Consider the following 72,089-nt stretch of genomic DNA (forward strand, 5'->3'; position numbering starts at 1 on the left):
AACACCAGCCAAAATTAGCACCCCATATTAGTAGTTACACTAACACTGATATAGTATCCCAGCTAAAAGATAAGCTTACTCCCGATCAGTTCCAACAATTCGGCAATACATGTTTTGGCTCATTTCTTCAAATGAAGCGATTTGATGTTCAACATCAACTCTTCAGATGCTTCATGGCTCGACAGTTAAACGGCACTCCAAACAATGTATTTGCAGTATACGTCAATGGTACTGAATTACATTTCACATTAAGGGAGTTTGCGCTTGTGACTGGCCTCAAATGTGTAGGTAAAGATGAAGATTTTGAGTTTAGTGAAACTCCTCCTAACCGGCTTATTGCGACTTATTTTGGAAGTGCTAATATTGTAAAGAAGAAACACTTGAGACAATGCTTCAATGACAAGGAATGGGGCCCCGACAATGATGAGGATGCTTTGAAGGTATCTTTGTTGTATTTCATCCACGCCTTTATATTTTCATCTGAGAAGAATAGTGCAACTATACCGAGGCTAGATTTTGACTTAGTAGAGAGTGAGCGCTATTCTGAATATCATTGGGGTATTAAAGCATTTGAGCTATTGATAAACTCGATTAGCAAGAAGATGGATGCTTTGAAGAAGTATTACAAGATAGCTGGGATGCCCCTAGCTATGCAGGTGTGGTTTTATGAGTGTTGTTCTTCTGTTGATTCCAAAATTGCAGTCCGAGTCTGCGACGTGGTCCCCAGAATACTCAATTGGAGAACCACCGGAAATCAGCCAACATTTTCTTATCTGATGAACGGCATGTTCAAAGACACCGGAAACACGGTAATATACAAATGTTATCAATATTCTGAAGATAATTGAACATAAATACATATATAATTTGCATACATTTGCATTCAGTTAGAGGGGAAGCCTACTGTTGTATTCATTGGATTCATAAGCTTATATACATGAATACTTGCATACATATTAATACATTTTAATACATTCAGAATACAACAGAGTTAAATACACCTGAATATAGCATTATACAGTTATGCATTAATATGTTTTTTGTAAGTCATAACTTATTTTTGTTCACAGATTGTGTTCAAGGACATCACTCCTCTAGATATAGAGCTTGCTGTTTTTCAGATTCCTCAAGTGTGCGCCGATATTGAGAAAATACCTACTCCTACGCATTCAGACAAATCGGGACAGGATACAGATGACTTTTCTCCTACACCCAATCTTCAATCTAAGAAGAAACATGTTGAAAGTGTTGGTCCATCTTCATCACCGCCACATAAGAAGGTCAAGGAACAACCCAAGATTCCTACAAAAGAACCAGAATATCAGCCCAAAGTCCCTCATGTTTGTCTTTCTGACATTGGACATAAAGTTGTGCATGACCATCAGCTCCCAGAAGGCCAAAATGAGGACCCATCTTCTTTGAGGAAAGACCTAAAATCATTCAAAGAATACGTGAGTATTACCCACCGATTAATCAATAAAGTTTGATAGCTATGTGTTTTAGTATTTTTCCAACTATTTTTTACTGTTAAGGTTGTTGGAGAGTTCAAGTCTCTAAGGACATTGATCAATGATAACTTCAAGATGCTTTCAGACCAACTTCAACAAAATCAGCAAACTGAACCCATAGTGAGACATGATGGTGGCATTGACACAGATGTCGGAGATAATAATGAGGTATAAAAGCAGTTATCATATTCAGCATATGTATTTAGATGTATTCATATATGTTTTAATCTAGCCATTTTACTGATGTATTTAACTGTTATTCAGCTCTATATATATGTATTCTGACTTTTAAATCTTAACATATTGAGCATATTTTTTTAAATGTATTCATAACTGTGTTACACTTAATCTGTAATATCACTTTAAACTGCCGTATTTATTTTTATTTCAACTGTATTTACATGTATTCTGCTTGGTTAATCTGCATTTTCTGTAATGTATACTAGCTACATATATGTATTTAATCTTTTTTCTAACATTAAGTTACCATGCTAACAATGATACATACATCTACCAGAAAACTATTTCAGAGGTACCGTCCATCATACCATCTACCACAAACCAAGAGGATGTATCTAAAGAATTCTATGTTTCTCAATTTGAACTGGATGACAAGTTTCTACCCAGTCAAATTCCAGAAACTAGAATAGTTGTTCACGCAAGTGCAAAAAAAGATGAAGCCACACCAGTGAAACCTCAACGAAATAGGCGACCAAGTAGATGGAACTCTTCGCCTTATCAGTCTAACTTCGACTCAGGAGGTAAGTGATTTTACAAACGTAATAATCAGCATTCATTGTGATTATTTACAGCATGTTCTATTTACAGCATGTTCCTCTGTAAAGTTGACACCCATCTTTGAAAAAAGACACCCATTTGAGGAAGATCCAATAATGGGTCCACATCCTATGTTACTCATTCAAGAATATGACAAGTGGGTTCGTGAAGGTCTTCTAGCAAGACATGATCAGAAGTGAGTTTTCCCCCGTTCATTGTATTATGTTTTCATTTTTTTATGGTATGTACATAATGAGTTTTATATCATACTTGTAGAGGTAATCTCGACGACCATTACAAGAAAAACAAGTCTATACTTCACATTCCATTGGATTTTGGAGTTGATTCCAAAAATTGGTTTTACCTTCTATCCATTTACGGGAAGTTATGGGATGACAATGTGAGTCTTTCCCAAAAATGATAATCTTATCTTTAAATAATAACATGTTGTTTTATTAACTTGTATTTAGCTGTATTTTTCTCTTATTTCCTATGTATTTAGCTATAGTCAATTGAATTGAACTGTATTATTAACGTATAATTAAATTTATTGATACTATTGTATACAACCGTATTTATCAATTGAATTACATGTATTCATCCAATGGCAGTTAAATTCAACTGTTTCAACCAGATGTCTAGATCTGTATTCAACTGTATTACAGTGTATTCCACCAAAGTCAGTTGAATTGAACTGTGTTATTAACCTATATTCAACTCTATTCTACATGTTGTATTCACCTATATTAAGGAATTGAATTAGTTGTATTCATTCAATGTCAGTTGAATTCAACTGTAGTCCATAAGCTGAATACAATTGTATTCACCTGTATTACAGTGTATTCCTCTATTTTCTGTATTCAGTTGTATTCAACTTTTTTTTAGCATCTGTATTGAGGTATTCTCAGTTAAATTCAAATGTTTCAACCAGCTGTCCAGATCTTTATTCAACTGTATTATAGTGTATTCCACCAAAGTCAGTTGAATTGAACTGTGTTTTTAACCTATATTCAACTCTATTTTACATGTTGTATTCACCTATATTAAGGAATTGAATTAGTTGTATTCATTCAATATCAGTTGAATTCAACTGTAGCCCATAAGCTGAATACAGTTGTATTCACCTGTATTACAGTGTATTCCTCTATTTTCTGTATTCTGTTGTATTCAACTTTTTTTAGCATCTGTATTGAGGTATTCTTATATATTATTTCTTAGTTCAAGCAAATAAACTCACACTATCTACCAACCTCTTTTGTTTATAGCATATGGATGTCATATTCTACTATTTGCGAAAGATGGGCAAGTACAATCAGCATAGGGACTTCACGTTTACTACTGTTGATTGTATATTCAAGACAAGAATAGATGAAATATATGACAGGTATGAAGATACAGATAGTAATGCTAATGTAGCAAAACAAGAAGACGTTGTATGTGAGTATATTAGGGGCTACAGATTACATGCTAATGTACCCTGGCATACAGTGGATAATGTCTTGATACCAGTGAACTTGAAGGAAAAACTTCATTGGGTATTGGTTGTTGTTACTTTCAAATATAGATGTATCAAAGTGTACGACTCGTACACGTCTTCCGGTCATGATGCATACGTAGTCTCTGAGATTGTAAAGCTAGCTAAGCTATTACCTCTGTATCTGTCAATTAGTGGCTTTTATAGAGATAGTCAAGGCATTCACTGGTATGCTTATCCCGCATACACAAACAAGGATCATAACGAACCTTTTGAAGTTATCTTCGTTCCAAATCTGCCTCAACAGAAAGCGGGCAGCATGTAAGTATCCAATCATCATTCTTATATGTTTTATACACAGTATATGGATTAATTAATTTATATTCTGTTTCAATCAATTATTGTTTAGGGATTGTGGAGTGCATGTTGCAGCCTTCGCGGAGTTTCTGAGCACTATTGGAGAGATTACACAAAAAATACCATTTGATGCCATTCTTCTCCGTCAAAGATATGGTGCTCTGTTATGGGACTATGCTATGCGCAAGATAGATGCTGATGCAATAAGCGAGAGTGAAGCACCTTCAAAGATTGAAAGGCAAATCTCTGAGTCGGAGGCAAAGATGCAAATAGTTTTAGAATAGCTTTAGGGTTTTTTTTTGAGTTTAGCTTGAACAATGATACTGATTGTAGTGGTTTTGGTCGTAGATGCTATTTACTTACATGCTGAAATTTGGTTAAGTTTGCTTGAACAGGTTTTAGCTAACGCACATGTTAGTTAAAATTTCTGAAACTTTATGTATGCTGAATGATTTTTGTTAATGCTAATTTTTGAATTGTATTCAGCTGCATAAGATCAGTTTTATCTTGCAGTATTAAGCAGTTGTATTTAGTTGTATTATTCTGTTTAGCTTATTGTATTAATCTATATTATTCAGTTCAATTCAGTTGTATTAAAGTGTATTTATCAGTTGTCTACAGTTGGTATGCAAGTATATTCAGTTGCATCCATTCAGATGTAACTTTGAATTGACTAGAAACAATACAAGTTATATTGATTAACTTGTATTTAGTTGTATTATTCAACTGTATTCAGCTGTATTTTTCTCTGATTTCATATGTATTCAGCTATAGTCAATTTAATTGAACTGTAGTATTAACCTATAGTCAACATTATTGAACATGTTGTATTCAAATGTATTAAACAATTGAATTACCTATATTCATCCAATGTCAGTTAAATTCAACTGTTTCAACCAGATGTCCAGATCTGTATTCAACTGTATTACAGTGTATTCCACGAAAGTCAGTTGAATTAAACTGTGTTATTAACCTATATTCAACTTTATTCTACATGTTGTATTCACCTATATTAAGGAATTGATATAGTTGTATTCAACTATACTAAGATACTCTCACAGCCAAATCATATATATTTATATATATAAAAATACTTCAACTAAATAAATTCATAAAATATTAACGAAAGTCATTCCACAATATATTACTTCGAAAAAAGAATTCATTATAGCTGATAATGTCGAGTCACCAATACATGTCAGAATACAACTATTTATTACGTGGAGCATTCCTACAAGTTCGCTTGTTATGTCCTCCCTGCCCACATATGCTACATGAATGTTGATTTTTCGGCAACAGCAATTCACTTAAATTTTTGTCGCGCTTCTTCTTTGGCCTTCCAGGAGGTCTTTTCCATTTGGGTGGTAGTACAACCTCCTCTGCAACATGCTCTGGTATATTCCAGTCATTTTTGTCCGGTAGCGGGTACACTGGCACATCGTATGTCATTACAATTGTACTTGGCTTGTAATAGCTAGAGCAATATTCTTCAGGCATTAAAAACTTGCTCTTCAATACAGCCCAGGCATGTGGGCATGGCAATTCATCAATTTGGAATCTCCCACAAACACATTTTCTCTCGAGCAGACAGACTGTGTAATTCCTCCCACCATCGTTAACAGTATGTAAGTATTCAGTTGAGGGTACCACCTACATTTAAAAACAGAAATATACGTTTTGAACACATTTACATGAATTAACAAATATATACTACTGAGTTAAATGGTTACTATCAACTTCAAAAATTGCAACTTCATTCAATTTCAGTTAAATTCAGCTGATTCCAGCAACTGTATGCAACTGCATTCAACTGTATTACTCTACAGTCTGCATTTGTATTCAACCTTTTTTTAGCAGATGTTTTCAGGTATTTCCAATCAATTTAAACTGTATCAATCACCTGAATTCCATTGTAATCATTATCACATGCATACAGTCTTAATAATAACATGTATTTACCTGTATTCATCTATATTATTTACTAGTTCAAGCAAATATTCATAAAAATGCATACCAGTAGTTCTGCCTAAAAAAATGTATTCAGTTGTATACAACAATGCCATAAAAAATTAACTTACAGTTATACGGGTACACATGGTCTCATTCACCTCCAGCATTTCCTGGTATTTTCTCCCAAGCGTCTTGTATGTCTGAGTAGCTTCTTTACGGTTACTACAATTCCAACGACCAAACATCTTCCTAACTTCTTCGAGGAAGTCATATATTGGCAATTCTCTTGCTGAAACTAGTGCTGCATTGATTGACTCAGCTATATTTGACGTCATTGTCCATCCCCTGTTAACAGGTGCATACAACCTAGCCCACTTTTCGTAACCAGCTAACTCTAAGTATTCTTTCACCCTAATATCTACCTTCTCAACCTTCTCCATCAGACTATCAAATTCAGTTTGTGTGTATGCTTTTTCCATCGAGAAGTATATCTCACTCAACTTGGCATGACTCTTTTTGAATTTCTTGTATACGTTATTCCATAGATGCCATATGCAAGCACAATGCGGTAAATCCGGATATACTCTCGATACAAATTTAATGATGCTCTCATTTCTATCCGAAACAATGCACATGTTTTCCCTTACACCGTACGCTATCTTGAATTGCTCAAAGAACCACGTCCAAGCAGCATCGTTCTCTGAATCAATAACACCGTATGCTAGTGGCAATATATGACCTGTTTAATACAATTGAATATAATTGTTTTTAAATACATGTTTTCCAATGCTTTAAATATTAAAAAATTGTATTATTATTGAGGTACTCACCTGCCCCATCCAACGTGCTTGCAGAAACGAATGTCCCGGTGTAGTAGGATTTTAGATGACTTCCGTCCACTACAACAATTGATCTACAATGATCAAACCCCCTTATAAATGCATACAATGATATATACACGTACATGAATTCATTCTTTGACGATTTTTCCATTCTTATGTGAGAACCTGGATATGTCTTATCCATTGTATATAAGTATCCTGGTAATTTTTTGTATGAATCAGCCGGTTCACCTCTAAGAAAATTCATTGCCTTTTCTTTAGCCCTCCACGCCAACATATAGCTAACATCAACACCTAGATCTGATTTCACGTCATCAATAATGTCCCTCGGAGTGTATTTCCTCTTATGGTTTGTAAGCTTTGTCCTTATAATACCACTTATAAGGCTGCTACTAGCTTGCCGCTGCTCGTACACTTTATCCTTCAGCGGACATGTATGGTTGTCATTGAATTCTCTCACCTTGAATAATTCCGATTTGTTAATGCTTGAAGCCTTAAACCTCCAATCACAATCTTCTGAAATACATATTAATGCATAGCTGGACAGAAAAGTTCATACATCAGACAACTTAACGAATCTGACATATATACTTCCTATTCATTAAGTACCAAATTGATATCTGTGTATATGTAATTTTGTATACTAACGAATTACAATATTGTTCGATGTGATTAAATACAATAAATACAACTAAATACATTCGTATGAATAATCAAACACTTAGTAACATTATAGACATAATATGAAAATAATCATAGCCACTGTTGTATTTTTTCAATAGTAAAATACACCTGAATACATATTATTAAGCACACTAAACAAATATAAATTTTCAAAGGTGTTCATCATCTGGAGGAAACACACAACTACAATTAAATACAACAAAGTTAAACAAACATCAAACCTGACAGCATTAGACCGATCAACACGAAATTGAAACCTTTGAGCTATAGCATAATTATTCATCACCTCTTTCAATGTAGCCTTATCCTTATACACTTGTCCAGTCATAACCTCCTTTTTATTAGTTTTTGAAATTATCAAATCCATGTGGAGTTCGAACACTCCAATCGCTTCTCCTGAATTGGCAAGTTCTATAGCTAGTGTATAATCTGTATCGGAATCGTACATTTGAACTGCTTCGTCTATCTGCACAATGTCGCCTTGATTTAAACCATATCATTGTGTATTTCCATATCATAATTCTCTGTTCTCTTTTTTCAATTTTACATACACTCTGTAACCCATATCATTGTGTATTTTCATTGGCGTGCGATTGCCTTCAACATTGTATTGTATTTTAATGGTATTTGTGCTCAAATCTATACCCAGTTGATTAGAAATTGAACAAACTAAATCATTAAAGGAAGCATACTCCTTAATCAGTATTCCCTCAATTGAAAAGTCGATATAATTGCCCTCATCGTTCCACTTTCCAGAATGACGCAACAAAACTGTCAAGCTTGCCATATATATAGAAGAGTTATACCTTCTTCTGTATATAATTTGTCGCAATCGATAAGGAGGAGAAGAAAATCGCACAATATAGAAGCAAGTTGCTCTGTTTCTTCGCTTCTTTAACGTTTCTGTATTTTTGACTTTGAGAAGAATACAGATTGATGGGATAACTTTTAAGTTTGTTGAGTAAAATTAGGGAAATCAGAATTGATTTGATTTCCTTCCGTTTTTAACATCTTCATCGACCCAAATATTGCGCAGATACGTTACGTATTTAGCGCTGCATACGTTTGAATACAGGTAAATACATTTCAGAAATAGCTGGATTTCCTTTTTGTACGCCGCTAATTTTTGTTGTATTATTAAATACACTACCTTAAATACATTAAATACATTATATAATTGCATAAAAGATATCTATAGGACGTAATATAGCAAAGGGTTTCTATTAATTGATAATTAGGACTAAAAAATGGTGCTTTGTGAAAAATTCTCTTGATATCACCCAAAGATACCTCGACTAATCTATTGAGTATATTAGATCTTCATCTAATGCAGCTAGAGAGTAATTTTTCTACCAAAAAACATAAACAAATGAGAAGAATCACCTAGCTATATGAATTTTCCACATTACCTTCCCTTCCCTTCCTTAACCAATTTGCCACACGTATGTAACATAACACACGATAAAGTCATCACTGAAAATATTTGCATTAAATTTTAAAGATATTTGCACAAAATTTCAAAGTTAATCAAACACAAGAAACTAGACATAGCAAAATATCCACGCCGTACTAGAGATGGAGCCAACTTCTTGTAAGGTTCAGAAACGTGAAGATTAATTGCGTCAACCCAACTGAATATAGCGACAATTGACAGGGTCTACCATCACCATGTCTTTCTTAAGTCAAAAATGTCATGCTACGATTTTTGCTTTTCTTTTATATTTTCATTTTTATTCAAGAAAATTAAACTAATAACATGAATAGTCAACAATGACGGATTAAATGTAAATAGTTGAAAATTGGAATCTCTTACCAACAAAACAAACTCATCAAAAATGATTGGCAAAACCAAAGGGTGACAAAAACAGTGCACATGTAACTCTCAAGTCTCCATTCAATGACTCACCAACTTAGGATACTAAATCATACCCACATAGACCAAGAAACAAGCAAACAAAACAGAAAACAAACGAAAAACAATCAGTGGAAACAAACCCTTCCCCACCTCAAAGAAAAAAACCCATAGTTTCTGCCTTCTGGCTTCGCTTTCTCCCTACTTTCAGCTCATTTCCCTGCTTTTTCCCCCCCTTTACTTCACCTTTCCTCTCGTAATGACAAGTCCCGCCAATCAGAGTGTGCTGGAGTGGTAAGTTCCCCTTCATCCTTAACCAGGGATCTCGGGTTCGAATCCTTGGATATGGAGTCGTTTTTGTTATAGAGCGCTTTACCCCCAACGTGGAACTTTCCGACTTGAATCCAGATTTAATCGGATTCCCCAATATAGGAATCGTACGCAGGTGGGAACCAAAAAAGAGACAAGTACCACCCCCACTTTCTCATGTCTATATTCAGTGAGTAACCTACACTTTTTTTACCATAAAAAAAAAGAGACTCTTGGATAAAGAAGAGAGCAATTCAAAGTGAGCATTAAAAGTGGTCTTGACTTTGGATGCCCAACTGAATAATGATTTTCTCTCTTTTAGGTTTTAGTCTTCATTTTGGTGGACCCTATATTTTTTTCCTTGGAACACCACTTTTTATTAAATAATTCCTGTGGCTGAGACTGTTTGCCCTTTAGGTCATCAATACCTGTAATCTATAATTACTCCTACATATTTGACTGGATTGCAATTCATTCTTAGAATTCAATATCTGGCTTCTTCTTACCAGCAAATTGCAATTATTGTGCAAGACTTTTCATCCCTAAATCATTTTTGAAATTGATACTCTCCTATTTCATATACTATTTCTTTTTTAGTCCATTTCAAAATGAATGGTATATTTCTAAATTATGAAACAATTACTTTTAATGACAAATTTTTACATTCACATATATGTTACGACAAGTCTAAGATTACAAGTTTTAAAAATCTTATAATCACTCAAATATTACACCTTCAAAATCTTCTCTTTTGAAAAAATCTATACGTGTTTAGTCAGAGTACGTCATATAAATTGAGGCAAAGGTAGTACTATTTTTCTCAATCACTAGTGATGACTGGTTGACCTTCAAGGGACATACTGGGGAACAAAGGAGAAACAAGCACTAAACTTTAGTAAATGTAGATCATGCAGGAAATAGTAAAGAAAAGGATAGAAAGCACCAACTCAGAATCTAGGAGTTGTGAAGGGTTTTTATGTTCCCATTAAATCATAGATTTTGACTATGTTTTTATCAGAAAAATGATGAAAACATTGTGTTTATGAAATATCATTATGTTTTGGGAAGAAAAAAATTCAAAAATTTTCAAGTTCCCAAAAGAGCCGGCTTTTGTGTGAAATTTTTCTTTCCACTCACAAAATTTCAAATTTTTCTTCAAATAAAGTGAACGTCCAAACAGAACTTCAACTTTCAAAGTATTAGTTTTCTAACACAACTTCAAAAACTCTTTTTTCCAATTTCAATTAAATTTACGTCAACGCTAGCTAAGTCGTTGGTAAGCTGCAAGTAGTTCACAATGCTATTGCCTTAGCATTATTTACCCATAGAAGTTCGAACACATCAGTGTAAGTTTTCTAGGTAAAATAGTACCATCAGACTTTCTACAAAATTTCTACTCCTATCCTAGTGTAACTTGGACAGGTCCTATAATCTACTTCTTTAAGCATTTTATAATTTCCTTTTTTTATCTTCTTTGATCACTTGTACACACAGCTCCAAAGGCTGGAAAGGCTTACTGATAAATGTTTGATCATTGAGTCAATCCTTGAGCATCTCAAAGCATAATGATCCAAATAAAGGCTAAAGTTTGAATCTTTTCACCCAACTTTAGTTAGAGCAAAAGTTAATAGCTTTTTAATATTTTCTTTTACAACTTAAAAGATGTCAATGGACTATCATGCTTTTTTCTTTAGGCATCCAATATAAATAACTGTGTGGTCCGACTAATTCAAATTAGTACCAAGTAAATTTACTAAATAAGATAAAGCACTTTATAGTTTATACAAAAAAGTCAGACGCTATGTGCGGGTCTAGGGAAGGACCCGACCTTAGTTACTACATTTTTGTAAGAGGTTGTTTTCACGGCTCGAATCTGTGAGGTCACATGGCATCAACTTTATCGGTAACCCAAACCTATTGTAAAGAAATTCTTTATTCCTGGGGCTTGAAACTGCTACTAGTACACAGGCTTCATATATCCCAAATATCTTATGCTAACATGTTAATGATATTACAAGACAGGAGAAATAACCCAATGCTTACAATAGAAGCATTGTACACAAAGACAATGCCTCTTTTCTTGGCATCTTTAACCAATTGCTATCGTGGACAAGGAAAGAGTCAAGATTCCTTGCCCTTTCGTCTACTCTACCGTCGACAGCTAGGCCCCTTTGCTAATCCCCATTCATAGCACCCTCTCTCCTTACTGTTCACTCATGTGAACTCGCTAAATTTTATAAAGAAAACTTTTATGGCCAAAAGTTGCAATTCATATACTATCATTTACTCGGTCTTCCAGTAAATGAATTATAAAGAACTCCTGATTATACCAAATACGGGAACAAAGATAACTTGAATACAGAAGACCATATACAGTATACTAAAGGGCAATATCAAAAAAAAAAGGATCACATTTATACAGTGTAGAAGCAAAAGGTTGCTGCCCGTTTCATATATTTTTTTCCTCATTTCTCCAAATTGTCCAATACAAATATATGACAACATCTGGCTTCCACCTTGATTCCAGATCATATTCTATGTTGGTTTTATATGAAAATCATACATAAGATGAAGCTCAAAAATTAAAAGAGGGGGAAAAAACAAAAAAGAAAGCACATTTAAGAATCAGAACTGGAGGAACCTGAGACTCTAGGGGAAGTCACCGGAAACAAAGGCAAAAGTCGGGGCTCCGATTCCCTCGGAGTAGTCGCCGGCGATGGATGCAAAAAGAATCCTTTTTTTGCAATTGCTTTCTCTTCTGCCTCCAAATCCAAATTCTCACTACTCATACTTACACCACCACTGTGCGGTGACCGGTTAAACGGGTCGTGTATGAGAGGAGTAACCGGGCTAAGCACCAGCGAAGGAAAATCAAGAATGCTCGGCGACAAAATCTCCGGAGTCGCAGTTCTCGGGGAACCCGAAAACCCAGCAGAGAAAACGGATTTATTCACAACCCCAGGGCCCAATGGGCTGATTTTGAAGTTCTTCATGCTGTTCCTTCTCTCATACAACTTCGAGCTGGATTTCTCCTTTCTGGGCCCAGTTTTAATGGGCGGGATCGGATGTCTAACGGGCTCAGCACGACCCGGATTAGCTGCAACCTTGGCGGTTTCAGAGGACCCAGTAAGCATTTGAACTACCTGTTTGAAAGAGGAAGCGTCAGCTTGGACGAAGGTAGTCGGATACGGGTTGTTGGGTTCGGATCTGGTGATGGGTAGTTGTGGTGGTAGTGCTGGCGGAGTAGCAGGTGTTGGGGTGGTGGGCGGTGTAGGGTAGCGGTGGTGAAGACCATTGGAGTTGCCGCTATTGCTACAGCTTGAACTGTTGGAGCTATGGCTATCTGGGGATGAAATAAGACATGGGTTTCTAAATTCTTGAGGTTTTGCTAATGTTTCCATTGATGGGTCTGTTTTTTCTAGAGAGAGAAAAAAACCAGTAGAGTTAAGGTGAACTTTAATAAGAGAAGGTTCAGAACAAGGGCTTTAGGAGGGGTAGTAGGGGGAATGGGGGTAGGTGGGGTAGGGGGAGAGAAAGAGTTGAAGAATGAGGGAGAGATCAGATGGAAGTTTGGCATTTTTGCATCACTTTGTTACTTTCTTTAGTTTGGTAAGAAATGTTTTGTTGCAAACTGAGGGGCATTCCTACACGCGCTACTTCGGCGCGTGAGTGATACAACCAAAAGAATACCGGCGATTTCTTCAGTGGGGGAGGCAGTGGCGGCTTTAAGTGGTGGTACGCGGCGGTGAAGGGCGGTGGGAGTGAAAATCCAGCTGGTACCAGGCTATTGGTGATTGATCATTGGAGTTTAGACCAAGGGAGATAATATAAATAAAAATTTGTGAAATAAGTTTCAATGTTTGCCATTGACTTAAAGGGCCCTACTTGAAATTGATAGCTGACTATAGTCATGTAAAATATATGAGGCGGGTCCTATTCTTTGTATTTGTTTTTATTTTTTATTTCTGTGTGGTCTTTGGCTTTGGGGAGTGCAAGTGGTGCACTAATCAAGGTTAGAATGAAGGCTTGAAAATAATTACTATAATATTAACTGTTGATTCTTTCTCTGATTGATCCAACGTAAACATTAAATATTTTGAAATAAATTTAATTTATCAATATCTAATAAGTGATAAAGGGAGTACGTACATATTTTTTCTATTTCAACCAAATATTATCCAAGCATCTATCTTCTCATTGATAATCAGTGATAAAACACGAAAACGGGGTAACTTGCCTTTTGTTTTCATTTTCATCGATAATTTTCCCACTTGAGTAAAAAACTACTAGCAGTTTGGACATAAGAATTTTTTTTACTTTTTTCAAAATTAATGTTTGCCCATAAAATTTTCAATTTTTACTTGAAAATGAATTTTAGAATTTTTTGAAAATTTGAAAAACTCCAAAAAGTTATTTTTTGGAGTTTTTCAAAATTCACTCAAGTCACCCACAAAACTTCAAAAACAACCTAAAAGTATATTGATGCACAATATTAATTTTCAAATACCATTTTTCACATGAATTTTTTTTTCACTTTTTTTTGAAATTTTATAATTCTTATGTCCAAACACCCACTAAACACACATTGGTTCTTAGGAGTAATTTCTCTTATTATACTATAGATAAGTGTCTTGTCACACACATTTTTTTCGAATGATAAAGAAAAACTAAGTAATCTTTGAATATGGTTTTCCAGTTATTATTTCAATATTCAAATCAATTAAAATGAGCATTTTCATGGCGAGCCCCATGATATTTTAATAAATAAATGTAACAATAGCTTCTTATTATTAATAAGTTTAACAGAACTGTAATGCATAAATCACATGTAAATAAATACCAGTTAACTTTGACCATTTATTTTCTATTAGTCAGCCCAAATAATTGACATTTGCATTTAATAATTAACCAGTAGCTTTCGGAACTAACTTTCTACAACATTTTAGCAAGTTGGCCACATTTTTGTTGACTCATTTGTTATCTTGTTATTTAGGTTTTGTCACAAGTAACAAATTGCCGAATTTCGCATATGAAAATACTACAACAACAATCCAGTATAATCTCACTTATTGGGGTAGAGAGGCAGGTTATTTCCAAATAGAGCCTCGATATCCTACCCTCCAAAAACTTACCACCTTACTCTTGGAGAGGCTCAAACTCGCAATCTCTTGATTGAAAGTGGAGGTTGTTTACAATCATAGCAACCCCTCTTGTCGCATATGAAAATAACGGCTCATATATTCGTACTATCGTGGGGTTAAGTAGCTTAATTATCTCAGCAGCTAATATTTTTGTATTTCTACGAAGAGACATCTTTTCAAATGGAATACGTGAAAAATAAAAGTCTAAATAGCACGGGCTAGCAGTTTTCGGATTGATCATTCAAAAATAACCAGTGTTTGTAAAGTCATCGAAAAATAGCCATTATTTTGCTGCAACAGGGACCGATCCAGCATAATATACTGGAGATTGGTGCACCTGTGTATGTACTTCTAGCAAATTATGTTGTAACTCCAACGCGCGGAAAATTCCAGCATAATATACTGGAGATTGGAGCACATGTATATGAACTTCCAGTAAACTTATTGTAAGCACGTGATTTTTGCCCTATATGAGAATTACTCCCAAAAAATTCAAAAATAAAATGATTTTTCTTTGGTGTGCAATTTTGTGATGTTTTGTGATATTTTGAATAATTATTTGCATTTATCTGTGCGTGTTTATTTGCTAAATTAATAAAAAAAATACAAAAATATGTCGCATTTTGCATGTAGGATTTAATTCTATAATTGTTACTAATTAAATTTGTTTACAAAAAATGAAAATTACAAAAATAGGCATCTTTTGCATTTTTAGCATTTAATGTCCAAATATACAATTTTATGCTTAATTATTACTTAATTGTGCGTTAATTGTTATTTGGAGTTAATTTGCACTTTTATAACTTAATTTAGTTCTTAATAATAGTTTAAGTATTTTTATAATTTAGTTTTAGAGAAATAAAAGAAGAAAAGAGAGCGAAAATATAGAGAAAGTCGGAATTGGGCCTCTTCTTCGATTTCAAGCCATAGGCCCAAAAAATGGCCCAATCTTCCCTACGACCCAGTCCATTTCGAACTGGGTCAACCCAGTCCATAACCCAACACCTCTATTATCTTACAAACAATAAAACAAAAAAAAAACCCTAAAAATGACATAAGTCATCCGCCCCCCCAAACATTTGCTCTTTCTTCTCCATCTCCATCTTACACAGCCATGGCTGCCCTAAAACCTCACCTCCCATGGCTGCGCTTACCTTCTTCTTCGTCCACTCAGAACAACCAACGTCACCACCATCCACGTCGACCTCCCCGTTGCATCGCCGGAAAACCCTCAATCAAAGAAGAAAAAATATCAAACCCACCGCTGCATGGAAAATTGGCTTCGACGCTAGGCTCTTTGCTGCTGTTTATTCTGGAATCGTTTGCTCGGGAATTGCATATTACGTGCAAAGTGTAGTTAATAAAGTTAAAGGCCCAGTGTTCGTGACAGCCTTTAGCCCTTTGAGTATGGTCATCACTTCTATTCTTGCTGCTATTATCTTGGCTGAGTCAGTCCACCTTGGAAGCTGCATTGGAGCAATTATCATAGTCATGGGACTTTACTCTGTGGTGTGGGGAAAGAGTAAGGAGGATAAAGGAAATGAGACAGGAAAAGACCAAGAATTACCAGTTGTGGACATCAAAGAAAGGTCAACCATAGTTGACGATATTAGTGATGATGTTACGACTGTGAAATCAAAGGTTCCAGCTGTTGTATCTTCAGACAAGCTGCTCGGTTGAGTTTTAGTCGAGGTCGTCGAGCGTCGTTTTGAGTTCGTCAAAGTTTACAAGGAAGGTGAGTTCGTCGTCGAATCCGGACAGATTCATTCCCATTCGAGGTTCGTCGAAACAGTCCGTACATATTTCATTTCGATCCGGTTAGTAGTTTTTGAGTCCGTATTTTGCTTTGATATTTTCGAATCTAAAATCGGCAAATGTTTGTTTTGTTTATCGTTTGAATTAATTTTTTAGTTCATGCTCATGTGTTGTTTGTTAAATTAATTTTTCAGATTTCAAACGAAAGATTAATTAGTTATGTTTCATGTTTATTTCATGTTTGTATTGTTGTTTAAGTGAATATCTGTTGGTTTAATGTTTGTTAGATTCAAATTGAAATTTAATTAATTATTTCTTCAATTTGTTTCATGTGTTATGCATTTTTCAGAAAATATTAATGTTGTTTGAATCGTTAGAATCCGTCATGTTTGTTGCTTAAAATAGATTCATGTTCATACTTTGTTTGGATGATCTTGAATCCGAATTTTGTATAGTTTGATTTCTTGTTTACCATTTATGATTATTTCTTGAATTGTTCTCATAATCTTATTTAAAGTTTAATATAAGAATTGTTTGTTGTAATGTTGTTAGAGTTGATTTTAAGTTCAATATTATTGAATTTAGGAATCTAAATATACTTGTTTGATTGTTGTTGTTGTTTAAATCCGAAAAATAGGTTTGTTGTTGCCAAAAATATTGTTCAATCAAATTTTAGTTGTTCTTGGTTGTTCAATTTGTGTTCATGTGATTTGTTGTTGAAATGTTGTTAAAATCATGTTCATGTGATATTGTTGTTATGATGTTCATCCGTGTTCATATTGTTGTTTGAACATTGTTAGAAATTGATCATATTGTCTATATTTTGGTTAAGTTTGATTAATTGATGTGTTATAGCTGATGGGTAGTTTGGTAAATTTGTAATACGTTCAGGGGTAGTTTGGTAATTTCAGTAAGGTCGGAAGGGGTAGTTTAGGAATTGTACATTTTGTAATTGTTTATTTGAAGCATGGGGGACAAAATGAAATGGGGTGGGTTGTGATATGATTATTTAATATAAAGGGGGGACAAAATTTAATTTAAAGGAGAATCTTGCATTATTTTAAATAAAGCATGGGGGACAAAATGAAATGGGGTGGTGTGATATGTTTATTTAATATAATGGGAATGAGTGAGAAGATAATGGGTTTGGTAGAGAAAATGGGTTGATTTTAATTGATTAAAAGATTTATGGGATGAGTTATAAGAAGTCTTGAAATCAGAATAAAAGAGGGGGGATACAGGAAAAAAAAGGGGAGAGAGAAACAAATCTGAAAATAAGAGAGGAAAAAAAAGGGCTGAACATTTAAGAGAGAGAAAATTCCGAAAAAATATTTAAACTTTCAAATAAAAAAAACTAAAAAAAAAATATTCTGTTTTCTTTCATTGTTTGAAATCAGAATTAATTGTTGTGTCATCAAAGCTTGAAGTTTTTGTTTTGGGATTAATACTCCATCGGTTTGCAAACTCTGTTCCTGGGTTGTTACTGTGGCTGGATTGTTGCTGCTGTGCTGTATTGTTATTACTGCTGTTGATTCTCATCTTCATTTTCTTTTGCTTCCAATATCAGGTACACAACTGACACGCTGTTTATTGTAATCCGAAATATGAAGCATGAATACGAAAAAATGAAGAGTTGAAATTCTGAATTATATTTAATTATATTCTGAATTTTATTTGTATGTATAAATTATTTAACTTGCAAAAATCAGAATCATGTAGATATTTAATACATATAGTGGAACGTTCGACGATAGCTTAACAAATGAACTATCTACATCTATTGCCTAAAAATAAATAAATGGTGCAGTAATTCCGTCGAGTCAAAAATCAAACGAATAGGCCATCTAGTAGGAAGTTGGTAGAAATATTGTTTAGTTAAATAATATTGGTTAATTTCAGCATGTAAATGGTCTAGGATTAAAATTAGAATTGCTATGTTTTTTTTTAATTTGACAAACTGAGAACATGCCTAGTATAATGTAACTAGGTAATAACATGTAAATAAATTAAGATATTTCTCCTTTATTTTTGTATAGACAAATTTCAATAAAAAATGTAGGCATTTTAGGACTGTCCTTTTAAAAATAAAATGAGATGAGCATCGCCCAATAAAATGCACTAATTGCGAGGCCCTCAATAAATGTTTAATTGAGTATTTAGAATTCGGGATGGATTGTTTAGTGAATTCCACAGTCTTACCCATAAATAATAACACGTTAATCGCTTTAGGCATGATTTTAATAATAATACATTCTTAAACACGGGTGCGCATTTATGCGACCCAAATCCAAATCCCAAAACATTGAATAAAAATACGTTCCAGATCGCGGGTGCATTTTATGTGACGAAATCCAAAGACATGTTTTTAAACAATGTTCACATTCTTGTAAAAATAATTAAAAAATAATAAAAGCGGTAAAAAGATAAAATTTGCACATAAGTTCATATTTGTATTAAAATCAGATAAATAAGCCGAATATGACAGTTGAGCGACCGTGCTAGAACCACGGAACTCGGGAATGCCTAACACCTTCTCCCGGGTTAACAGAATTCCTTATCCGGATTTTTGGTGCGCAGACTGTTAAACAGAGTCATTCTTTTCCTCGATTCGGGATTAAAATTGGTGACTTGGGACACCCTAAATCTCCCAAGTGGCGACTCTGAAATACATAAATAAATCCCGTTTCGATTGTCCTTTAATTGGAAAAACTCCTTTGCACCCCTCGCGGGGGCGGAAAAAGGAGGTGTGACAGCTCTGGCGACTCTGCTGGGGAAGAAAACCAGAACCACTGGTTCAGGGGAAATTCGAGCTCATATAAATTGTTATATTTGGTTTTATCTGATTTTTAAATGTTTGAGCCTAATGTGCTAAATGCTGCTTTTACCGCTTTGATATTACGTGAACTGTGTATAAACTGTGCCGAAACCCATCTCCTCTCTGAGTCTTCTAAATCATGAAGAAGGGTGTACTTCGTACGACTTCTTTTCTGTATAGTGTCAAATCCCAATTTAGAACGAGGTTCGGACAAGTTGCTAAGCCGGTGAAGCTTCTGTATTTCCGGTACGCTACCCCCCCTCGGCTTGAGCTGTCCGCTCGGGTAAGCCAGGTCTAGAACAAACACCCAGGTTCTAAACCTAGTATAACAAAGCCACATGCCGGATCCCTAGTAGGAACGTTTGTTTGCATCACGTGCATCTGACTTTGGAGGCTCAACACAGGGGTTGGGTCTGTCTAGGACAGGTGCACCAAAAATGAAAATGACCATCCCGATGCATCTTACTTGTTACTACTTGCGCATTAATTTGATTCGGACTTGTGTGTTGACTGACTTGTGAATATCAGGAATAATATTTTGAAATTGAAAAAAAAAAGAAATAGCGGTTAGGGAATTGATTGTTTATTTTTGAAAAGAAAACAAATGCCCAAATACTGTCAAAACTCTGCCGAAATTTTGAGAAAATAAAAAAAAAAGTCTTATTAGTTTGTTTTATTAAAAGCTAAGAAAAAAAAAGAGTCGTTGTTCTATTTTGTTTTTCAAAAATAAAAATAGAAAAAATATATAGTTTGTCTTGCCATGAAAATGAAAATGAAAAAGAATCTTATTTTTAAAATGGTTTTTTTTATTATTATTTATTTGCTTATGAAAATGCAAAAAATAAAAAATAAAAAAAAGTCTTTCATTATTTGTCGCAAATATATATATATAAATCCGAAAAGTTTTTTTATTTCCAAAAAATATATATATCTTTATTTGTTGCAAAGAGTATTTGTCTTGCCAAGAAAATTCAAAGTAAAATTCCAAAAAAGATATGTCTTGCAAAAAGTAATATAAATATCTTTATTTTCCATTGTTGATAAAACAAAAATAATAAAAATGTTTTCTTTTTTAAAAAAAAAATCCGAAAATATTTTGATTCTTCTTTCAAAATTGAAAAGAAAATTCAAAATTCAAAAAATATTTTTAGAAGCATTTCTTTTATCAAAAGTAAAATTCCAAAAATATTTTCTTTTTTCTTTAGAATAAGAAAAAAAACAAATGAAAATTCAAAAAAATCATGTTTTAAAATAGTTCGGTTAATTTGCCCGAACTACGCGGGTTTGATTCTCACCGGATGTGAGATACGTAGGCAACCCTCATCGGGTCCAACCCCCTTTTGCTAAAAAAGCCAAAAACAAATAAAAAAAACATGTCAAGATTTTTAATTTTGTCATAAATAAGTCGGGTGATGTCCAACTTCCTCTTTTACAAAAAAAAAATAGCAAAAATATGTATGTCAAATTTCTAAGAAGTCGGGTGACGCTGTTTTATCAAGACATAGCCGAATGTTCCCGAAGGGGACGCCGGAAGGCTAACTTTGCATAAACAGCCACTTTTGGGTCATATTTAAGATTTGGTCCAGTTGACCCACACAGCCTTAAAAATCTTCGTCCCCGAGACGTTGAAAGGCCGTGTTTGCAATATTGGGTTTTCTAATTTGAAAAACGATAAAAAGAGTCATAAATAAGTCATGTGATGTTGTTATGTCATAAATAGCCGAATGTTCCCGAAAGGAACGCCGGAAGGCTGACTTTGCATAAACAGCCACTTTTGGGTCATGTTTAGGATTTTTGGTCTAGTTGGCCCACACAACCCTATAAATCTTCGTCCCCGAGGCGCTGAAGGGCCGTGTTTGCAACACCAGGTTTTTATTATAATTTTAAAAGAGAAAAAAAAACAAAGTGTCGACGGTCAGGTGAATACCGTTTGAATTTTGTCATAATAAGCCGAGCCAGCTTCGGCCGCGTCTTAAACCATTCTTGCCGAAATAGCCTTAGAGTATATTTCAGTTGTCGAAAGGTTATTTTCGTAAAAGAATGGACAAGTTGGTGAAGTGTCATAAAATAATCCTCCCCAGCCTCAAAATTCATGTGAGAATTGGAAGGGGCCACATTTGCAAAAATAGTCATTTGGTTGCATTTGATAAACGGGGAAAGGAAGCTGGCCGTTTGTTTTTGAGTTTGTAAATCTTTTGATTAGAATATGCGGGTTGTTTGATTTTCAAGTTTGTAGGTCATCTTTAAACCTTTGAAACCCAGTTTGTTTTAATATGAAAATTAAAAAAAATGTTGAGTATTGTTTATCTTTATTGGTCCGAACTACGCAAGGTCTGATTCATTCGGGGTCATGATACGTAGGCAATCTCCATAAGATTCGACCACCACTGAAAAAGAAAAAAAAGGGAAGAAAGAAAAATAAAGGAAAGCGCAAGTGCATCGCATCTCTGATAGAATGGTTTAACTGCTTAGGTGCAATGCATCTCTAATATATGATTATCTGTCAAATACCCTGACACTAACGTGATGGCTTCCCTTTGCTGTGTTCATATATAGAAAAGTGGTTGGTTGTGGTAACTCCTCCCTGCAAAGCAAATGACACAGAACCTCAGAACAGGGTGGGTCGGTACTGATGACCGACAACAATTGGTCGAACAGAACAACGGGTTGGTAGAAGAAGTGAAAATGCTGAGACAACATGTGGCAGACATGTATCAGGCATGGATAACTGGGAAAGCACCACCCCCACCACCGCCAAGCTTTTCAAACTCTGGCATTACCCATCCCCCATACTCTCCATCCCAGCCCACTTATGACAACTTTCCTAGCTACCCGAGTAGCTCCATCACTCGTCCACGCTACTCCCTTCCCCAATGCTACTTCTCTCCACGAGATTCCCAAAGACGGGCTTCACTTTCCAAATACCCAGCTCCACAGAAGGCCTATCCACCCTCACAAGCCTACCAGAAGCCCCCTGGATCAGGTTTCCGGCCCAATCAAGCATTTAGGAACGAAAGGTTGCTGAAACGAGGAAAGGCTCTCACCCCTATCGGAGTATCTTATGGAAGTCTGTTTGAAAGGCTAAAGCATGCTGGCTCTATTGAGCCACTCCCCGCATGTACTCCAAATCCACTTGCAAGGAGCTTTGATCCGGCAGCGCGATGCGCCTACCACTCCAATGTCATAGGGCACAACATTGAGAGTTGTCATAGTTGGAGAAGGGAAGTAGAGAAAATGATCCAAGAAGGGCGGGTTGTGATTAATAACAGTGACATGGTGCACTCGAGCCCCCTCGAGAACTTGCCAACGGATGTTGATGATATTGAAGCTGGTAATGGTCTTGGCAGTATCGATGCAAAGCTCAGTGGCTAAGATGCCAGTCTTGATAAAGTGGAAGGACGCTCTGTTCCTTGGTTAACAAGAGAGAAGCTTGTGGTGGCTTATTTTGTTGACATTTATGTTGTTCGGATTATTAGGGTTATAAGTCGGATATTGTCTTGTCCAGTTTGTTTTAGGATTTTGTTCTGGATTGTTTTGTTTGTTTTGTTATTTAAACCATTTCACCGGTAGTCTAATACAAAATCCGGTCTTTCTTTATTTCCAGTCATCTCTTTGTTTGGTCCTTTTATCATTTTTGTTCAGTGCCGATTCTAGTGACATAACATGCGCACACAGTTTGGGCCCATCCTTAAAAGTTAATCGTAAAACCCTGGAAAGGCGATCAAACCATTTAAAGGAAATAGGAACGGTTTGGGATTATTTGAAGCCCGAGTCATGTGGAATTGGGGCAAGTTAAACACAAAGAAAACCGTTAAAATCAAGATTCTCCAAATTGGCGTGAGGGTCATTCATGATAATGAGAGTGTCGCCCAACGATGTTTTAGAAATAACAAAGGGAAAAGCAAATGTTTAACATAATTGTCAAGCTCAGCACCGTCGGAAGAGACTATAAATCTATTGTTTGTTGTGTTGTTTGCATTTGGCATGTTTTGAAGACTGGAATGACGAAGGCATTTTGTTTTGCTACCTAAACACTTTATCCTTCGTTACCCCTTTTGAGCCTTACTTATTTTTCTTTCATACCCCTCGTTCGGAATCAGTAAAAAAAAAACGACTAGAAAACGCGAGCATGGCATGAAAACATGAAGAAAAAAAGGAAGAAAAAAAAAAGAAGAAAAGAAAACAACAAAACGAAAAAGAAAAGAAAAGAAAAATGATAACAAAAAAAAAACAAAAGAAAGTCAAATGAAAAAAAAAGAGGAATTGGGAACTACGTTTGACCTGATTCCTCAAAGAGGATACGTAGGCGCTTCACGGCTCGGTCATAGGGTGCATAGTGTGCATGGTGTGCATAGTGTAACAAAAAAAAATTTAAAAAAATATAATAATAAATAATCCCCAAGCAAGAAACTGGGGCAAGGGTTGCACTTGTTGTAAACAAATATGATTTCGAAGGTTGTAATTTTGAACCCCAATTTTTTTTTTGAGCCTTTAATACCCTTTCTTTCTAAGCCTATCCAAAAACCCACATTACGGTCCAAAGAAAGACCTTCTAACCAGTCTGCAAAAGATGCCAAGACAGACAAATGAAGAGTCTTACCGGTGAACATAACATTCCGTTCCACAGCAGAAAGGACTCTAATCTCCAGCAGAGAGAGTCATACCGGCGACACTCCAAATCTCCAACTGGAAAGTGATACAAATGAGAGAGTCTTATCGGTGAAAACCTTCACAGGCACCATAAGGCGATGCAAGCTGAGAGAAAAAAAAATGAGAGAGACTTGATAGTGAAAACCTTTTGGGCACTACAAGTCGAAGAAGATTGAGAATCAGATGGGAATTGCCAATTGAAGATCTCGAAAAATGATTGACAACGGAGGATAGACCACATATGCATGTCATGACCATTATAGTCGGTATCTGCATTTGATAGGTTTTTATTTATAGTTTCTTTTGTTAAAGAGTCATTTTTTCCTTTGTCTTTTTATTCTGTTCCCTTTTATCTTTTTCCTTTCATAGAAAATCCCCAATAGAGTCTGTTTGGTCAGAACAAGTGTGAATTGACTTCAAAATATGCCATCAGCTTTCCAATTGTGCAAGATAAGATCTGACTAGCACATCCAAGTGGTATGGTCAGCAGGAACAAACGCGAGGCCAGTGTCAAAAAGATATCCCCAGCAAAAGGGAATCGACAAAAGGATTGACGAGTGTCAAGAGGGATATCCTTGCCGAAATTAAAGGTTATAAACCTCAAGGCCGAGGCCCGTGGACAAAGCAAGGAGAGCAATGAGCATGGTGTGGGAAATTCATACGAGACTAAAAGGTCGGGGAAATGCCAGTTTCCGAGCTATGCCACAAAAGAAGAGTGATATCCCCTGCAGAAAGGGATTATCCCCAGCAAATAATATCATCCCCAACAAGTTGTGGAGCGCAGAGCAAGGAAGGAGAAAAGGAAAAGCCATCCCAGTAGGAGTATCACAACCAACCACCACGTTTTAAACTAACAAATTTTGTTTGATTTGAAACAGGTAAAGGAAATGGCATTGATGACAGAAATGCATGCCATAAGGGAGACTGTCAAACTGGGGCAGAAAATTTTCATTTCATTTGGAAATTTTCTGGAAGTCAGGTACCCATTCGAGGAAGAATAAAGATAGCACCAGTCTCAAGGGAAGTGGTGTTTGAACCAGTGTTTCCCCAACATAATAAGTTTAAATGGAGGAAGTATTCCCCAGCAGACAGAATAAAGGGATGACACTTGTGCTCAGAAAAGCAAAAAGCCATTATCATCCCGAGCAGCTTCCAGAAGAATGAATCATCGACTTGAAGGGATAAAATTCCCCAGCAGCGTTATCCTCAACAACGTTATCCCGATAAGATAACACTTTTATCCCCAGCAGTGTTGAAAAAAAAAATTGAATTTGAAGGAGGGGAAGAAAGGAGACTTCCCCAGTAGTATTATCCCCAACAATCAGGCGTCCACCTGGAGAACAAGGAAGAGCAGTTGGAGTATTTGCAATCAGGCGTCCACCTGGAGAACAAGGAAGAGCAGTTGAAGTATCAGCAATCAGGAGTCCACCTGGAGAATAAGGGAATACAATGGAAGTATCAACAATCAGGAGCCCACCTGGAGAATAAGGGAATACAATTCAAATTTTAAGTAATCAGGAGCCCCCCCCTGAAAAACAGAATGGCGTGATATTTTAGACATTATTGGTTGAAGTCAGGAGCCCCTCTGAAGAACAGAATGGTGATTTGTTGGTTGAAATTGGGAGCCCGCCCATATAACAGAGGAATACATTTCAGTCTTTTCATTTCAAAAAAAAAACGAAAAAAGAAAGAAAAAGGGGGAATTAGTTTGCAGAGGAATGAAACATCCTACTCAAAAGGAAGTAATTTTGGAAGGAGTAAGATAACATATTTACTCAGCAGAGTTATCCACAACAGTGTTATCCCCAGTAGATCATCGAGATGTAGAAGCATCCTCGACAGAGTTTCGGGCAACCCAGAGTGGGTAAGGAAGAAAAGGAAAAGTCATCCCCAGCAAAATAATCCCCAGCAGTTTCGAGGGAAGACAACACAGGTAAGTAAATAATTCAGGAAGAAGGAAATGGTTCACGCATAGGAGAGGCATTTCCTCCTAAGTCTAGTTTCACCCATAGGAGATGCATTTCCTCCTAAGTTTACTTTTACCCCATAGGAGATGCATTTCCTCCTAAGTTTAGTTTTTACCCATAGGAGATGCATTTCCTCCTAAGTTTGTTTTAGTTTCACCCATAGGAGATGCATTTCCTTTTAAGTTCGTTTTTACCCATAGGAGATGCATTTCCTCCTAAGTTTGTTTTAGTTTCACCCATAGGAGATGCATTTCCTCCTAAGTTTCTTTTAGTTTCACCCCATAGGAGATGCATTTCCTCCTAAGTTTAGTCTTACCCAAAGGAGAGACATTTCCTCCTAAGTTTATTTTACCCATAGGAGAGGCATTTCCTCCTAAGTTGTTGTTGAAATCAGGAGTCCGCCTGGAGAACAGAGACATACTTTTCAAGTTTGACGTCAGGAGAACGCCTGAAGAGAGGAAAGACGTTTTTAAAAGTTGTTGAAATCTTGCCAACCTAAAGAAAGGAATGGCGATGTATTGTTTGAAGTCAGGAGCCCGCCTGAAGAGAGGAATGGCGATTTATTTTCAAAGTTGTTGTTGAAGTCAGGAGCCCGCCTGAAGAGAGGAAAAGCGTTTATTTTAAAAGTTGTGTATTTGAAGTCAGGAGCCCGCCTGAAGAGAGGAAAGGCGTTTATTTTAAAAGTTGTGTATTTGAAGTTAGGAGCCCACCTGAAGAGAGGAATGACGATTTATTTTCAAAGTTGTTGTTGATGTTGGGAGCCCGCCCAGATAACAGAGGCATACATTTCAGTCTTTACATTTCAGTTGTTGAAGTTGGGAGCCCGCCCATAGAACAGAGGCATACATTCAGTCTTTACATTTCAAGCATTGAAGTTGGGAGCCCACCCATATAACAAAGGCATACATTTCAGTCTTTAATTTTCAGTTGTTGAAGTTGGGAGCCCGCCCATAGAACAGAGGCATACATTCAGTCTTTACATTTCAAGCATTGAAGTTGGGAGCCCGCCCATAGAACAGAGGCATACATTTCAGTCTTTTCATTTCAAGTGTTGAAGTTGGGAGCCCGCCCATATAACAGAGGAATACATTCAGCATTAATTTTCAAGTATTAAAGTTGGGAGCCCGCCCATACAACAGAGGCATACATTTCAAAATCAAGTCAGAGGACAATAAAACAGAGGGTTACGACAGGAATCCCCAGCAGAAAACAATAAAAATCCCCAGCATCAGGAAGCAGAAGGTTGCAATAAGAGGTCCCAGCAAAAAAAAAAAAAAACTCAAGTGCATGTGTCGAAAGGAAGAAAAGCATCGGAAGAAAAGCACCGGAAAAAATGCAAGCAGACAAGAAAGCAAGGCAACAAGAAAAAATGTAGTATAGCCTAGCTTCTTGTTTTCTTTTAAGCAAGGTGTAACAAGGAGATCGGTAAGCAGTAGTAATAGCATGTAACAACAGTAACAATGCAGTCCCACGGTAGTCCCAGCTACCAAAAATTTCCCGAACTACATTGACCTGATTCCTGTTTAGCCCAGGATATGTAGGAAACCTTTGAAGCAAAGGTTCGGTCAAATCTTTTTCAAAAAAATGCTTCAACGGAGTACTCGGATGGGCAAAAATCGCTCGCTTTATCTTTGCACGAAAACCCTTCGTGTCTCCGGGCAAAGAGGGGCAGCTGTAAGCACGTGATTTTTGCCCTATATGAGAATTACTCCCAAAAAATTCAAAAATAAAATGATTTTTCTTTGGTGTGCAATTTTGTGATGTTTTGTGATATTTTGAATAATTATTTGTATTTATCTGTGCGTGTTTATTTGCTAAATTAATAAAAAAAATACAAAAATATGTCGCATTTTGCATGTAGGATTTAATTTTATAATTGTTACTAATTAAATTTGTTTACAAAAAATAAAAATTACAAAAATAGGCATCTTTTGCATTTTTAGCATTTAATGTCCAAATATACAATTTTATGCTTAATTATTACTTAATTGTGCGTTAATTGTTATTTGGAGTTAATTTGCACTTTTATAACTTAATTTAGTTCTTAATAATAGTTTAAGTATTTTTATAATTTAGTTTTAGAGAAATAAAAGAAGTAAAGAGAGCGAAAATATAAAGAAAGTCGGAATTGGGCCTCTTCTTCGATTTCAAGCCATAGGCCCAAAAAATGGCCCAATCTTCCCTACGACCCAGTCCATTTCGAACTGGGTCAACCCAGTCCATAACCCAACACCTCTATTATCTTACAAACAATAAAACAAAAACAAAAAAAAAAAACCCTAAAAATGACATAAGTCATCCGCCCCCCCAAACATTTGCTCTTTCTTCTCCATCTCCATCTTACACAGCCATGGCTGCCCTAAAACCTCACCTCCCATGGCTGCGCTTACCTTCTTCTTCGTCCACTCAGAACAACCAACGTCACCACCATCCACGTCGACCTCCCTGTTGCATCGCCGGAAAACCCTCAATCAAAGAAGAAAAAATATCAAACCCACCGCTGCCCGCTTCATCCCCGTCGTCTCTAAGCTTCGCCATCAACATCCATGGCTGACCTGCACCACCATCTATGGCCATAACCAGTCGACGACCAAACGACCCAAACCATCACCCCCGTCCCCAGCTGCTCGTCGCAGCTGCTGCTGCGTCGTCACTATCCCGTCGCCCCAGCTCCCTCTCCATCTTCACGTCAGTCAACCACGTCTTCAGCTCCACCAAGACAGCCATGGCTGCTGCGCCATCTTGTCAGAAAACCACCAGTCCAAACACCACCCCCGAGAACTGGGTCGCCGGAACCATTGAGCTCATCTCTTGAATTGTTGGTTGGTCCGTTTTCTTTATTGTTCAATCGATGACATTGAAGGAATACCCAGCAGAGCTATCTCTGGCAGCATGGGTATGTGTGATGGGCATAGTGGAAGGAGGAATTGTTGCCCTTATAATGGAACGTGATTGGAATGCATGGAAAATTGGCTTCGACGCTAGGCTCCTTGCTGCTGTTTATTCTGGAATCGTTTGCTCGGGAATTGCATATTACGTGCAAAGTGTAGTTAATAAAGTTAAAGGCCCAGTGTTCGTGACAGCCTTTAGCCCTTTGAGTATGGTCATCACTTCTATTCTTGCTGCTATTATCTTGGCTGAGTCAGTCCACCTTGGAAGCTGCATTGGAGCAATTATCATAGTCATGGGACTTTACTCTGTGGTGTGGGGAAAGAGTAAGGAGGATAAAGGAAATGAGACAGGAAAAGACCAAGAATTACCAGTTGTGGACATCAAAGAAAGGTTAACCATAGTTGACGATATTAGTGATGATGTTACGATTGTGAAATCAAAGGTTCCAGCTGTTGTATCTTCAGACGAGCTACTCGGTTGAGTTTTAGTCGAGGTCGTCGAGCGTCGTTTTGAGTTCGTCAAAGTTTACAAGGAAGGTGAGTTCGTCGTCGAATCCGGACAGATTCATTCCCATTCGAGGTTCGTCGAAACAGTCCGTACATATTTCATTTCGATCCGGTTAGTAGTTTTTGAGTCCGTATTTTGCTTTGATATTTTCGAATCTAAAATCGGCAAATGTTTGTTTTGTTTATCGTTTGAATTAATTTTTTAGTTCATGCTCATGTGTTGTTTGTTAAATTAATTTTTCAGATTTCAAACGAAAGATTAATTAGTTATGTTTCATGTTTATTTCATGTTTGTATTGTTGTTTAAGTGAATATCTGTTGGTTTAATGTTTGTTAGATTCAAATTGAAATTTAATTAATTATTTCTTCAATTTGTTTCATGTGTTATGCATTTTTCAGAAAATATTAATGTTGTTTGAATCGTTAGAATCCGTCATGTTTGTTGCTTAAAATAGATTCATGTTCATACTTTGTTTGGATGATCTTGAATCCGAATTTTGTATAGTTTGATTTCTTGTTTACCATTTATGATTATTTCTTGAATTGTTCTCATAATCTTATTTAAAGTTTAATATAAGAATTGTTTGTTGTAATGTTGTTAGAGTTGATTTTAAGTTCAATATTATTGAATTTAGGAATCTAAATATACTTGTTTGATTGTTGTTGTTGTTTAAATCCGAAAAATAGGTTTGTTGTTGCCAAAAATATTGTTCAATCAAATTTTAGTTGTTCTTGGTTGTTCAATTTGTGTTCATGTGATTTGTTGTTGAAATGTTGTTAAAATCATGTTCATGTGATATTGTTGTTATGATGTTCATCCGTGTTCATATTGTTGTTTGAACATTGTTAGAAATTGATCATATTGTCTATATTTTGGTTAAGTTTGATTAATTGATGTGTTATAGCTGATGGGTAGTTTGGTAAATTTGTAATACGTTCAGGGGTAGTTTGGTAATTTTAGTAAGGTCGGAAGGGGTAGTTTAGGAATTGTACATTTTGTAATTGTTTATTTGAAGCATGGGGGACAAAATGAAATGGGGTGGGTTGTGATATGATTATTTAATATAAAGGGGGGACAAGATTTAATTTAAAGGAGAATCTTGCATTATTTTAAATAAAGCATGGGGGACAAAATGAAATGGGGTGGTGTGATATGTTTATTTAATATAATGGGGATGAGTGAGAAGATAATGAGTTTGGTAGAGAAAATGGGTTGATTTTAATTGATTAAAAGATTTATGGGATGAGTTATAAGAAGTCTTGAAATCAGAATAAAAGAGGGGAGATACAGAAAAAAAAAAGGGGAGAGAGAAACAAATCTGAAAATAAGAGAGGAAAAAAAAGGGCTGAACATTTAAGAGAGAGAAAATTCCGAAAAAATATTTAAACTTTCAAATAAAAAAAACTAAAAAAAAATATTTTGTTTTCTTTCATTGTTTGAAATCAGAATTAATTGTTGTGTCATCAAAGCTTGAAGTTTTTGTTTTGGGATTAATACTCCATCGGTTTGCAAACTCTGTTCCTGGGTTGTTACTGTGGCTGGATTGTTGCTGCTGTGCTGTATTGTTATTACTGCTGTTGATTCTCATCTTCATTTTCTTTTGCTTCCAATATCAGGTACACAACTGACACGCTGTTTATTGTAATCCGAAATATGAAGCATGAATACGAAAAAATGAAGAGTTGAAATTCTGAATTATATTTAATTATATTCTGAATTTTATTTGTATGTATAAATTATTTAACTTGCAAAAATCAGAATCATGTAGATATTTAATACATATAGTGGAACGTTCGACGATAGCTTAACAAATGAACTATCTACATCTATTGCCTAAAAATAAATAAATGGTGCAGTAATTCCGTCAAGTCAAAAATCAAACGAATAGGCCATCTAGTAGGAAGTTGGTAGAAATATTGTTTAGTTAAATAATATTGGTTAATTTCAGCATGTAAATGGTCTAGGATTAAAATTAGAATTGCTATGTTTTTTTTTTAATTTGACAAACTGAGAACATGCCTAGTATAATGTAACTAGGTAATAACATGTAAATAAATTAAGATATTTCTCCTTTATTTTTGTATAGACAAATTTCAATAAAAAATGTAGGCATTTTAGGACTGTCCTTTTAAAAATAAAATGAGATGAGCCTCGCCCAATAAAATGCACTAACTGCGGGGCCCTCAAAAAATGTTTAATTGAGTATTTAGAATTCGGGATGGATTGTTTAGTGAATTCCACAGTCTCACCCATAAATAATAACACGTTAATCGCTTTAGGCATGATTTTAATAATAATACATTCTTAAACACGGGTGCGCATTTATGCGACCCAAATCCAAATCCCAAAACATTGAATAAAAATACGTTCCGGATCGCGGGTGCATTTTATGTGACGAAATCCAAAGACATGTTTTTAAACAATGTTCACATTCTTGTAAAAATAATTAAAAAATAATAAAAGCGGTAAAAAGATAAAATTTGCACATAAGTTCATATTTGTATTAAAATCAGATAAATAAGCCGAATATGACAGTTGAGCGACCGTGCTAGAACCACGGAACTCGGGAATGCCTAACACCTTCTCCCGGGTTAACAGAATTCCTTATCCGGATTTTTGGTGCGCAGACTGTTAAACAGAGTCATTCTTTTCCTCGATTCGGGATTAAAATTGGTGACTTGGGACACCCTAAATCTCCCAAGTGGCGACTCTGAAATACATAAATAAATCCCGTTTCGATTGTCCTTTAATTGGAAAAACTCCTTTGCACCCCTCGCGGGGGCGGAAAAAGGAGGTGTGACACTTATGTTGGAACTCCAGTATATTATACTGGAATTCCAATATATTATACTGGAGTATTTTCCGAATTTTGAATAGTATTTTCGTTCAGATTTATCTTTACATGAAAAGTGGCTAAATTTCGATTACTTTTGAAACTGTGGCTATTTTAGAATGATCACTTGTAAATCTAGCTAATTTTGAATTTCTGCCCATTTTGCTACCGGCTCATTAAGGGGGAAAAAATGGGGCAAGTGTATTTCCCAAAGATGCTATTTAGAGATTGGTCAATACTTATTTTTGTTCTGAAATTTTAAATAAAAAATCTTAATATCAGGACAATTAATGACATTTTTGTTCTAAAAAATTGAATTGAAAAACTGAAATTCATTACGCACCGTCTAATTCCAAAATAACTATTATCTTTTAAAGTGGCTAAGTGGTGTCATTTCCACTCACAAAAAAAAAATCACCTACTTTACATTATATATCGAAATATGTACATTAAGTTATTTCACCAAAAAGGCCAATAACTAGTATATGTTTTTATCCTCTAGTTACGATTCTTGTATTGAATTATAACAATGTAACTGAATCGTTCTTTCTACTATAAGGAAAAGAACAAAGTAATTGTTACATCGTTAACCTATATTCCTTGTTTCTTTCTCTCTGTCTATAACAGAATATATAGCTTTCTCTTGAAGCTTACTTTTGTACTAAAAAAACATAAGTTATAGTCTAAATTTTAGGACATGATTCCCCTAAATATCTTTTTGTTCACGAGAACAATGAGGCATCCCTCTTGTTCGAACATTTACATTTAAATGTCAGCTAGCACACTAGAGATATATAAATGAAATTGAAAGTGAGGTACAAGATGCCAAAGAATATTTATTTGGTGATTCACTCTAGGTCTCCACCTTGAGCCCCTCCCAAAATAAATTCAAGAATATGCAAAATTTGGCATTGACATGATATACTAAAGTAAAAGAAGAAATATAAAGCAACCTTTGGCTATAGAATAGTGAATCAAATTCTTCACTAACTTGAAAGAAACAATGAATTTTCACAAAGAAGGAAAAAGTGACTACCAATATCGTAGAGCTGCTTTTAAAAAAATGGACCTTTTATTTGTGCTGATCTCACTAGAATATCACATGTTTTTGTTTTTATTTTATGTACTATTTGTTGATAATGCTTTTAAAGGAAAAAAAGTTGATATAAATTCATTTGGTTTTGGCAGTATTTAGAAATCAAAAGCAAATGATGGCATGGGGCAATTAGTGAGTGACATCTTCAACAACAAAAGGAAAATGTAATAACCTTAAGCTAAGATTTCTTTCTTACAAATTACTATTGCTACAGCTAAAAAGAGTAAGCAACAATAATAAGAGTTTCCAACTTGAGAATCAATTTTTCCGACCTTCGAAAAGTTGGCATAATAACAAGATCAATATTTTTTATTTTGTTCTTGTTTGTTCTGAGTACACTCATTTACCAAGAAATAAAAACTATTTCTCTTTAATTAATTCATTGTTTGTTTCACACCAACTAAAAAGAAAGGGAATTAATTTCGTCTATTCTTGTATCTTTCCTTCTAGTTTCCCTTCCCTTTCTCTTCCTATCTGTAGTTTCTAAACATAGAGTTATGAATCTGCCTGGCTCGTGAGTAGCAACCCACGGGGTTGAAATTAAATCTGGCTTAATTGTCTTAATATTGTAATAGAGTTGCTAGCATTTTTAAAAATTATTTCAATGAATAAAAAATCACCACAAAGTTCAGAATATGTGGAGATTGGGAAAGTCATACCATCTAAATTAATTTGTTAGTTTTCTCAGTGAAGTACAAGTCTTACCACCTCATATTGAATTAGTAACATTATAAAATAAAAATAAATGGGAAGCATCTTGTAGGAATGTTTAGAAAAATAGTGAATATTCGACTTAATAACCACTATGAGAAACATTGGAATTGGTCCAACAATATCAAGAGAAATCAATGCAAGCTTCGAATTCAGCCATTATTTAAATCTATTATTGATTTGAAAACTGATTTCAGCCTAGATTTAGTTAATCTCTACCATTCATCAATAACAAAGCCCTCATACTATTCAAGATAAGATTAAGATAGAATAAATGCAAGAATAATAATTGTAATTACTTTCACTGTTAAAAAGCTAAGGTACTAGATCTCAACCTTGTCAAGTCAATTATATATCCACCCTTCTCTTGAATGAAAGAAGCTAATTCCAAAAGAGAAACATATGCAAAATAAAGTATATACGTAGCAAAGGAATCGTTCCTTTTAGTGGAATAGAAAGTCGTTTGTTTTTTCTGTCAAAAGGTTAGTAACCTCAAACTCGTTGAAATTCGGCGCCCAAAATGAAGAATAATAATAATACTATAAAACCTCATGTCTTTTCATGAAAATTCATGTACAGTGTTGAAATATTCTTGGAAATTAACGGACGCAAAATTTTATGTAAATGATGTTGATCTATTATTACAATACAAAAGAGGAACTACAAAATGTAGTATCTAGGTGTGTTTTCATCTGGCAACCATATTTTGTCAACCGATTTACGAGATTTTTACACAAATAGCCCGTCGAATTTACTGTTTATTTTTCCTAATCGATATATATAGATTATACACTGATTATATATAATTAAACACATATCATTCATCACTTTTTTTAAATTTAAATGTTGGGTGGGCGCTTATATAGATTAATTCTTCATAGTAAAATTTGCCTTTTATAATACTTTCCAGTAAGATTGTCTATTTGTCCGACTATCCAACCACACAGATCAATCACATTAACCAATTCCAAAAGGCGTATTGGGCCTAGAGAAATGATAAACTAAACGAGAGGTACATGATGCCTAAGAATATGTACATTTTTCTGATCCACCCAAAAGTGAAAAAAATTGTATTTCAAGAACATTGCAAAAAACGCTGAGCACCGTACTTCTTCGATATAACAAAGATTCACACAATATCTATAAACAAAAGGAAAAATAAAGTAAGCACTGGCTAAAGAAGAAATGAATCAAATTCTTCACTAGCTTGAAAAACAAAATAAATTGTCACAAAGAAAACAAAGTGACCACAAACATCGTAGTGCTGCTTCTTTTTAAGAGAAAAAAAAAGGTGGACTCTTACTATTGTGATATCACTAGAATATCACATCTTGTTTTCATGATTTTTTCATATACGTATATGATAAAAATGATTTATGAGGAAAAATTATGTGCGAAACAAAAGGGTTGATTTATGTTCAATTAGTTTGGTTATGATTTTGGCTAGGGGTGTACAAACGAAAATGACAAATCGCACCAACCCGATAATCCGAGTCAACCCGAGAAAACAAAAATCTGACTATGGTTTGGTTTGATTTAGTTTGGTGTTGGAAAAAAAAACCCCCGACCATAATTGGTTTGTTTTGGTTTTAACTAAAGAAAGTCAAACCGAAACCAACCCAACCCAAAATTACATATATAAAAAATTTATATATATTTAATATATAAATATACTTTTTGTAATGTAATTTATAAATATTCCTTAAAAAATTTCATAATTTTATCTTTTAAGGTATTATTTCAAGGTTGGACATAGAACTTTTGAATGTTTCAATAAATTTTATAGTCATTAATATTAGTAAATTAAATAATGCTAACAAAGACCAAACCAAAATCAAATCAATATTAATGCTAACAAAAAACATTCAATTCAATATTACAAAAGGGAATGTATTGAATATTTTTTTTTTGTTTTGCAATAATTTAGATAAAAATGCATAATCTATTTTTATTTTTTCTTTAGCGTTTAGTCATGTAAATATTACTCCCTTATTAGTCTACTTATTTTAGCATGACTTAGTACTTTTAGATTATGTTTATTTTTATTATGGCTTTTTAATTAGCAATATTTATATTTCATAATTTATTGTCTTTATTGTTGAATATTTTAGGATAATGCCATGGACACATCTCATATTTTGTATTATTTTCTAGGAAAATACTTTATATAGTTGTATCTTACTAGGATTAAAGAAATATTTTGAGCACAAGTTATATGTTTTGTTCTACGAAGATTTTACCGGAAAAAAACCCGAGAAAACCCGAATAACCCGAGAAAATCCGAAAAAATCGAGATTGAAAAAAAATTGAAAAATTCGAGTTTTATTGGTTTGGTTTGGTCTTTAGATTTAATAACCCGACACAATTGGTTCAATTTGATAATTGTAAAACCCGAACCAACCCGACCTTTGTACACCCTTAATTTTTGCAATCAAAAGCAAATGATTGCATGGGGCAATTTGTAAGTCTATCAACTTAAAAAGAAAACAAGATTTTCGAACGCGTCAACTGGTATAATTTTGAAATAAAAAATTGAAATATTTGGAGGATTTCATATATGTATGAGAATCGATAATAATCAATAGGTCAACTCCTTAATTTCTTTTAAATTAAAGAAAGTCAAATTGATGTTGGACGTGGTCCACGGGAAGCAAGACCTACTCTAGTCGTTATTCTATCGATCGCCTTCTTCCTATCAGTGGTTGAAGTGTCTTTTCTTAAGAAAAAAATCTCAAATTTCAAATAACTTTAATTCAAATTGTAATATACCGGAAAAAAAATCACATTGTAATATATTATGACTCCTTCTGTAGTTTTGTTGAAAAATAAAAATTTAATTTAACTCTTATTCAACTGTAAGAAAACAATAGTTAAACATATATAGTATTAAAACGTACATATTTTTGTTTGGAAACTAGAGTTAAAAAGGAAAAGCTTAAGATTTTCCTATCTCATGTCTGGTTTGACTTGAAAATGATGGAAGATATATTAAAAGAGAGAAGTCATTTTCTCTTGGGTCCACACTCCACAAATTTAAATGATGAGGAAAATAGTCAAACTTAGGTTTTCCCCCTGATCATCCAAACTAAACAAAAGAAAGAGTTTTTTTAATTTTATTTTCTTGGATATTCTACAAGTCTAAGTCTTACCACGAAACATCTAATAAGTCGTTACTCACTAGCAACTGAATACAAAATGAACAAGTTTCATACCCCTATTAACAATAAATGAAAAATATTGTTATCAACAGAAACAGGTAATGGAAAAAAATATAAAAAACTGAAACCCTAAAACCTCGCAAACGTTATATATATATATATATATATATATATATAAGCACGAGTATATTTAGGATCTTATCTATCTATACTATATTAAAAGCACGAAGGACTTTAACGAAATATCGTTCATCTTTTTCACCCTTGAAAAAAGAGTTTATATTGGACAAAATTGTAATTTAAGTTACTTTCCTACTATGTAAAATTTTAAAATTAATTCTCATGAATATACTTGGCCTAATATTGAGGACCTTCCTTAAATTGAAATTTCTCTACGTTAAGCAGTATAATAAAATCTTTAAATAATAGATGTCATATCCAAAATAATTAATGATTCTTTATTAGATGCGTATTTTCTTTTGTTATTTATGTTAAGAAATCTAGGAATGCTTTCCTTTTTACTTTTTCTTATTTTAAGAAATTATACAATACTTTATATTATTAAGAAAACAATTGACTAAACATAGAATTAAAAGTAAATTACAATATGTTCCTCTAATTCCATGTCATCGAAGTTACACTTTATTTAAAACAAGTGACTAAACATAAAATAAAAAGTAAGTACAACTCTTTGTTTAGTTAGTTAAATATCATTAACCTTTTTCATATTCAGAGATTTAAATTTTTATTTAATCTTTATTTTACATCTTTATATCTCACATACATTACTTAATAATATTTATGCAATTTTAAGAAAATATAAATTCATTGTAAGGTATACGCGCAATGCGCGTAGCCTAAGACTAGTACTATATTAAAAGCACGAACGCCCTTAGCGAAATATCGTTCGACTTTTTACCTTTTTAAAATAGAGTTCACATTGGATAAAATAGTCATTTGATTATTTACCTAATATATTTAGGTTCTTATAATCACCTAAAATTTTGTATATTAAATCCTTCCTTATTTAAAATACTACTATAGAAGTCCAAATATTTAGGACTTTTAAAACAATTTATAACCCGTCGGCCCAAACATATATCACCCGATAGCCACAAATTGACTCATACAAGTCATAGCCTAAAAACAATAACAAGGGCCAGCAACAGAAAACCTGAAAGTGGAAGATACACGGCACGAAAACTTCTCACACCAGATTTATATCCCCCTGCCAGTGATTAAATATTTTAGTAAGGCAATATCAACGTGGGTACACAATTGATGCTGAAGATGAAGACGCTGCAGAAGTTGTGTTATTCAAAGAATCAGTGCTATCTCTGTTCACTGAATACTGGATTTAGGCGACAATGATCTGAGGATGATTGGTGTCATAAGATGATGACAATGAAGCAGTTGACAGAAACTGCGATGGACTGCAATATGTTGGCACGGGCATGTTTGGAGGGAGGGTGGGTGTTTACCGTGAAAATGGTAATAACAATTAAAGTTGATTTTATGGTTCTAAAAATATGTGATCTATTTGTATGCTAGTTGTTAGGTAATGGATGCTAAAGTAAAAGGTTAGAAGGCAAGATTATAGCTCAAAAATGATGTAATAGTCAAACCAAACGGCTGGAGATTGGGGCCTCGAACTGTCGTATACGAGGCTTTGAGGTCGAGTTGGATGCCCAGCTTGGAGCAATCGAAGGAGGACTAACAGTTATGTGAGCTAAGACAATGGCTCTTTATGATCCATGATAAGTAATAAATGAAGAATAATAACTAGAACACAATAAATATAAGCAATAAATGGGAGTAATGAAAGCAAGAGAATATGTTAGAGAGCAAAAAGAATGTTCTTGTATATTCAATATTGAGCATTAGATGACTACAAAATGATAATGATCCCCTTTATATATGAGGAGATTCCAACATAGTACAAATACATTTTCTTCTTTATATTGATAGCTACAAGTACAAAATATTGATTGAAACCCTCAATTATCAAGAATCAAAATCAAAGTATCTTTATTTTCTTCAGTTGACGATATCAACAAACAACTAATTGAACGTTGAATAACCTTCTCTTTTCGTGTCGTTATTTACTAAAGTATCACGCAATAGACAAAAGAGAAAAGCGTGACATCTTGTTTTCCACTTTTTTAAAATATTTGCTCTTATGAAAATTCTAAAATTTGGACTAGATAAGGGCAAAAGCATACTTCCACCGCGGTTACGCCGGGACCGCGGCCAAATAGGCCCTCTGAATCTGCAGCCCTGCTCTCGCGCGGTCTTACCGTAACCGCAATTGTTTACCCTGTTCCGTTTGGAATTTGGAAAACATGAAAATTGTAGCCCTTTAAGTTATCTTTCCAACCATATATTATGGAGCCCAAATAGAGTTCTGAGCAAAAAGCTATGTCTATTTTACTAGACAGTGCGCAATATGCCTCTTCGAGTCTTCGTTCGTACTTAATTATCAAATTTGACCTCCGAACGCGATCCCGACTTAATTCCTTGAGCTCTTACTCAGACTTCAAAGCTCCAAATTACTTAATTTCATTCTATAATATCTATATAGCTCGGAATCACTCCTACAAGGCATAAAACACACCGTTAGTGCAAAACACTAGCGATTAAAGCGCAAACTCAACTAAAGTGCAGTAAATTAGAGTGTAAATTAGCCTATCATCAACACCCCACACTTAAACCATTACTCGTCCTCGAGTAATCAAACTACATTTTTTTTTATAGACACGACCTTTTTAAACAATTCTCCTAATTCATCACACCAAGAGTATTTAAAATTGACTAAGCACAAAAGCGTAACATTTTCACCTCAAGATTTAACTCACAAGTACCATGCATTATTCACAACTCACCTACTTACTCAAACATAGAGGTCACTGACATTACCCTTCATTCATGAATCAAGTGCTCTCACACAACAAAAGAGAGTAGTTCCACACAATAAAATTTAAGAACACTTAGGAACTCAAGATAGAAAGAATTCACTCACTCTCAGAAATAACATTCATATGCCACAAAAATGCACCATAAGCTTGCCCGTAGTGTACTACTCCACTAATCGAGCTCATTCAATCTTGGATCAATTAGGACTTTATTTGGTTGTAATGTAGGCTACGGGACATGTAGGATACATTTAGATATAAGAGTGACTACACCTCCCTAAGCACTTTAATACATATACTTTAAAATTCAAACCCCATATTTATGTCAATCCAAACTCCACCTTCATATCCATGTATATTACCCCATACTTCTTTAAGCACACTTACATCAAGAGCCACCACTTATCAAGGATATTTTTTTTACAACAATCCAGCTATTTTTTTTTCAATTCAAGTGGCTTTTACTTTTTTAAAACAGTGCACCTTTCTCCTTATTTCATTAGTTCCACTCAAAAGCCAAACCAATCACCCCACACTTTAACTTTTACAAAGTTCATAACAATTCAAGTGCTCCTGAGAGGTTATAATGGTTCAAATAGATGGTTAATTCAAACAAATGGCCAAGGCTTGTAATGTGGTTGCCAAAGAAATAGGATTACAGGCTCAAAGGGGTTAACTACAATACATAACAATTAGGTGGGTAAAATATACATATATGGCTCAACAAAGAAACGCTTATATCACTTCCAAGACTGAAGAACACTACTATTTCGCTTTGAAAACACACGAGGCAAGTTCTAGACATCAAATGCAATGCACTGAATAACGCATGTCGCACCTCCTTTTTCCGCCCCCGCGAGGGTACAAGGAGTTTTTTTCAATTAAAGGACAATCGAAACGGGATTTGTTTGTTTATTTCAGAGTCGCCACTTGGGAGATTTTAGGGTGTCCCAAGTCACCAATTTAATCCCGAATCGAGGAAAAGAATGACTCCATATTACAGTCTGCGTACCAGAAATCCGGATAAGGAATTCTGTTAACCCGGGAGAATGTGTTAGGCATTCCCGAGTTCCGTGGTTCTAGCACGATCGCTCAACTGTCATATTCGGCTTGATTATCTGATTTTATACAAATATGAACTTATGTGCAAATTTTAACTCTTTATCACTTTTATTATTATATTTTTAAAAGAATGTGAACATCGTTTAAAAACATGTCTTGGGATTGCGTCACATGAAAAGCACCCGCAATCCGGAACACAGTTTTATTCAATGTTTTGGGATTTGGATTTGGGTCGCATGAAATGCGCACCCGAGTTTAAGAAGGTAAGATTATTAAAATGCGCGCCTAAAGCAATTAGCGTATTTATTATTTTGGATAAGGCCGTGGAGTTTGCTAAGCGGCCGATCCCGAATTCTAAGTAATTAACTCATGCATTTGTGAGGGCCCCGCAATCTGTGTGTTTTATTTGGCGATGCTCGTCTCATTTATTTTAAATGGACAAATCCTAAAGTGACTACATTTTTCTATTAAATTTAGTCTCTAAAATAAAGAAAGAAAATCCTAATTAATTACGAGTTTTTATTTTATTTATTTAAGAAAGCATGACATACTAATTGCCAGATTAATACAAATATTGATGAAAAGGAATTTTACTAAAAAAAAAATTTCGAAATTATAAATAAAATAAAAATTTGACAACTAATATTCAAAAGAATCAAATACAGCTAGATTAAAACTCAGCATTGTTAAAAAAAACTATTGAGATTAATTATTCACAACCATTTGAAACTAGATTTAACCATAATTAAAGCTTATTAGAAAGTTTATTAGACTTAAACGTTCTTCTAATCTTGCCTGAACTCAAATCATGCCTTAATGCCTAATTTACGAAATTTAATTTAAATTCATGCTTTAGCTAAATTTAGCTACTTGTTCATGATTAACCTACTGTTGATAATCTTGAAACCTTCATAACTAGTGAATTAACCCGTTTTGCCAAACCGATTCATTAAAGACTAACTTATGTTATTTTTTCTTGTTCCAATTATTATTCAGTAATACATGAAATAGCTTAAATACAATCAATAAAAGAAAAAAAACGAAATTAAAACTTCAAAATTTCATTCTTCATATGTATTCATGCTTCCACATTATTAGCTTGCAATAGCTAGTATTACAGTCGTGTACCTGGTATTGGAAACAAAAGAAAATGAAGATGAGAATCAGCGGCAGTAATAACAATACAACACAGCAACAACAGCCCAGCAACAGTAATAACCCAGGAACAGAGTTTGCAAACCGGTGGAGTAGTAATCCCAAAAAAAAAAAGCTTCAAGCTTCGATGAAACAACAATAATTAATGTTGATTTCAAACAAGGAAGGAAAGTAGAAAATTTTTTTTCCAGTTTTTGTTCTCTCCTTTAGTTTTAAAATTTCTCCAATTTTTATCTCTTTTCCCTTCTGTTTTGTATTCTCTGTTCTCTCTTTTCTTTTTCTGTTTTCCCAGATAATCTCCTCTTTTTTTTCTTCTTCCACTCTATGTATATATATATAAACCAAACAGATCCTCCCTCCTTTGAAAAAAACTTCACTTACCCGACCAAAATCCCAAAAAATCTGCCAATTTTCAACAAAATCCCACTAAGGAATACTTTTCCTTATTTTATTCCGTAAATTAAGGCATGATATAAGGGTTTGTCCTCCACTAACATTAAACTAATATATAAGTTTTTGTCTCATTAGTGCTTGACTAACGGACCATTAATTTAGTCAATTCTGCCTATTTTTCATTCCCAAAATACCCCTTTTAATCCCACTACCTAATGTTTTGTCCCCCACCTTATTAAACAAATATCCCATTATATCTTGTCCCCCATGCTTATATTAAACAAATGCATTAATCCCCACCATTATATCTTGTTCCCCCATTATTAATTACTTTAATATTATCTTAATTTTAATGGAAAGAACACTCAAAATAAATAATTATTCAGAATTTAAATTCCAAAAATACCCCTCTGCCCTTACCGAAATTACCCTTTTACCCCTGAACGTACTACAAATTACCAACCTACCCCCATCAGCTATAACCAATTTACTTAATCAATTTCAACTAAAATATAGCAAATATGACCAATTTCTAACAATGTTCAACAACAAATTCAAACTGAATGATGAACAACAAAGAAACAACTAAAATTATCTTGATTGAACAATATCTTTAACAACAAACAAACCTACTTTCAGATTCAACAACAACAACAACAAACAAGTATATTCAGATCTTTAAATGCAATAATCATTTGAACTTAAAATTAAATCTAACACATTACAACCAATAATTTCTATATTAAAACTAAATAAGATCATGAAACAAACTGAAGAAATAATCATAATGATAAACAACAAACAAGAAAATCAAACTTATACTAATTTCGGATTCAAGAACAATCAAACAAAGTATGGACATAAATGAAAAGATTCATCAACAATAACAAACAAATTTTATTCAAATTCGAATTAAACTTGAACAAAACAAATAAACATATTCAAATCACTAAACTTCAAATAATCAATTGATCTTTTTTATTAACTCCAATAAAATTATAACAAAGATACATGATTCAAAAAATTAAAAACCAAAACATAATTTCTCATTAAATCACTAAATTAACGACGAACTTTAAACAAAATGAACACGAATTTAAACTACAACAAACAACGGATTCAAACGATTTAAACTAACATTCTTTTATATTAACACTAAATCCTCTTAAAATTAATAAAAACAAACTGAAAAATAATTTAATTGAATCTTCAACTTAAATCTAACAACAATATAATTAAACTAACCATTTTTATCTAAAAATAAATAAGAAAAATGAAACAAACTTATACTAATTTCAAATCTGAAAATATCAAACAAATTACGGATGAAATAAAATTTAAACCAACTAACCGGATCGGAACGACGAAGAACATGAATGAAAACAAATCCATCCGAAAGCGATTACCGCACCAAAACGATTCGACGCCGAAGACGACCCCGAACGGATCATCGAAGATTTTGAATAAAGAAAGTCGCGGATAGCAGCAGTGAACGGAGCAGCAGTGAACGGAGCAGCAACATTTACATGTCGGAGTAGCAGCAGCAACAGCAGCACGGCGAGCTGAAGAAGCAAACAACGCAGCAGCAGCACGAGCAACAGCGACACGGAGCAGCAGTTAACAACACGTCGGAGTAGCAGCAGCGGCAGCAACAGCGGCGACATAGCAACGACAGCAGCAGCGGCGACGCAGCAGCGGCAGCAATAGCAACGACACGGAGCAGCGGTCATGACGACGATGGTCGTTTGGAGCTGGGTGTTCATGGTGCGACGAAGAAGATGAAGCAACAACAATAGGGTTGGTCGTTTATGGATGTGAGGGAGCTAGCCATGGCAGACGCAGTAGCAGTAAAAGAAACAACGACGCAACAAAGAAGAAGGAGAAGAAGATGCGCAGCCATGGGAGCTTGGCGAGCTCGTCGATGGCGGATGTTGTTTGACGATGAAGATGAAGTTTGGGACGAAGAAAGCTGAAGACGGGGCAGCCATGGATGGAGATCATTTGGAGCTTGAAGAAGAAGAAAGAAAATGAGGGGGGGTGGCGGATGGTTAGTGTTAGGGTTTTCTTGGGTTTCTTTTTTGTTTTATTTTGTTTTATGAAAAATGAAAGAAAAGGGGGTTTGGGTCTCTTTGGGTTATGGACTGGGTCGACCCAGTTCGAAATGGACTGGGTCGTTTGGGAAGATTGGGCATTCTTTGGGCTTGTGGCTTGAATTTGAAGAAGAGGCCCAATTTCGATTTTCTTTGTATTTTTTGTTGTCTTTTCTTTTACTTCCTAATTAATAAAACTAAAATTCTAAATTAACTTATAAACTAAATTAACTTATAAAAAATACTAATTAATTCCAAATAACTATTATCGCACATTTAAATAGTAATTAACGATAAAATTGCACAATTTAGACGTTAAATGCTAAAAATGCAACGTACATTATTTTTTTTATGATTTTCTCATTTTTGTAAAACAAACTTAAATTAATACTAAATGAAAATGCGACATATTTTACATTTTTATTAATTTAAACGAATAAACATGCACAAACAAAAATACAAATGATTATACAAAAATACCACAAAAATAAAAACATTGCACATAAAGGAAAATTGTTTTATTTTGAATTTTTGGGAGTGATTCTCATATAGGGCAAAAATCACGTGCTCACAGCTGCCCCTCTTTGTTCGAAAACACGAAGGGTTTTCGTGCAAAGATAAAGTGAGCGGATACGAGCAATTTTTGCCCGTTCGAGTACTCCGTGTGAAGCACTTTTTGAAAGATCTGACTGAACCTCTGCTTCAAAGGTTTCCTACATATCCCGAGCTGAACAGGAATCAGGTCAATGTAGTTCGGGAAGTTTTGGTAGCTGGGACTACCATGGGACTGCAATGTTACTGCTGTTGGATGCTACTTTTACTGTTTGCTGACCTCCTTATTACACCATGCTTGAAAGAAAAATCAAGAAGTTAGGTTAGACTACGGATTACAAGATCTTATCTGTCTTCCCCTTTCTCTGGTTTCCTTGCTTTCTTGTCGGCTTGTGTTTCCTTTGGTGCCTTTCTTTCGAAAACTGCTGGGGACGACACTGGCCTTTTGCCTTTTCGAGTATAAGTTTTATTATTTCGTTCTGTCTGCTGGGGACGCTGCTTTCTGTATTAAAGCTTGTTATGCTGAGGATTTTTGTTGTAACCCTCCTCATTACTGCCTTCTGCTTGATCTTGACATGTATTCCTCTGTTCTGCAGGCGGGCTCCTGACTTCAACAAATCCTTAAAAATAACACCTCCATTCTCCAGGCGGGCTCCTGACTTCTTCAATCCTTAAAAATAACATCTTCATTCTCCAGGCGGACTCCTGACTTCAACAACTTTAAAAATATAACAACCTCCGTTCTTCAGGCGGGCTCCTCACTTCAACAACTTTAAAAATATAACAACATTCATTCTCCAGGCGGGCTCCTGACTTCAATAACTTCTTAAATTTTATCACCTCCATTCTCCATGCGGGCTCCTGACTTCTTCAACCTCTTCAAAATTTTATCACCTCCATTCTCCAGGCGGGCTCCTGACTTCTTCAACTTAAAAGTAACACCTCCATTCTCCAGGCGGGCTCTTGACTTCTTCAATTCCTTAAAAATAACACATTCATTCTCCAGGCGGGCTCCTGACTTCTTCAATTCCTTAAAAATAACACCTTCATTCTCCAGGCGGGCTCCTGACTTCTTCAATCCTTAAAAATAACACCTACATTCTCCTGGCGGGCTCCTGACTTTAACAACTTTAAAAAATATAACAACCTTCGTTTTCCAGGCGGGCTCCTAACTTCAATAACTTCTTAAATTTTATCACCTCCATTCTCCAGGCGGGCTCCTGACTTCTCAACTGCTTCCTTCAAAATTGGTGTTTTATTCCTCTGAAAATTGTTGGGGATAACACCGATATTTTATTTCATCAATGTGTCATTTTCCTTTTTTAAAGACTATTTCCTTTAAAGCTGGTGCTTTCACTTCCCTGAAACCTGCCGGGAATAACACTGTTGGGGAATTATCTTTCTCCTTTTAACAATGGTGGGGATGATATTGATTATCTTGCTTCTTCAAAGATTGTTTTTCTCTTAAAACTTGTATCTCCCTTCTCGTTTACTGTTGGGGATTTTTTCTTCCTTCAACACTTGTGTTATTTTTTCTCTTTCCCAAATGACTATCTGATTTTAAGAAAATTTTCGTAATGAGAGAAAATTTTCTGCCCCAGTTTGATGATCTTCTCTATGACCCTATCTTCCTGCGGTCAAAAATATTTCTTTTCCCTGTTTCATATCAAAGAAAAATTTATTAGTTTAAAATGGGGGCGAGTGATCGTGCCACTTCTGTTGAGGATGGTTTTACCCTTTTTCTTTTCCTTTCATTGCTATAAAACTTGCTAGGGAGAATATTGATTGTTGGGGCTGATATTCCTGCTGGGGATGGTTGTCGTTCCTCTTCCTTCCCCGCTCCGTGTCGTCCGACCATTGTGGAGCTTGGTCGAGAATCTGTCGGAGTTGTCCCTGTATCTCGCAAATCTGCTGAGGATCATCTTGGAATTTGATCCATAACTTCCCTTGGAAATTTGGGCCTCTTAGGATCTAGACCCATTCATCATTTGGTCTTGCGACAAACTTCCTTTCGTTTTGTCGCCTTATCTTTGGCTTGTCCTTTTCGCATTTCGCCTTGCACCATTTTGGCAGTTGGTAGTAAACTCTGAAAATCCTTTTCAAAAATAAACTACTGGGGAAATGAAATCTTTTAAAACTAAGAAATGAAAGAGTGATAATTTTAAAGATAGAAAAAGAAGTCTTTCTGAACAAACGCTGGGGAAAAAGAAAAGAAAAGAACTTATCTGAAAGATATAACCAATCCCAACGATCATGTCGTACATTCCGGATCGATCAACCCAGTCTATTTGTATCAATCAATCTTTCGGATGGGCTCATCTCGCTGGGGATAAATAAATACTCAACTTTTTCCAAAGGTGGACCTTTTCCGCCAACCTCGCCTTGTCGCCTCATAGTGCCCTTCGAGGGGTTTTCACTAATAATACTCTCTCATTTCTCTCAACTCCTATCCCCCCATGGTGCCTGAGAAGGTTTTCACCAATAAGACTCTCTCATTTTATTTTATTTTTCAGCTGGGGATTGGAGCGTGTCGATACGACGCTCTTTGTTGGGGGATTCTTTCGGCTATCAATTCATTTCTAGTTTATGATCCTCTTCTCTGCTGGGGATCAGAGTGTTGTTCCCAACATCCATGTGCATGAACTTGGCACTTCTCGGATACTGATCGGGAGGTCTTTTTTGGACATCAATAGGGATTTTTGTGTGGGGTTAAAAGAAAAGGCTATCAAAAAGCTCAAAATAATTTTGACGGGTAAAACATTACAACTCTTGGAATCAAACTTTCTTTCCCAAAATTTCAAACACAACTTCTGCCCTAGTTTTTTTTTACTTGGGGAATCTTATTATTTTTGTTACACTATGACCGAGCCGCGAGGCATCTACGTATCCTTCTTTGAGGAATCAGGTCAAACGTAGTTCCCACGTTCTTTGTTTTTCTTGTGATTTTCTTTTGTCTTTATTATTGTTTTTCTCTCTTTTTATCCTTTATTTTAATTACTGACTCCAAAAGAGGGATATGAAAGAATAACTAAGGCTCAAAAGGGTAAGCAAAGGTTAAAGTGTTTTGATAGAAGAAAAATTGCCTCCGTCATTTCATTCTCCGATAAATGCCAAGCACAAACAAATGGCAATTACAATCAAAAGAAATCATACATAATATCTCTTAACTGCGTCGGAATTTATAGCCATGTCGACGCATTTTCCTTCGACATCTGTTAAACATAAGGCGTCATTGGACAATACTCTGGTTACAATGAATGGTCCTTGTCAATTCGGGGCGAACTTGCCCTTTGCTTCTACTTGGTGTGGCAGGATTCGTTTCAACACCTGTTGCCCCACTTCAAATTTTCTGGGGCGCACCCTCTTATTGTAGGCTCTTGCCATTCTCCTTTGGTATAACTGGCCATGACACACAGCTGCCAACCTCTTTTAATCAATCAAGCTCAACTGTTCTAAACGGGTTTTGACCCACTCATCATCATCAATCTCAGCCTCGGCGACAATCCGAAGGGATGGAATTTCCACTTCTGCCGGTATTACTGCTTCAGTTCCATAAACCAACAAATAAGGGGTGGCACCTACTGGAGTCCGGACGGTAGTGCGATAACCCAGCAACGCAAATGGTAATTTTTCATGCCATTGCCTGGATCCTTCTACCATCTTCCTCAATATCTTCTTGATGTTTTTGTTGGCTGATTCAACAGCTCCATTTGCCTTGGGATGATAAGGTGTGGAGTTACGGTGTGTAATCTTAAACTATTCACATACTTCTCTCATTAAATTGCTGTTAAGATTAGCACCATTGTCCGTGATTATCACTTTCGGGATCCCAAATCTACAGATGATATGGGAATGGACAAAATCCACTACTGCCTTCTTGGTTACTGACTTGAAAGTTTTGGCTTCAACCCACTTAGTAAAATAGTCGATGGCCACCAGAATGAACCTGTGAACGTTCGAAGCTGCCGGCTCAATAGGCCCAATGACATCCATGCCCCATGCCACAAATGGCCATGATGCTGACATTGTGTGCAATTCCGTTGGTGGAGAATGAATCAGATCTCCGTGTATCTGACACAAATGGCATTTTCGTACGAAACTGATACAATCATGCTCCATAGTGAGCCAATAATACCCTGCTCGAAGAATCTTCTTTGCCAATACAAATCCGCTCATATGTGGCCCATAAACTCCAGCATGTACCTCTGTCATAACTGTCATGGCTTGACTGGCATCTATACATCTCAGCAATCCCAAATCTGGGGTTCTTTTGTATAACACTCCCCCACTAAGGAAGAAACCATTTGATAATCGCCGAATGGCTCTTTTTTTATCTCTGGTGGCCTGCTCCGGGTATATCCCCATCCTGAGGTACTCTTTGACGTCATAAAACCATGGCTCGCCATCCACTTCTTCCTCTCTCATGTTGCAATAGGCATGCTGATCACGAACCTGGATGTGCAATGGGTCAACATGAATTTTGTATGGGTGGTGCAACATTGATGCTAAAGTGGCCAATGCATCGACAACCTCATTGTGAACTCTTGGGATGTGTCTAAACTCCACTGATCGAAATTGCTTGCTCAAATCGTGCAAACATTGTCGATATGGTATGAGCTTCAAATCCCGTGTTTCCCATTCACCCTGAATTTGATGCACCAGGAGGTCCGAGTCCCCCAAGACCAAGACGTCTTGGACATCCATGTCTGCCGCTAATCGCAAACCCAAAATGCATGCCTCATACTCAGCCATGTTGTTGGTACAATAGAAATGCAATTGAGCTGTAACAGGATAATGATGTCCTGTTTCAGAAATAAGCACTGCTCCTATTCCAACTCCCTTCGCATTTGCAGCTCCATCAAAGAAAAGCTTCCAACCTGGTTCCTCAGGTAAGTTCAACTCATCTATATTCGTTACTTCCTCGTCAGGAAAATACGTCCTCAACAGCTCGTATTCTTCATCAACAGGATTCTCAGCCAAGTGATCTGCCAATGCTTGGGCCTTCACAGCTGTCCTCGTCACATAAACGATGTCAAACTCCGTGAGTAATATTTGCTATTTTGCTAACCTTCCTGTGGGCATAGGCTTCTGGAAAATATACTTTAACGGATCCAACCGGGAAATAAGATAAGTAATATATGAGGATAAATAATGTTTCAACTTCTGGGCTACCCAGGTTAGGGCACAATATGTCTTCTCGAGTTGAGTGTACTTAACCTCATATACTATAAACTTCTTGTTGAGATAATAGATGGCTTGCTCTTTTCTTCCTGTAATGTCGTGTTGCCCCAACACGCAACCAAAAGAATTCTCCAAGACTGTTAGATAAAGAATTAATGGTATTCCCGGCTCAGGAGGGAACTAATACAGGTGGATTTGATAAATATTCTTTGATCTGGTCGAATGCCTCCATGCATTCCGCCGTCCATCCTATTGCAGCATCCTTCTTTAACAGCCGAAAAATTGGTTCACAGGTTGCTGTGAGTTGAGCAATAAATCTGCTGATGTAATTCAATCTTCTCAACAGACTCATTACTTCTGTCTTATTCTTCGGCGGTGGCAACTCTTGGATAGATTTGATTTTTGATGGATCCAGTTCAATACCTCGCCGACTGACGATGAATCCCAAAATCTTCCCAGATAGGACACCAAATGCACATTTAGCCGGGTTGAGCTTAATATCATACCTTCGAAGTCTTTGAAAGAACTTCCTTAGGTCTGCTACGTGGTCTTCCTGATGCTTGGACTTTATGATTACATCGTCTACGTACACTTCGATTTCTTTGTGGATCATGTCATGAAACACAGTGGTCATTGCTCTCATGTACGTTGCCCCAGCATTCTTCAAACCAAATGGCATTACCCGGTAGCAATAAGTTCCCCACGGCGTAATGAAGGCTGTCTTTTCCGCATCTTCTTCATCCATCAGAATCTGATGATACCCAGCATAGCAATCCACAAAAGATCCGATCTCACGTCCGGCACAATTGTCGATCAATATATGGATGTTGGGTAGAGGAAAGTTGTCTTTAGGGCTTGCCCTATTCAGATTGCGGTAATCGACACACACCCTGATCTTTCCATCTTTCTTTGGTACCGACACCACATTAGCTAACCAATCAGGATATCGAGTGACACGAATAACCTTTTCTTGCAGCTGCTTGGTTACTTCTTCTTTAATCTTCACACTCATATCTGTTTTGAACTTCCTCAATTTTTGCTTGACGGGAGGGCATGCCGGGTCAGTGGGCAATTTATGAACCACTAAATTTGTGCTTAACCCCGGCATATCATCATATGACCATGCAAAAACAACTTTGAATTCAATAAGTGTTTTGATCAATTCCTCCCTGATATTTGGTGCAATGTGGATGCTTATTTTAGTTTCTCTGATATCGCCGGCATCCCCTAAATTGATGGCTTATGTGTCATTTAAGTTGGGTTTGTATTTTTCTTCAAACTAGCTCAACTCCCTATTTATCTCCTCGAATGCTTCATCCTCATCGTATTCCGATTCATTATCATAATCGACCTCTTGCATGGTTAATTCGGAATCAGATTGATCTTTTATACTAGGTTGAAGATCCGTTGTGCATGCCATATCATTAGAACCAGTATGAAAAGAACTGTTCAGAAAAAGAAACGAAAGAAACAAAATTAAGATAATAGAAAATAATAAAGAAGAAACTTTTCGTTTTATTGAATCAAGGTTTTACACTGTATTTGATATAATAAAAGGAAATCTGGATTAAAACCCTGGAATAATCCAGAAAACAGAAAAGGAAAATCAGAATCAACTACCAAGACTCCCTCCAAATAGGAAGATGAGTAGCCGTCCAATTGTTGACCTTGACTTTGGGACCCACAAACTATATGTCTGCCTTACTGGAGCCCTCTCCAGCTTCTATCATGTTGACGTCGGCAAACACTCTTCCAAAGCATTCATTCAAATCTCCGTTTGGCCCCATCAGAGGTCCAAGAACTTCCGGGACTGGCAACTTTCTGCATCCTGCTCTTACAAATGATCTGGACAGGCGTGGGACTGGTTTAGGAAGGACCCAAACTCTTTTCTTCAATTTGCGGGCTCGCTTCACATCCGCTGCGGTAGGCTTAAATCCTAACCCAAAAGTTTCCAGGTTCTTGGGCAAAGAAACTGGCTGGATCATTCCCTGCAAATCAACCCCAGACCTTTCCCTGGTACAAACCCATTATTCAACATTTCTGCTGCTATCATGAAGGCTGCAGCTGTGATTCTGGGAAGTGGAAGGCCCTCGCCCTCAGGAATTTTGTCTACCGAGACTGCATCAAAAACTTGATAAACCCACGGGCCCTTATCATCGTCGGTTTCTATGAAGGGCACAATAGCATCACTGATGGCATGTGTGCCATCATCCCCGTGTATCACAATTTCTTGCCTATCCCATTCAAATTTGACCACTTGATGCAGTGTAGAAGGCATTGCCTTAGCTGCATAGATCCATGGTCGCCCCAACAAAAGATTGTACGACACTGCCACATCTATTACTTGAAATTCCATGGTGAACTCGACTGGACCAATGGTTAGTTCCAGTATGATATCACCTACTGTGTTAATGCCGCCCCCATCAAAACCTCGGACACAGACACTGTTCTGGTGGATCCTGTCATCAGCAACCTTTAGCTTGTTGAGAGTAGCCAAAGGACAGATATTGGCACTTGACCCGTTATCAATTAATGCTCGAGTGACCACCGATTCTTCGCATTTTACCATCAGATAGAGTGCTTTGTTGTGCTCAGTACCCTCTACAGGTAACTCATCATCAGAGAATGTCACTCGGTTTACTTCAAAGATCTTGTGCGTTACCTTCTCCAAGTTGTTCACTGAGAGTTTGTCCGGGATATAGGCCTCGTTCAGAATCTTCATTAAGGCCTGACAGTGATCGCTTGAATGGATTAACAAGGATAACAATGAAATCTGGGCTGGGGTCTTTCTCAATTGCTCTATAATTGAGTAATCCTGCGCCTTCATCTTCTTCAAAAATTCCTCTGCCTCTTCCTCTGTTACAGGTTTCTTTATTGTTTCAGGATTAACCCTTCTCAACTCTGCGGGAGCAAAACACCTTCCCGATTGAGTTAATCCTTGTGCCTCGCATACGTCTTCTACAACCTCCTTCCCCTTATGCGTTACCGTCACTTGACTGTAGCTCCACGGCACAGCCTTCTCACTTGTTATCGACAACTGTATGACCGGCTTGATAACAACTGGTCCCACATGGACCCCTTTTACTACCAACCATGGTTTGTGTGCTACTCCTTGCAACACTGCTTTGACTGACTCTGGCCTCTTCGCTGTAATAGATGGCCTTTTCCCTGCTACCACAAAAGGGCTTGTCATATACCTTTCCCGACTGTACCACTGCCTTTCCAATGGTTGACTCTTTATTAGTACTGGCGCGAATCATCATTACCGTTTGTGAGGGTGTTTTTGGTTTCCCTCCCTCGTGCACTAACTCGATCATGTGGGCTTCATGGTGCACCGGTAACGGATTTTCATTGATGTTGGGGGCCCTTGGTGCCTGAACCTCGATCCTATTTGTGTCAATAAGATCTTGTATAGCAGTCTTTAGCTTCCAACATTTCTCAGTATCGTGCCCGGGAGCACCCGAACAATATTCGCAGCTCACTGAATGGTCCAGATATCTGGGAAGGGGATTTGGCAATTTGGTTTCAACAGGACTTAGTAGGCCTATCTGCTTCAACTTGTGAAATAGAGTAGTATAGTTTTCTCCCAACGGAGTGAATGTTCTTGGCTTCTGTATCCTTTCGTTTCGGAAAGCCTGATTCCCGCGGAAGCCTGGCCCTGAAGGATTCCTGTAGGCCCTCGGTGGTGGATATGTGCTTTGTGGAGGTGGATATGTATGTTGGGGAGCCGGTACATGCCATTGTGGATGAACTGGAGGCTGGGTATAAGTTTGGGCGTGATGTATGAAAAAATGTTGTTCTTGTGGTGGGTAGTAGGGTTATGGAGGGTTGTATGGATTGTGTGGGTAGTTTAGATGATTGGGTTTGGGTTGGTAATGAGGGGAAGGGCCTTTAGATCTGGACCAATTGCCCGCCTCTACTGTTGTGACCTCCTCTCTCCTTTTCTTTCCGAGCGCACCTCCCGTGCCGCTCTGAATGGCCTGAGTTGTTGCCTTAATTGCCGAGTAACTCAGGATCTTATTGGACTTAAGTCTCTCTTCTATCATGCTTCCCATTTTCACCACTTCATTGAAGGATTTTCCAACTGACATCACCAAGTGACCGAAGTAAGTCGGCTCTAGAGTTTGTAGAAAGTAATCTACCATTTCTCCTTCTCTCATTGGAGGGTCAACTCTGGCTGCCTGCTCTCTCCATCGGAACCCAAATTCCCTGAAGCTCTCTCCGGGTTTCTTCTCAAACTTTAGCAATATGAGACGGTCTGGGACTATCTCATGGTTGTATTGGAAGTGTCCTGCGAAAGCCTGTGCCAAGTCATCCCAGGTGTACCACCTGCTCGGATCTTGTCTTGTATACCACTCCAGTGCCGACCCGCTCAAACTCTGGCCAAAGTAAGCTATCAGCAGCTCATCTTTTCCCCCTGCTCCCCTCATTTTGCTACAAAATCCCCGTAGATGCGCCATAGGATCGCCATGCCCTTCGTACAAATCGAACTTGAGCATTTTGAACCCTGCTGGTAATTGAACGTCAGGGAAAAGGCATAGATCCTTGTAGGCCACGCTGACCTGGTTGCCTAACCCGTGTATGTTCCTGAAGGACTGCTCCATGCTTTTAAATTTCCGCATCACCTCGTCCTGCTCAGGGCTCTTTGCCGGCTTTTCAATCTCCGTCGGGACCTCAAAGTGGGGATTATAGGTATGTGGCTCGGGTGCTTTGAATGTGAGTTCAGGGGGGTAATATTGTGTGTCGTGAGCCTGAAACAGTAGCTCACTGGATGATCTGTGCAATGGGGCTGGGGGAGGTGCCACAAAGACGGGAACATTTGGTGGAGGAGGGTTTTGAGTGGGTGGTGGAGCTTGGGGATCATAAACCTCTCTTCCCTGATAATAGTGATGGCTTGGGAAACTTGTTGAAGGACCGGGAAAGGGGTATTCTGACGTGTGTCCTGGTTGGAGAGTAGGAGTAACAGGTAGTTCCTGCCCCTTTTGGGCTCTAGCCAAGGCTATTTGCATTTCATTCATTTCCAGCCTCATTTTTCCATTTTTTCCATCGCCTCCTTTAGCATCTGATGTGCCGTCTTTTCCGACTCAACACTGTTATCTGATCCAGTCATGCTTTATGGTATAGGACCTTTCGATCTTGTTTGATAATGGTACGGTACCAGTACGCTCTAACAACTAACTGGTATTGATTGGAAAAACAACAAACTTGTCAGTGTTAGAGTCTTAACAGATATTGTAATTGCACGTTGGGGGATGCAATGCTCTTAGGCAGTTAATCATTTCTAACATGCTTTTGCTCTGACCACATGCATCATCCCGACTTATTTTTGTTCTGACAGATATATATATATATTTATTCCATTTTTTTTCTTTTTTCATAATTACGGTCGAATTCTATGGAGATTGCCTACGTATCGTGACCCCGCACGAATCAGACCAAGCGTAGTTCGTGCCATAAGTAAAATAAAGACCCAATTTTTATTTTTTTTTTTACTCAAAATAATGCTATTACAAGCCATCACAAAAAAACAAACGAAAATACATACTTCATATTTTTTTTTTGAGAATGTTTGAAAAGAACATATGGGTAGACAACAAACTCGAAAAACAAACAAGCGCAAGATTGAACTAGGGATACATTAAAGCTTTGAATTTTGGTGCCCGCGAGGCATCGTTCGGCCTTTCCGCGGGCTTAGGGGCCAGGCTTCTTTGCAAGCTTTTTAGTTCCTCCATGATCCGGTGGACATAATCCATGACTGAGGAAAAAAGAATATCACGGGGTATCTCTTCACATGTTAGGCACTTCGTGGTGATATAGCGCCCTATCTCATTGATCCTACCCCTGATTCTATCCCTCTCTATGCACAGCTGTTCTATCTGTTGATTCTTTAGTCCCAATATTCGAGTATTGTCAATGAGATGATCTTGGAACATCTCCATTTGTTCTTCCATCCGGGCTATTGACTCATAGCAGCGTTCTCTATCTATTCTAGCATCCTGGGTTCGTTTAAGGACTCGATTATTGAGAATGGAGTTTATCTCTCTCAATGTCGCAATACTCATTTCGTAGTCCCTTTTTACTTGCCATAGGTTCTCTCTCTGTGCTGCTGTAACTTTGGCCCACCTGACCCGCATTTTTGTTATACAAGCCTTGGATCTCTCCAAGTCTTCGCGGCTTTTGTCGACCTGACTCCTCAACTCTGCTATCAACCTTTCACTTGACCAAATTTTCTGTTGGTCGCCGGCATTCCTTCTGTTTTGGCGGATTCGGGCTCTCAAGGCCTTGTTCTCTTGAATCAACTTGCTTTTCTCTCCTGTATCAGCATCAATTTGCAAGCTGCTTTGGTATTTTAGCCCCTCAATTTGCTGTTTTAACTTGCCAATCTCGACCCGATATTCCTTCTCTTTTGCTAGCCAACCCCATTGTGCTTGCGATGATTCTGCAAAGTCTTGGACGTGAGCTCTCTTAGTTGGTCTCTGGTGCTCAAGCTCTCTTCTGTACCATGTGAGGTATTTTGGCGATACTTCGCCTTTGGCCCGGTCTTGTATACGAGTATCTACTTTCAGGGTTTGACATTTATTCCAGATTCTCCGAACGACTGCTTCAGGGAACTGCCCACCAGGCCCGATTTCGATTACCTGGCCACTGAGATCCTCTTCCTTCGGGACTATTTGGTATCGCCCCAACTGTCTCAACACTCTGTATGGTGCGTAAGGCTGGATACTTTGGAGGCCCATCAACAACAAATGAGATTCGGTGGCTGACATGTGTACGACTTCATCTATGGGTAGCCACCCAAATGCCCATTTTATCTGGTTTGCCGAGACTGAACGCAACAAAGTGACCCATTCGGCGACCCCTTCTGGCAGGCTAAACCCATTGACCCTTGTGGAAAACTCTTCTATACAAGTCTTTTGTGACGACTCATATTTCAGGAACTGAGGGCGATGACATAGGTGTTCTATCATCCACATTTGCAGTAATACATTGCAACCCTCAAAGAAACCTCCTCCGGTTTTGCAAACAGTGAGAGCGCGGAAGATGTCTACTATAATCATTGGCGCCAGAGTGCTGTTGTTCTGCTTGAATGAAGTGCTGACGACCCCAGCGACTTGTAAGTTGATTTTCGCATCTTTTCTAGGGAATACCAGAAGGACCAGAAAGGCTACCATGAAAGCAATACACCTATGTTCTTCCCATTTCAACTGATTTTCCCCACTGCAGATCTTTCCCTCAGGATTGTTGAACCCTCCAAAATGACCGTATCTGTCGTACAAGAATGCAAAACTACAAAAACCTTCAGATAATTCTGGGTTGTGTATAACTCTGCGGATCTTCACGGTGTCTAGAAATTTGTGTATGGTCACGGTCCTTGGTGTAATAAGATACTGCTCTCTCATAGGGACTTTGGGACTCCCGATGTACCCTGCCAGTTCTTCCAGTGTTGGTGTGAGCTCAAAGTCTGAGAAATGAAGTATATTGTGTGCTGGGTCCCAGAATGAGATTAGTGCCCTTATAATGTCCCCTCTCGGAACAATGTCCAGTAGCCCAACTAAGTTTCCTAAGTACATCTTGACTGTATCTCGCCCTGATTCTTCTAAGTCGTTCCACCACATGCGTAAGCCTAAAGGGATCCCATTTACCATGGCCTCAGATGAATTCCTACTCGTGCTCATTCTACACATTTATTAAGGGATTTAGACAAAGCAAAATCTTTATTTGACTCATAACTAATTTTCCTATTTTTCCTAATTTTGAGGAAAAGAAAAATTGATTCTTTAAATACGACCTTTTTTATCAATTTTTGGCATTTTTGTAGATAAATAAACAAAAAAAAAATCATTTTAAAAACAAAACTTTTTTTCATGGTAATACAAACTATTATTTTTTTTCTCTAAAATAGGCAATTAATTCTCTACACTGTTACTTCGTCCAGGTAATACCAACTATTTTTTTTTCTTCTAAAATAGGCAATTAATTCTCTACACTGTTACTTCGTCCAGGTAATACAAACAATTTTTTTTCCTAAAATAGTCAATTAATTCTCTACACTATTACTTCGTCCCTTTTTTTTCAATTTTCAATATCTCTGATTTTCCAAAGCCGGTCAGCATGCAAGTCTAAAGAAATTAAATGCATAAAGCAAACAGGATGCAGCGGGGTGGTCTTTACATTTCAGGTTGCTAGTCCTAGACGGACCATACCCCTGTGTTGAGTCCCCTAAGTCAGATGCAACGTGATGCAAATAAGCGTTTTCCTACTAGGGATCCGACATGAAGTCATGTTTTACTAAGTTTCAAACTGGGCTTTGTTCTAGACCTGGCTTACCCGAGCGGACAACTCGAGTCGAGGAGGGGGCTACGTACCGGGGACCCGCGGGGTCATCCGGCTTTGTAACTTATCCGAGCCTCTTTCTTATTTCGGGTATTGACACTAACAGAATAGGGAGTCTCGACCAGCGAGCTTCTCCCCGGAGGTAAGAAGAGAAGGGTTTCGGCACAGTTTATATACAATTCACATAATATCAAAGCGGTAAAGGCAATTAATTAGCACATTTAATCCCAAACATGTAATAAAATCAGATAATAAATAAAGCCAAATAATAACAATTATTCTAAGCTCGAACTTCTAACCCTGAACCAATGGTTCTGGATATAACTCCCCAGCAGAGTCGCCAGAGCTGTCGCACCTCCTTTTTCCGCCCCCGCGAGGGTACAAGGAGTTTTTTCCAATTAAAGGACAATCGAAACGGGATTTGTTTGTTTATTTCAGAGTCGCCACTTGGGAGATTTTAGGGTGTCCCAAGTCACCAATTTAATTCGAATCGAGGAAAAGAATGACTCCATATTACAGTCTGCGTACCAGAAATCCGGATAAGGAATTCTGTTAACCCGGGAGAAGGTGTTAGGCATTCCCGAGTTCCGTGGTTCTAGCACGATCGCTCAACTGTCATATTCGGCTTGATTATCTGATTTTATACAAATATGAACTTATGTGCAAATTTTAACTCTTTACCGCTATTATTATTATATTTTTAAAAGAATGTGAACATCGTTTAAAAATATGTCTTGGGATTGCGTCACATGAAATGCACCCGCAATCCAGAACACAGTTTTATTCAATGTTTTGGGATTTGGATTTGGGTCGCATGAAATGCGCACCCGAGTTTAAGAAGGTAAGATTATTAAAATGCGCGCCTAAAGCAATTAGCGTATTTATTATTTTGGATAAGGCCGTGGAGTTTGCTAAGCGGCCGATCCCGAATTCTAAGTAATTAACTCATGCATTTGTGAGGGCCCCGCAATCTGTGTATTTTATTTGGCGAGGCTCGTCTCATTTATTTTAAATGGACAAATCCTAAAGTGACTACATTTTTTCTATTAAATTTAGTCTCTAAAATAAAGAAAGAAAATCCTAATTAATTACGAGTTTTTATTTTATTTATTTAAGAAAGCATGACATACTAATTGCTAGATTAATACAAATATTGATGAAAAGGAGTTTTACTAAAAAAAAATTCGAAATTATAAATAAAATAAAAATTCGACAACTAATATTCAAAAGAATCAAATACAGCTAGATTAAAACTCAGCATTGTTAAAAAAAACTATTGAGATTAATTATTCACAACCATTTGAAACTAGATTTAACCATAATTAAAGCTTATTAGAAAGTTTATTAGACTTAAACGTTCTTCTAATCTTGTCTGAACTCAAATCATGCCTTAATGCCTAATTTACGAAATTTAATTTAAATTCATGTCTTAGCTAAATTTAGCTACTTGTTCATGATTAATCTACTGTTGATAATCTTGAAACCTTCATAACTAGTGAATTAACCCGTTTTGCCAAACCGATTCATTAAAGACTAACTTATGTTATATTTTCTTGTTCCAATTATTATTCAGTAATACATGAAATAGCTTAAATACAATCAATAAAAGAAAAAAACGAAATTAAAACTTCAAAATTTCATTCTTCATATGTATTCATGCTTCCACATATTAGCTTGCAATAGCTAGTATTACAGTCGTGTACCTGGTATTGGAAACAAAAGAAGATGAAAATGAGAATCAGCGGCAGTAATAACAATACAACACAGCAACAACAGCCCAGCAACAGTAACAACCCAGGAACAAAGTTTGCAAACCGGTGGAGTAGTAATCCCAAAAAAAAAAAGCTTCAAGCTTCGATGAAACAACAATAATTAATGTTGATTTCAAACAAGGAAGGAAAGTAGAAGATTTGTTTTTCAGTTTTTGTTCTCTCCTTTAGTTTTAAAATTTCTCCAATTTTTATCTCTTTTCCCTTCTGTTTTGTATTCTCTGTTCTCTCTTTTCTTTTTCTGTTTCCCCAGATAATCTCCTTTTTTTTTCTTCCACATATGTATATATATATATATATATATATATATATATATATATATATATATATATATATATATATATATATATATATATATATATATATATATATAAACCAAACAGATCCGCCCTCCTTTGAAAAAAACTTCACTTACTCGACCAAAATCCCAAAAAATCTGCCAATTTTCAACAAAATCCCACTAAGGAATACTTTTCCTTATTTTATTCCGTAAATTAAGGCATGATATAAGGGTCTGTCCTCCACTAACATTAAACTAATATATAAGCTTTTGTCTCATTAGTGCTTGACTAACGGACCATTAATTTAGTCAATTCTACCCATTTTCCATTCCCACTCATCCCCCTTTTAATCTCACTACCTAATATTTTGTCCCCCACTATATTAAACAAATACCCCATTATATCTTGTCCCCCATGCTTATATTAAACAAATGCATTAATCCCCACCATTATATCTTGTCCCCCCATTATTAATTACTTTAATATTATCTTAATTTTAATGGAAAGAACACTCAAAATAAATAATTATTTAGAATTTAAATTCCAAAAATACCCCTCTGCCCTTACCGAAATTACCCTTTTGCCCCTGAACGTACTGCAAATTACCAACCTACCCCCATTAGCTATAACCAATTTACTTAATCAATTTCAACCAAAATATAGCAAATATGACCAATTTCTAACAATGTTCAACAACAAATTCAAACTGAATGATGAACAACAAAGAAACAACTAAAATTATCTTGATTGAACAACATCTTTAACAACAAACAAACCTACTTTCAGATTCAACAACAACAACAACAACAACAACAACAAACAAGTATATTCAGATCTTTAAATCCAATAATCATTTGAATTTAAAATTAAATCTAACACATTACAACCAATAATTTCTATATTAAAACTAAATAAGATCATGAAACAAACTGAAGAAACAATCATAAATGATAAACAACAAACAAGAAAATCAAACTTATACTAATTTCGAATTCAAGAACAATCAAACAAAGTATGGACATAAATGAAAAGGTTCATCAACAATAACAAGCAAATTTTATTCAAATTCGAATTAAACTTGAACAAAACAAATAAACATATTCAAATCACTAAACTTCAAATAATCAATTGATCTTTTTAATTAACTCCAATAAAATTATAACAAAGATACATGATTCAAAAAATTAAAAACCAAAACATAATTTCTCATTAAATCACTAAATTAACGACGAACTTTAAACAAAATGAACACGAATTTAATCTACAACAAACAACGGATTCAAGCGATTTAAACTAATATTCTTTTATATTAAAACTAAATCCTCTTAAAATTAATAAAAACAAACTGAAAAATAATTTAATTGAATCTTCAACTTAAATCTAACAACAATATAATTAAACTAACCATTTTTATCTAAAAATAAATAAGAAAAATGAAACAAACTTATACTAATTTCAAATCTAAAAATATCAAACAAATTACAGATGAAATAAAATTTAAACCAACTAACTGGATAGGAACGACGAAGAACTTGAATGAAAAAAAATCCATCCGAAAGCGATTACCGCACCAAAACGATTCGACGCCGAAGACGACCCCGAACGGACCATCGAAGATTTTGAATAAAGAAAGCCGCAGATAGCAGCAGTGAACGGAGCAGCAGTGAACGGAGCAGCAACATTTACATGTCGGAGTAGCAGCAACAACAGCAGCACGACGAGCTGAAGAAGCAAACGACGCAGCAGCAGCACGAGCAACAGCGACATGGAGCAGCAGTGAACAACACGTCGGAGTAGCAGCAGTAACGCAGCAGCAACAACAGCAGCGGCGACACAGCAACGGCAGCAGCAGCGGCGATGCAGCAGCAGCGATGCAGCAGCAACAACGACATGGAGCAGCGGTCATGGCGACGATGGTCGTTTGGAGCTGGGTGTTCATGGTGCGACGAAGAAGATGAAGCAACAATGACATGGCTGGTCGTTTATGGATGTGAGGGAGCTAGCCATGGCAGACGCAGTAGCAGTAGAAGAAACAACGACGCAACAAAGAAGAAGGAGAAGAAGATGCGCAGCCATGGGAGCTTGGCGAGCTCGTCGATGGCGGATGTTGTTTGACGATGAAGATGAAGCTTGGGACGAAGAAAGCTGAAGACGGGGCAGCCATGGATGGAGATCATTTGGAGCTTGAAGAAGAAGAAAAAAAATGAGGGGGGTGGCAGATGGTTAGTGTTAGGGTTTTCTTGGTTTTTTTTTTGTTTTTTTTTATTTTATGAAAAATGAAAGAAAATGGGGTTTGGGTCTCTTTGGGTTATGGACTGGGTCGACCCAGTTCGAAATGGACTGGGTCGTTTGGGAAGATTGGGCATTCTTTGGGCTTGTGGCTTGAATTTGAAGAAGAGGCCCAATTTCGATTTTCTTTGTATTTTTTGTTGTCTTTTCTTTTACTTCCTAATTAATAAAACTAAAATTCTAAATTAACTTATAAACTAAATTAACTTATAAAAAATACTAATTAATTCCAAATAACTATTATCGCACATTTAAATAGTAATTAACGATAAAATTGCACAATTTAGACGTTAAATGCTAAAAATGCAACGTACATTATTTATTTTTTATGATTTTCTCATTTTTGTAAAACAAACTTAAATAAATACTAAATGAAAATGCGACATATTTTACATTTTTATTAATTTAAACGAATAAACATGCACAGACAAAAATACAAATGATTATACAAAAATACCACAAAAATAAAAACATTGCACATAAAGGAAAATTATTTTATTTTGAATTTTTGGGAGTGATTTTCATATAGGGCAAAAATCACGTGCTCACAACACAAAACCTTGCACACACATGGCACATAACTCACTCAGGATTGGATTCATCAAGACACTCTAGTCAAAGCAGTTAAGCAAATTTAAAATCATACAATTTAAGGTACTTATACAAGAGTCAAAACTGAGCTTAAGCGTCACAACCAAAGTACTCACTATTCTCAAGTCATAAAAGAGTCAAGAGATATTGCTTCACTTCAAAACACAACACAATGGCTCCTACTCCCAAAAAAAAAACTAACTACACCCGGTTCAAATAAAACTCTTGGAAAGAACCGTGGTTTAAAGAAAAACCAAGGGGGAATTGCTACACTACCTAGCAATAGAAAATCTTTTTTTTCTTTAGATTTAAATCCATCAAGAAAATTGTCTAATAGATCCATCGTCGGGAAAAGTTCATTCTTTTCTATTTTAAAAAATAATAATTATTCAATTACTAACACAACTAAAATAGCATAGAAAGTCACTCAGACAATCTCCTCACTCCACACTTAAAATTATGCATTGTCCCCAATGCACACCATAACTAATAAAAGGGTAAAAGAGACTCCCTGATAGGCCAAAGGCCGAAGCATTAGCAGCTCATGGGTAACTCAGACTTCTCCCAAGCTTGGTCCTTCGTGTGGGTACCTCACACTTAGTTCCAACCATTTGGTTTGCTGTTGCATTCTTCCAATAGCTTTGCTTTCCATGCTCCTAGAAAATTAAAAATCGACACTACAAACATAATACAATTAAAAATAAAAAAATAAAAAAATAAAGCAGTAAAGTTGGGTTGCCTCCCAACAAGCGCTTGATTTAACGTCGCGGCATGACATGAATCACTTTTTGCCTCCACTTTGAACATATGAATTGGACCCCTAGTTTTGATTCAAGCTTATGATTATGGTCATGGGGCGGTGGAATGAATCTAACTGGCCCAAGGAAATAATGTAGTATTCTGCACTCCTTGGCCTTTGTATGAGGTATGTAATCCCGACTTTCTGGCAAGAAGAATTCCAGAATGTAAGCACTTTGTTCCTCATTCCTTGACTCCTCAAATGGCTCGGACGACTCTATTTCCATATCATCATCTAAACACAATGTGGAAAAATACTTGGAGTGAGGACCAATGCGCTCAACTACATGAACATTGGGACTGTCTATATTTTCAACACTAATGACAATAGAGTCAACTAAATATGTATCCTCAATATCCTTGGTTGACTCTAGTATCTCTCTTACAACATCGACATCCTCAAACTCTAGTGCGATTGATTGTTGGTGTTCTACTCTAGCCTCCTCCTCTAGCTCATCCTCGTATTTTTTTAAATCCTCCAGTAATATGGCAATTTCTACAGCCCTTTCTTGCTCATATTGGCTACTATCCACAATGTCAACTTGTTGCGCTTTACCAGGTTCAATTAATTTATTCGCTTGAGCCTCCAAGTTGTGAATAGTTGCCCCTTGCCTTTGTACCCGCAGTTGTATCTCATCATATTGTTTCGTAAGGCACTTTAGCATATCCTGGATCTCTTTCAGGTCCTCATATCTGGGTTCTTTGTTCCTATTAACTTCACCAGAAAAAGAAGAATCATCAAAGTAAGGGGTTGAGGGAAGGTAAGAAATATAAGCACAACCGTGAAAGTGACCATCTTGACCACCACACATATCACACACATTCCACACATAAGATTTAGTTGGTGCACAAAACTCGCTCTCGGAAATATTTTGATAATTTTGCCAAGGGTGGTTTTCATCATAATATGCATAAGGAGGATTAAAAGTAGAATTACCAACATCAAAACTTTCATAATTCCATGATGCCATGTTTTTTTTAAATCAACAAGTAAAACAAAAAATAAAAGAAAAAAAATCAAATACAAAAAAAATAAAAATAAAAGTTCAAAATTGAAACCTAGCAATATGTACACCCACAGCTACACCGTTAGTTCCCCGGCAACGGCGCCAAAATTTGATCACGCCCAACTATGCCTTATAAAAGGACAATGAGGTCGTTGCAAATATAATCCGGTTTACAAGTCCGGAGTCGAATCCCACAGAGAACTAAGGTTTAGCTACAGCTGTTCACTATCACCAAGAAGACAAGCTTGAACAATTCCTAAATTATAGATATTTAGATTTTTGTGTTTAACTAATTAACTAACAAATTAAAATAGTAAATTAACAACTAAATATACTAAGGGTTAGAGACAAGAATAAGGAGGTCTGGAGTTAGGATTTCCCCAATTGTCGGAATCCTTCCCGCTATGTCTTCTATAATTTCGCCTAAGTATTCTCTACCGATCATGAGCACTTTGCATGTTGTAATTCTCTCCCGAGTAATCACGACAATTTACTAGGCGCACTCTCCCGAGCTACGCTAGCTGGCTTTTAATACAGCTCACTTCAGATCGCACCCAAGGCTTCGTTATCCCTAATCCCACCTTTAAACCCTCGGTTATTAATCCCTCATATACTCTGGGAGTGTCGTTGTTCAACAATTGCCTAAATATTCACTTTCTCCCGAGTTATGCATACTAAATAGGCACAGTTAATTGAGAGCTCTTCAATCAACCAGAATATAAACGTAGTTGTACAAATAGAGAAAAGCTATGGCTCAATTATATAAAAACATAACAAGAATTTATCCTACAAAAGGTTCTATCAAAACTCTAGATAACAATTTAGCTATTCATAATAGTATGTAAAACTACAATACTAAAAGTCATAACCAACAATGAAAAATAGGAAAAGGAAGGAAAAACTCGTGGAAGAATTCTCCGCCTTGCTCCCAATGCGTTCTTGCCTCCTTAAGTCGAATCTGTGTCTCAAATCTATCCCCTCCCATTTTTTGGCCGGCTTCCTTGGTTTAATATAGGTTTAGGGCTTAAAATCCCGTGTTTTGCACTTTGGTCCCTGAAATTTACGCGTCCTGCCGCGGTCCCACCGCGGTTACGCCGGGACCGCGGCCAAATAGGCCCTCTGAATCTGCAGCTCTGCTCTGCCGCGGTCCTACCGTAACCGCAATTGTTTACCCTATTCCGTTTGGAATTTGGAAAACATGAAAATTGTAGCCCTTTGAGTTATCTTTCCAACCATATATTATGGAGCCCAAATAGAGTTCTGAGCAAAAAGTTATGTCTATTTTACTAGACAGTGCGCAATATGCCTCTTCGAGTCTTCGTTCGTACTTAATTATCAAATTTGACCCCCGAACGCGATCCCGGCTTAATTTCTTGAGCTCTTACTCAGACTTCAAAGCTCCAAATTACTTAATTTCATTCTATAATATCTATATAGCTCGGAATCACTCCTACAAGACATAAAACACACCGTTAGTGCAAAACACTAGCGATTAAAGCACAAACTCAACTAAAGTGCAGTAAATTAGAGTGTAATTATCGACTAAAATACGTAATTATAGCCTATCATCACTCATATATGATTATTGGTTTGAAATTGACTCATTTATGAATGTTATACATAGTATTTGGCTCGATGTATTCATCACATAAAATTGGTTAGATATTCTAACTCATATCAATTAAATATTTTATTAATTTGAAATTATTTTCTCTCTATGAATGTTATGCCAACTTAAATAGTTCATATTTGTAAGAAAAAATTAAATTTGATTACCTCTTTCAATTGACTATATTATACATATCATAATTGTAAAATTTGGTTATTAAAGAATAGCCTTTGGTAATTAGCGTCCTTGCATCTAACCATAATTTTGATAGTTTTCATTAGTTCAAGTAAATAATTCTCCTTGTTGATCTCATAAATAATATTTTATAAAATCTCATTATTGTGGAGTAATGTAATATGTTCTGAAAGTTATATAGTTTTATTGCGTCAATTATGATTTTTCTTTTACTCTTTGAGCTTTGAGATTGAGATATTCCGTAATATTGAATTACATAAACTATATATGCTAATTTAACTGCTTTAGCTTTATATGATATTTATGCTACTATTGAAGAGTTAGTTTTACTCCATGTAAAAATTATGCCTGATAAATGAGATGTATTCTTGCATATGTCATAAAAAGCACATTCTGGTTGGATTAAAATACATCAGTGCATTAGCAATCTTTATTATTTGTCCAAGTATCAAAATCTTTTTTGAAATAAAATTTTTAAAATTTTGATTGACTTTGATGACTCTACTGCTCTTTTTGTATTAAATCACTTGTATGCACTTGATATCATGTACTTACAATAGCAACTGAAATTGAAGTTGTGAATGAATGTGTGCTACTTAATTGTTTGAGCAAATCTTATTCTCGCAAGGAATAAAAGTCTTACTTATTCAATACGGAGTAGTTAAGAAATTTACAAATGCAACAAATCAAGGCTTAGATAGATTCTGACATTTGTAGATGATGAGGTATTATTATTTTTATTTTTATATTATATTCAATATTTTTCGCATTATATTTAGTCACGATATTAAATTATAGTAAAAAAAATTAATGAGAATAAAATTTCAAGCTATATTTTTCATTGGTCAAGTTAATACGTGCAAGTAACATTTAGAAAAAGGCAACATCTATTACATCATAAATGATCGCATAAATAATCGTAATCTCTAATTTTCAATGAGTGCACAAAAAATTTAAAATTGTGTTTTGTAATAATACTATAGTCAAGAAATGCAACAATTAATTTTTCACTAATAGCTTTTTCAAACAGTTTCGTTTCATTCGAAGAGGTAGTCTAACCAATGGAACAATATTTGGTAATTTCTTCAAATTTCATTAATTAATCTTACATTATGAATAATATTCTACTCCTATTTGCTATATAATTCTTAGTAGTAATTATTTACATAGTTAGCCAAATAGAAGCAACAATTATCAGTTTCATAATTTTATAATTTTTTCGTTAACTTTTATTTTATAACTCAAATATAGATTTTAAAATAATATTATGTGATCTTTAAAAAATAAATTCCTTGAGTCGAGGTTCACGTGCTAGTATATATATATATATATATATATATATATATATGTATGTCTTTGAAATCCAACCGCATAACTCATATGTCCGCAAAAATGTAGGCGCTAGCAACTTTTCAGACCAATTTTTTTAAAAGTATCTAGTATTTTAAAATTTATTGGAAAGTAGCCACCTTTGATGTGGAAATATCATGACAATGTCATGAATTTCGAACTTAGAAAAAAATCTCGGACATTTTAGCTACGAAATTTTCAACCATTAAAAAACATATGAATATAATAGCACCCAATTATTTACATATCACGCTAAGTCCCAGCGAAAAACTGATCTCACATCTTGACCATAAAGAACATGGTGTTGACTTCATCAATGTTTTTTCGTTCCTTCGGTCTGCTCTCAAGAACCAGTAATGCAGTCATGGCCTAATATACACTGCAATCCCCAAAAAACCATCCTATGGAGATACGCAGATGAATACATTTTTTGCATCTGCTTTTTAGGGCGTGTAACAGAAAGTCGATGCAAATAGAGAGATATGGGGTAGGGGATAAGAGAAATTTGAGGGGATATGAGAGAGAAAAATAATACAAAGCTTATTTTATGGCTTAAAGGTAGGAGGTGACCATAAATAGATATTTGGGAAAAAGTCAAAAGGTAGTTATGGAATATAATTTTTTAAAAGGGTATTTATTTAAAATAAATAAGATATCAACTTTTACTATAGGAGGTTACTAATCCTTTTAAAATTGTAGCTATTTTTCAATTACAAAATCTGAAAAAATGGCCATGTTTGAGCTTTACCCTTAAGTCCATCACTTTCAACGATATGAAAAGGCCTAATGGGCTTAATATTCATATTTGGGCTACATCTTAATATTGACCACCATTCCTCGAAAAGGTGCAAATATGAGGAGGAAAAAACATAAGTAGGCACTATTTTAGAAAAATTAACATAATCATAGCAGTAGGCCATGATTAACAAAAATGGCAGCAACTTAATTTCATTCTGCAGCCGTTAAGCATTTATTATGGCAACTAAACATAGACAAACACGTGATAGATTCCTAAATCAAAGGAGGGAATCAGGAATAACAACTCCAAACTTTTCTTTCGTATTTTTCAGCTCAACATATTATCTTCCAAATATGTTTTATAAACAAAATACAGTTAAAGAAAAGATAATATCCTAAAAATATTAACGAAAAACCCCATAGGGGGCGCATGATTAGCAAGGTTAGCTAACATACGCCATCGGCCATGGCTAGACAACGGAAGAAGCTCCCATCGCCATTGGGAGAGAAGGATAATGATGCAAGTTTAGTAACACCAGCTCAGGTACAAAAAGGACGGTGGTTAACTGGTATGGGCAGTGCCCCTACAGTGTTTCAAAACCCAGCTCAAGGTGAGAAGATAGTAACGCCAGATACTGGGTTTCAACAGGACACCTTTGGTACCCATTTTAAGTTCTCCTTGTTCTTGTTCTTCTGTTTCTGTGGTTGCTTCCTAATTTCTTCTCCCCCTTCCTGCTTGTTCTTCAACCAACAGTCTTCAGAGTTATGACCAAACCTTACACAATCACAGCAAAACTTTGGTTTCCAATCGTACTCAATTTGTTGATTGATTATCCCTCTAGAAGTTTGGAGATTCACACTATCTGGCAGGGGTCGGGATATATCAGCTTCAACAAGTACTCGTGCAAATGATATCTTCTCTAACTCAGCAGTAAATTTATCAGTGTACAGAGGTTTTCCCACTGCACTGCCTAATTTTGCTCAATACATCTGTGGCCCAGAATCTCAATGGTAGACCTCGAAATTTGACCCATAGTGGAATTTTACTCATACAGCTTGGGTCAAATTTGAAATCCACACTCCAACACTGCAGAATAAGAGGTTTATTGTGGTATGTATATGGACCATTATGAAGAACTAGGTCCCTATCTACCATATTTTGGAATCTAAACACAAAATATCCTTCATCATGATAAAGGATTTGAGGTTGGTCAGCAAAATCCCAGACATTTGCAATGTAATTTTCCATCGCTTTCTCATATGGATTATCCCCCAAAACATAGCCAATTAGGGCTGTACTCCAGTAATTCTCCTGTTCTTTTGTTTCTTCATCATCAATTTGCACTACAACAGTACCATCGCGAATAATAGGGGGTATGTAATTCAATGCCTTACTCTTTTGAGAACTCCTATTGTGATACCTAGCTGGCACCGCTTCCTCCTCTTTGTTCCCAATTTCTCTGGTAGGTTGCACATTCCCTGTTGCTGAGAAATTCAGTCTGCGATGAACTACTTCAGTGTTTTCCTTCATAGCAGGTTTCACTGCAGATTCCCCCTTTTCATTCTCACTTTCCTCCACGATTGGTTGAAATTTTTGTGGTAGGAAGCTTCCAAACGTCATAGGCCTCAATTCCTGTTGAAAGTAGAGAAGAATACTCATACCAATCCTATACCAAATGGAATGGGAACTGAAGCACCCAAACAAAATGTAGCTGCTGAGGGCACTCAAGGAGAGATGGGGAATGATGAAGGGACAAAGTATGTTAACAAAGGAAAAGCTATAGAGACATCTATAGTTTTTACTTCTGCCAATAGATTTGAGGTCCTACAGATGAATGATCCACAAACACTCCAAGGGGACGCTGGCCTATCCAGCTTCACCCAGAAATGAACCTTTGTACTTGGAATATAAGGGGGCTAAATAAGCCCCACAAACAGAAGGAGCTTAGGCTTTTTCTGAGGAAGTATAAGGTGGATGTAATGGGATGTTTGGAGACAAGAGTAAATGAGAGAAAATCTGCTAGAATTATCAGTCAAGTAGCAAGGGAATGAAATGTATGCTGCAATTACAATGCACATCTAAATGGTAGGATTTGGCTATTATGGAAAGGGAATGTAAATGTCCAGATTATACAGATTGAGGATCAGTTTATTCACTTTGAAGTACATGAGCCAAATTCTAACTTTAGAACTACAGTAACCATGATATATGCGAGTAATGACAGCAACCAGAGAAGTCAATTGTGGAGGACACTTATTCAGTTAGGGACTACAATTCAAGATTGTTGGTTATTATGTGGTGACTTTAACAATGTTTTGTACACGGATGACAGAATTGGAACCCTAGTTACACAAGGTGAGACACAAGGATTGCAAGATTAACTAAACACATTGCAACTTACCCAATTGAAAAGTTTGGGGTGGTATTATACTTGGTATAACAAGCAAGAACCTGATAAAAGAGTTTAAAGCATGATTGACTGGGCATTTGGGAATTTCGATTGG

The 72,089-nt window shown here is 36.1% G+C and overlaps 4 protein-coding genes across 4 annotated transcripts in view; 2 read left to right on the forward strand and 2 right to left on the reverse strand.

Annotated features, from left to right (window-relative positions):
- Positions 1-4,400, forward strand: part of LOC142178354 (uncharacterized) — a 4,569-nt gene extending 169 nt beyond the window's left edge. Inside the window, exons 2-9 of the mRNA XM_075247692.1 lie at positions 1-809; positions 1,071-1,451; positions 1,533-1,676; positions 2,026-2,269; positions 2,337-2,481; positions 2,562-2,685; positions 3,551-4,080; positions 4,169-4,400. The exon at positions 1-809 is cut by the window's left edge and continues 19 nt beyond it. Of these exons, the coding sequence (XP_075103793.1) occupies positions 1-809; positions 1,071-1,451; positions 1,533-1,676; positions 2,026-2,269; positions 2,337-2,481; positions 2,562-2,685; positions 3,551-4,080; positions 4,169-4,400 (2,609 nt within the window). The remainder of the gene's footprint in view (positions 810-1,070; positions 1,452-1,532; positions 1,677-2,025; positions 2,270-2,336; positions 2,482-2,561; positions 2,686-3,550; positions 4,081-4,168) is intronic.
- An 858-nt stretch (positions 4,401-5,258) lies between these two features.
- On the reverse strand, positions 5,259-8,379 carry LOC142178359 (uncharacterized). The gene is made up of 5 exons (XM_075247696.1): positions 8,238-8,379; positions 7,814-8,072; positions 6,897-7,447; positions 6,195-6,805; positions 5,259-5,766 (listed from the first exon to the last, which is right to left on the reverse strand). The coding sequence occupies exons 1-5, from the start codon at positions 8,377-8,379 to the stop codon at positions 5,326-5,328; spliced, it is 2,004 nt and encodes a 667-aa protein (XP_075103797.1). The 3' UTR covers positions 5,259-5,325.
- Positions 8,380-12,168: 3,789 nt separating this feature from the next.
- On the reverse strand, positions 12,169-13,763 carry LOC107824754 (VQ motif-containing protein 4-like). The gene has a single exon (XM_016651570.2). It carries the CDS (start codon positions 13,152-13,154, stop codon positions 12,372-12,374), a length of 783 nt encoding a protein of 260 aa, XP_016507056.1. The 5' UTR covers positions 13,155-13,763; the 3' UTR covers positions 12,169-12,371.
- Positions 13,764-28,932: 15,169 nt separating this feature from the next.
- On the forward strand, positions 28,933-29,454 carry LOC142178364 (WAT1-related protein At1g44800-like). The gene has a single exon (XM_075247704.1). It carries the CDS (start codon positions 28,933-28,935, stop codon positions 29,452-29,454), a length of 522 nt encoding a protein of 173 aa, XP_075103805.1.
- The last annotated feature ends 42,635 nt before the right edge of the window (positions 29,455-72,089 follow it).

This window comes from Nicotiana tabacum, chromosome 3, assembly GCF_000715075.1.
Source record: "Nicotiana tabacum cultivar K326 chromosome 3, ASM71507v2, whole genome shotgun sequence".
NCBI lineage: Eukaryota > Viridiplantae > Streptophyta > Magnoliopsida > Solanales > Solanaceae > Nicotiana > Nicotiana tabacum.

Excerpts from the sequence above, each read along its gene's own strand:
- LOC107824754 (XM_016651570.2), bottom strand. The coding sequence starts at position 13,154 with ATGGAAACATTAGCAAAACCTCAAGAATTTAGAAACCCATGTCTTATT.
- LOC142178364 (XM_075247704.1), top strand. The coding sequence starts at position 28,933 with ATGACATTGAAGGAATACCCAGCAGAGCTATCTCTGGCAGCATGGGTA.
- LOC142178359 (XM_075247696.1), bottom strand. The coding sequence starts at position 8,379 with ATGGCAAGCTTGACAGTTTTGTTGCGTCATTCTGGAAAGTGGAACGAT. Across the intron at positions 7,448-7,813 it reads GATCGGTCTAATGCTGTCAG|CTATGCATTAATATGTATTT; the intron begins GTTTGATGTTTG and ends TTTTCTGTCCAG. Across the intron at positions 5,767-6,194 it reads CCATGTGTACCCGTATAACT|GTGGTACCCTCAACTGAATA; the intron begins GTAAGTTAATTT and ends TTTTAAATGTAG.